Source organism: Engystomops pustulosus, chromosome 6, assembly GCF_040894005.1.
Source record: "Engystomops pustulosus chromosome 6, aEngPut4.maternal, whole genome shotgun sequence".
Taxonomy (NCBI): domain Eukaryota; kingdom Metazoa; phylum Chordata; class Amphibia; order Anura; family Leptodactylidae; genus Engystomops; species Engystomops pustulosus.
The window spans coordinates 6,277,339-6,349,427 of record NC_092416.1 but is presented as its reverse complement, the minus strand read 5'-3'; the positions used below and the strand labels follow the sequence as shown (position 1 = coordinate 6,349,427).

The 72,089-nt window shown below is 42.9% G+C and overlaps 4 protein-coding genes across 4 annotated transcripts in view; 3 read left to right on the top strand and 1 right to left on the bottom strand.

Annotated features, from left to right (window-relative positions):
• Positions 1-2,881, bottom strand: part of LOC140065308 (phospholipase A2 inhibitor 31 kDa subunit-like) — a 6,149-nt gene extending 3,268 nt beyond the window's left edge. Inside the window, exons 1-4 of the mRNA XM_072112903.1 lie at positions 2,800-2,881; positions 1,919-2,038; positions 1,606-1,752; positions 335-481 (exon numbers count right to left, since the gene is read on the bottom strand). Coding sequence (XP_071969004.1) covers positions 335-481; positions 1,606-1,752; positions 1,919-2,038; positions 2,800-2,848 — 463 coding nt within the window. The 5' untranslated portion in view covers positions 2,849-2,881. The remainder of the gene's footprint in view (positions 1-334; positions 482-1,605; positions 1,753-1,918; positions 2,039-2,799) is intronic.
• Positions 2,882-13,195: 10,314 nt separating this feature from the next.
• Positions 13,196-23,911, top strand: LOC140065307 (uncharacterized). Its single transcript, XM_072112902.1, has 5 exons — positions 13,196-13,333; positions 15,987-16,106; positions 18,492-18,638; positions 19,042-19,188; positions 22,274-23,911. The coding sequence occupies exons 1-5, from the start codon at positions 13,282-13,284 to the stop codon at positions 22,465-22,467; spliced, it is 660 nt and encodes a 219-aa protein (XP_071969003.1). The 5' UTR covers positions 13,196-13,281; the 3' UTR covers positions 22,468-23,911.
• A 25,943-nt stretch (positions 23,912-49,854) lies between these two features.
• Positions 49,855-57,566, top strand: LOC140065306 (urokinase plasminogen activator surface receptor-like). Its single transcript, XM_072112901.1, has 3 exons — positions 49,855-49,998; positions 55,335-55,481; positions 57,331-57,566. Exons 1-3 carry the CDS (start codon positions 49,869-49,871, stop codon positions 57,492-57,494), a joined length of 441 nt encoding a protein of 146 aa, XP_071969002.1. The 5' UTR covers positions 49,855-49,868; the 3' UTR covers positions 57,495-57,566.
• Positions 57,567-65,117: 7,551 nt separating this feature from the next.
• The window catches only part of LOC140065304 (phospholipase A2 inhibitor 1-like), an 8,340-nt gene continuing 1,368 nt past the window's right edge, over positions 65,118-72,089 (top strand). Inside the window, exons 1-4 of the mRNA XM_072112900.1 lie at positions 65,118-65,257; positions 66,713-66,829; positions 69,312-69,458; positions 71,391-71,537. Coding sequence (XP_071969001.1) covers positions 65,206-65,257; positions 66,713-66,829; positions 69,312-69,458; positions 71,391-71,537 — 463 coding nt within the window. The 5' untranslated portion in view covers positions 65,118-65,205. The remainder of the gene's footprint in view (positions 65,258-66,712; positions 66,830-69,311; positions 69,459-71,390; positions 71,538-72,089) is intronic.

Sequence of the window (72,089 nt, the reverse complement as noted above, 5' to 3'; positions counted from 1 at the left end):
ATCATTTTTGTGGCTCTTCGTTAAACCCTCTCCAGCTCCAAGACCTCCTTTTTATCGACCGGTGCCCAGGATTGGACGGCATATTCCAGGTGAGGTGGAACCAATGCCTTGTACAGTGTAATATTACATCCCTATCCCCAGGGTCCAGACCAGTTTTGAAACATAATGAAATACTGCTAGCTTTAGAGGCAGCTGACTGACATTGTGCTGTTATTTCATCTATGATCTCCTAGTCACCCCGGTCCTTCTCAACAAGGGACTTTCACAAATTTATTATCATATGGATTTCTATGCTTTTCGGCATAACCAATGTTTTTGGTTTCGAGCAAATTACCTGGATTCTTGACTGTTCCAGAATATTTAATACATTTGTCACTCTTATTTTGGCATCTAATCTTTACTTTGGCCTCACATCCATCTACAGTGTTTTCTTTATAGCAGCTTGGACAGAGCGGTCCTTGGGGCTTTCCAAGTTTTGGCACTAAAGAATGATGAAAAAACAAATTATACAGGATTTAATAGTCATTTCACTGACTTATACATTTCTATCACCACTGATGTAAGTCTAGTCCTAGCCCACGACTAGATCTGGTGCAAGAAGCTGAGGGCTTCCACTTAATGGCTGAGGGAGTCACTTGAAATTGAAAAGTGTTTTTTTTCAACTATTGAGGAACAAAGAGAATAACTGGACCAAACAGTGAAAGACTTAAAAACAATGGCTTTAACAAAAGGGTTCAACTTTACCCCAGCTTTTCAGTACATATCGAATGGTAGTAGAGGAGTGAAAAAATGGAAACACAAAAACATGGGAAAACCTGGTCCTGAAGATGTTGAGGAATGTTTTTTTTTTTAATAGGGGTTCTGGGCATTTAATTAATGGGGGCTCTGCTCTGGAGATTTTATTAATGGGGCCCTGCTATCAGCATTTTATTAATGGGGCACTCTGTTGGATATTTTATTAATGGGGGTGTCTGCTCCAGGCATTTTATTAATGAGGCTTCTGCTTTGGGCATTTTATTTATCTGCCAGGCATTTCATTAATGGGGCTCTGCTTCGGGCACTTTATTTATAAGGGCTCTGCTCTGGGCATATTTTATAGGGACTGTACTTTGGGAATTTTATTAATGGGGGCTTTGTTCTAGGCATTTTCTAAATGGGGATCCGCTCTGGGCATTTAATTAATGAGGGCTCTGCTCTGGGCAATTTTTATAGGGGCTCTGCTCTGGAGATTTTATTAATGGGGCCCTGCTATCAGAATTTTATTAATGGGGAACTCTGTTGGATATTTTATTAATGGGGGTCTCTGCTCCAGGCATTTTATTAATGAGGCTTCCTATTTGGACATTTTATTTATGGGGGCTCTGCTGTCCGCATTTTATTAATGGGGGATTCTGCTCTGGGCATTATAACATTGGGGGCTCGGCTCTGGATTTTTTATTAGACAAGGGGCTGCATCTCCCAACCTTGGTTTATACTCAAGTCAATACTCAAGGTTTGTTAATGTTATCTGGAAGCTTCTATTAATAGAATATTTTAGGATTTTAGTTTAAGGATTTCCATATAACACTGGATGTCGCATATCGTCTCCTAATTCTTTGTACTTACTCTCAAAGAATTGGGTGTTACAGAGGTTGGTATCACAGCAGCGGATGTTGTACATAAGATGGTGCTCACTGTTTATCCGTCCACAATGGCTGCTATTACAAGGCAAATTTCCCGCACAACCTTTGTATATCGATCGGAAGGTAACGTCTGCAAAACGAATGGTCAGAATTGCATATTGCACCGGGGCTGGAACCAATGGCACCTACAAAAGGTCCTGATAGACAGAACTAAGAGCCGAATTTATTGGCCATTTAGATTTCCACCCAAATTTTACAATAAGGTAAAAATTTGACAGAAGCTGCTGAATACTCACTGAAGTATAAATATTCCTCGGAGATTATCACACACTTGTCTCCCTTTGTACAGTTGACTATTTCATGCTCACAGGTGACATTGTTCTTCCTATGACAGGAGTAGCACTGGAAAACAGCGGCTGGAATCAAAGGAATCAACCGGAAACAGAGGAAATCGGAGAGAAGAATATGAAAGCAAATCAACTTGAAAATATTAGAATCTTGTATGACTCCTGATGGGTGATGAGGGGACCTGTTAAAATTGGGGTTCAACCAACTTTTGCTGAACCAGAATTTTAAAACCCTCTTTTAGACACCAAACATAGACCCAAGACAGTAACCAGGGGCGATCGGATCTGGTCCCGATCACTGGTGTTAACTGTTTGCATTAAAGTTTTAATAACTTGGAGATGCGTGGGCGCCAGCACTAACATACCGGCAGCGCAGCATGCTACTAGTTTTGGGAGGGTCATTATTCCTAATGATGTCATTGGGGAGCGATGATCCTCCCCAAAATGGGGACTTGTCACCGCAACTATTTAGATCAACATGGAGCCTTTGCCATATAAAGAGTTAGCGCCCGCGATGGGTGACAGTGCCGAATGCAGGCGTTAACCAAGTGCGGTGAAGCTGAGCTGGACCCGGTCCTGACCCAGAAGGTGTAAGGAAGGGTCCACTCAATGCTACCCCTGGTGAATGAACAACATTTTTAATATATAAAATGAGTTACAATTATGACATTTATGTATTTTTAACCAATTTATACAATGAATCTTATATAATTATAAATATAGTGTATAAAGAAACATATATAAGTCTCCATCCCAGTTGTATTCTACGATAGGTTACACGATCTTAGCGGCTGAGTGGAGCACAAGGAAGGTTCTCAGAAGATACTCACCAACGGAGCCTATGTAAAATATTAGAAAGACACAAATAACAAGTCTCATTTCTGCCGTGTCCGGGGATCTTGGATGATCTTGTTCTTCTTGTGTTGAGTAACCTCATGGTGGAGGATCGTCATATAAACAGTGTCTATGGCTGCGGGTGGTGGAGGAGATGAGGTCATGTAGAGTCTTATCATCGGATCTGTTGACCCAGCAGGTAATTTTCTTATATTTGCTATTAGTTTGTGCTAACAAGTGAACGGTCCAGAGTTTCTGTGCCAAATGGAAGCTACACTCAGGGTATCTGTTCAGCCTCGAAGCAGAATTCTTCTGAATTATATAGACATTACAGACTACTTGAGGAAAAGTGAACTACCAAAAATATTTTTGAAAAAAAAAGAGATTTCAAGCCTCCGATTGGCAAATTTTGTCCCCACAACCCATGAACATTTATTTCCGATCAGACACTACTAGACCCCATTGTTAACTAAATTAAACATAGGTTTGGACCATTGGCTGTAAAGAGAATGCTGCCTTCCAAGAAGTCTAGAGTTTTTAAAAACAGTAACATAACAAAACTTATTAAATAGGAATTATTAAATACCTAAATGAATTGGAAGGTGATAGCACCAAAACCAAGCTTATTATATAGACACAGGACTAGAATCAAAAATACAGACACATTTATAAAATATAAACACAAAACAAATATAAATACAATATAAAACATAGATACGTTTCAGAAAAAAGATTACTACACAGTAATGGTACCACACACAAGCTTACTAAATAGATAAGGTGCCAGAATGTGAAAACTATATAAAACATGAATAGAACCAAGTACCATAACAAAACCTACCACATAAAGATGTTACTGAAACCAAGAATATTACATCTATATGTTACCAGAACCATGTTTACTACAAAGAAACAGAACCAGAATCAAAATTTCTTTATAAAAACTGGAACATAGGCAAAATGCCTACATAGATAGAGGATCAGAACCAATATTACTACATAGATACAGGACCAGAACCAATATTACTACATAGATACAGGACCAGAACCAATATTACTACATAGATACAGGACCAGAACCAATTTTACGACATAGATACAAGATTAGAACCAATATTACTACATAGATACAGGACCAGAACCAATATTACTACATAGATACAGGACCAGAACCAATATTACTACATAGATACAGGACCAGAACCAATATTACAACATAGATACAGGACCAGAACCAATTTTACGACATAGATACAAGATTAGAACCAATATTACTACATAGATACAGGACCAGAACCAATATTACTATATAGATACAGGACCAGAACCAATATTAAGACATAGATACAGGACCAGAACCAATTTTACGACATAGATACAAGACTAGAACCAATATTACTACAGAGATACAGGACCAGAACCAATATTACTACATAGATACAGGACCAGAACCAATATTACTACATAGATACAGGACCAGAACCAATATTACTACATAGATATGTTACCAGAGCAAGGATTACTACATAGATACAGGACCAGAACCAAGATAACTGCATAGATGCAGGATCTAAACCAAGCTTACTACATAGATTTATAACCAGAACCAGGATTATGTTACCAAAAATGGTAACCAAAATCACTAAATAGATACAAGGCCAGAAGCAAGATCACTGCATAAATACAGGACCAGCATCAACCCTACATAGGTATTTTACCATAACAAGGCTACTATATACAGAAGATATGACACCAGAACTAGGATTATTACATAGATTCAGAACCAGAACCAAACCTGTTACCAGTGCTGGAAGTGCATCATATTTATAAAACCAGAACCAAGATCACTTCATAGATACAGAAACAGAACTAAGCTTACTATGTAGATACATTACCAGCGTCAGGATTGCTATGTAGATACAGAAATGGAAACCAAGATCCCTTCATAGATACAGAAACAGAACTAATCTTACTATATAGATACTTTACCAGCGTCAGGATTACTATGTAGATACAGAAATGGAAACCATTGATCACTTCATAGATTTAGGACCAGAACCAAGTAGTACTGCATAGATACATTACTGTAACCAAGACCTCCTCATAGATATGTTACAAGAGGAAGGATTATAACATTATTATAATATATATACATGGTTTATATAATCCATTCTGTAAATTAGTAGTTAATATCACCGGCCTCACGTGTCCGGGACATCCCAGGAGCCTCCGCCAATTGTTTTGTTGACTCGAAGAACAAATTGTACAAAATAATATTAGAATTACCGGGAGCAGATCTCCAGTACTTTGGCAGATATTGTCCTTATAGATCAATAGACAGTCACAAGATGGCGGCATCTACCTAATCAAACTGAATAGAGAGCTGTCGGGTTATACCATTGGCTTACACAAAGAGGGGGCAAAATAAGAGACACACCCATGGTGAATATCTCTGAGGTCATGCAGGACGAGCAACAACCCCACAGAGATATTTTACCATAACAAGGCTACTGTATACAGAAGATATGACACCAGAGCTAGGATCATTACATAGATACAGAACCTGAACCAAACCTTTAACATGGATATGTTACCAGTGCTGGAAGTAAATCACAGATATAGGACCCGAACCACGATCACTTCATAGATAAAGAACCAGAACTAAACTTATTATACAGATACTTTACCAGTGTCAGGATTACTATGTAGATACAGAGTGGGAACCAAGATCACTACATAGATAAAGAACTAGAACTAAACTTACTATACAGATACTTTACCAGTGTCAAGATTACTATGTAGATACAGAATGGGAACCAAGATCACTACATAGATTTAGGACGAGGGCCAAGTCTACTACATAGATACATTACTGTAACCAAGACCTTCGCATAGATATGTTACAAAAGCCAGGAATATTACATAGATAAAGGAATGGAACCAAGATCGCTACATACAGGACCATAACCAAAATACAGAAGTGACAGTGTAATATTTCACCAAATTATCACAAAGGGGCAGATTTACTTACCCGGTCCAGTCGCGATCCAGCGGCGTGTTCTCCGACGAGGATTGGGGTCTACCGGGCTTCACTAAGGTCCGTGCACCCGATATCCAGCAGGTGTCACTGCTGCGCCGAGGTCCGCCGAAGTTCACCTTCTTCGTCCCGGTGTATATGAATGCTGTTTTTTTAACATTTTTTGAAAATTACGCGGTTTTTCAGAATCCATCGGGTTTTCCGATCGTGTGCGCCAAAAACCCAGAGCAATTCAGCGCAAATCGGAAATATTTGGGAAACCTGACAAAAATGCGTGATTCGGACCCTTAGTAAATGAGCCCCATGGGGTCTAAAGTACCAGCATTGTCACTCTTTGTCATTGTATAACCCACGCCCCCACAAATTTTATTTTATACTGAATCCCCCGCAAACTATTAGAATGTAAAACACATCCCAGATTTAAACATAAAAAAAGGAAAATTAATTTGAAACAAATTTCAGGGGCGCTGTGTGGTCAGCTGTGAGGTGTATGCATTTTTTAAGGGCGCAGTGTGAGACATAATTCTCTCATTTAATAACACGGTTTCTAGAATTGATTCTGTAACTTGGCAGTTAAGATATCACCCGCCTCACGTGTCCGGGACATCGCCAGGAGCCTTCGCACCTCTAAGGCTGATCACAAAAGATAAATGAGGATAATTGGAAGAATAATTTGGCTTGGAAAGTTTGAGCGACGCCAATTGTTTTATTTACCCGAGGAACAAATTGTACAGAATAATATTAGAATTACCGGGAGCAGAACTCCAGTTTTTTGGCAGATATTGTCATTATATGTCAATAGACAGTCACAAGATGGCGGCACCTACCTAATCAAACTGAATAGAGAGCTGTCAGGTTATACCATTGGCTTACACAAAGAGGGGGCAAAAGAAGAGTCACCTAAGAGAGGCACCCCATTCTAGGGGAACAGGATATTAATATTCAGTGACTCTAAGGAGATAATAGTATCCAGTGAATGTCTGTAAGGAGATAGGATTATCCAGTGGCTGTCTGTAAGGAGATCAGTATATCCAGTGTATGGCTATAAGAATATAAGACTTCCCATTGACTGTAAGGACATGAGACTATTCACTGACAGTCTGTAAGGAGATAATTTTATCAAGTGGCTGTATAGAGATAAAACTATCCAATGTTTATAATGAGATCAGACTATCTAGTCACTAGCTATAAGGAGAGTAGAATATTAAGAATAGACTATAGACTGTCTATAAGAAGATAATATTACCAGGTGGCTGTCTGTAAGAAATCATTGTTTCCAGTGACTGTCTGTAAGGAGATCAGTCTATCCAGTGGCTGTCTGTAAGGAGATCAGTCTATCCAATGGCTGTCTGTAAGGTGATCTCTCTATCCAGTGACTGTCTGTAAGGAGATAAGCTTATCCAGTGACTTTCTGTAAGGAGATCAGTCTATCCAATGGCTGTCTGTAAGGAGATCTCTTTATCCAGTGACTGTCTGTAAGGAAATAAGCTTATCCAGTGACTTTTTGTAAGGAGATAATACTACACTATTCAGTAAGGATATAAGCTTATCGAATGACTGTCTGTAAGGAGATCAGTCTATCCAGTGGCTGTCTATAAGGAGATCAGTCTATCCAATGGCTGTCTGTAAGGAGATCTCTCTATCCAGTGACTGTCTGTAAGGAAATAAGCTTATCCAGTGACTTTCTGTAAGGAGATCAGTCTATCCAGTGGCTGTCTGTAAGGAGATAAGCTTATCCAGTGACTTTCTGTAAGGAGATCAGTCTATCCAGTGACTGTCTGTAAGGAGAGCTGTCTACCCAGTGGCTGTCTGTAAGGAGATAACACTATCCAATCACTAGCTGTAAAGAGATTAGACTATTAAGTGACTGTCTGTAAGGAGATAATATTATCAGGTGGCTCTCTGTAAAGAGATCAGTCTATCCAGTGGCTGTCTATAAGGAGATCAGTCTATGAGTGCCTGTCTGTAAGGAGACAAACTTATCCAGTGATACTCCTCATCTGCTACCAGTATGAGTACAAGAGGGAAAGCTAAAGCTACAAAATGCAGGAAATAATGGAACTTAAAAAACCTGAAAACAAAACATTTTTCTTAATTGAAGAATAATACAAAATGTACTATTATCATCTGCACTATTTATTAATGCAGTAAAATACTGATGTGGCTCTTACCGTCTTTATCCATGGATGTGTTTGCACCTTCCTGCAGCCTCAGAGATAATTCACAATTGCAGGCGCCGTATTTTTTGCATTTCTTGCATTTGTTATTTTCCATTTACAGAGCTGTATAAAAGTTTAATTATCTGCATGAAAATTTGGACATCACTTTGGCATCATTAACTGTTCTGTTCAATCTACTGGAAAGATGGAAAAAAAAAAACCTCCAATTTTGTTGTACCCTTTTCTTACTTGCTTTGTTTTAGCAATTTTTACTGTATTGTCAAATGACACGACCCCTTTTATTGTTTAGACTGTTACGATCAAGGAGATAACAGGGATAATGTAAAATTAGGCTGCTCCTTACATCAATTTTATGTCTTTGGGGCTCCACTGCAGTCAGATTTTTAATTGCGGCTTTTGTCCTTGATAGTTCTGCTGGCGGTGTCGCAAAAACATTGTAAAAAATCTTCAAAAATTGCAGCACATAGACCAGGGCAGGATTGGGGTCAATTTGCGTAAAAACTTGAGGGGAAACGGAAAGTTGCAATTTATGAATTCAGTCCAATTGTGAAAACTAGTGCAAAATCTATGCAAATAATGGATTTGGTGGAGCGGCGTTTATGTCACTGGGACTTTGCACTGTTCAATGTTGATTTGGGATGGAAAGTCGCAAAACAGCATTTGCACCAAACTGCGCCAAAACAATGCAAAATATAGACAAAATAAAAATTCTCAACTACCCCCGATGTCTTTGAAGGAGAATCCCAATCTTAAATTTAGGTGTAACCCCTTAGAAGGGGGAAAGCGAGGGCAAAGGGGATGAAGATAGGAGCACAAATACCCAACAGGGGAACTACGCCAATTTAAAAAGTAAATATTTGTGGATTAAAAATAACATTAAAAACATTAACACATTCATAACCGTGGCCTCTGGATACTTTGTACTTACCTGTGAATTGTGCTTGGTTGTTAACAAATGAGATGTCTCACCAGAGGCACAAGGACGTCCCGGCTTATGATTTATTTTCTGTGGGGTGTAAAGCATAACAAATATTTTATGACCAGTTGAGGTTGCACTTTGTAAGCCAGAAGGGGGAGTGAGGCCAAGTCTCCGGAGATCCTGGTACCAAATAACCACAATACCACTGCACGCCCCTGGACCTTCCTCTCCCATGCAGGAAGCCCCTTGTGTGACATCACTGAGGGAGGGGTGTGCATAATTAGCAGCCCGGAGTACCGGACATCTTTTCCCCGTGTTCCGGACTGCTATTTATACGTTTTCCAGGTGATCTTGGTGTGTCAGGACTAGCTACAGACAGCAGTGGGATGAAAATGAAGAGGAGCGTGGGGGAGGGGGAGTATATGTAGGTTTGTTTATGTTTTTGGCATGTTTTTTTTTCATTAATCCTTTCTGTGTTTATTGTCTCTATGGTAGATATTATTATACATATATTATATACACTGTGTGCAATAATTAATGTGTTTAATGCGGCTGCTTTACAATACAAATGTCATGCAAGTAACAATATTACCTGTGAGCAGGCGTGTAACTAGGACAGGAAGGGCTCAAGAGCAAACCTCTTCCTGGGGACCCCCTTCCCGCTTTAGATTATGCATATTACACTGACATATATACACATAGGTTGTTGTCCTATACATGTACCACCTATTCAGGTGCAATGAAAGAGTTACTACACCATTTATGATACCAGAAAATTCTAGGCACACAACAAATAAGATTCCCCTACGGGAAAATATTTTCTACCTAGTGTCCCAGCGATTGATACAAACAATTAGAGGTAAACTTCAATGTTACAGTTACATACAAAATGACACAATATATGTAGAAAAGTGGAAGTCAGCTCACCTGGAGGCACAGCAGTATATGACCATGAGTCCAAGCACGGATTCTCTTTGTTCCAAGTCCAAGAAATATATAAAATCCAAATAATCCATCTCCACGGACACTCCGGTTGCAGATAAAAACGTGATATTTTCTTTATTGAAGTACAAAAAGGAGGCATGCAGCCAAGCAGAGGGAAACACACACAGAGCCACGGCTATGGAGCTGGATTATTTGCATTTATATAGTTACATACAAACACTACAAGAGGCGCGTATTGATTTTTCTCATTGTTTCTCATTAAGTGTAATTTTTCGGCAAACACTGCCATTTTTGGGTGTCGAAATTCTGGTCACCATTAAAAACATGTTAAAGGGGTTTTCATACGACAGAATATTCTCACATCTCAATCCCCTAGTGATGTTAACACAATAAAGATCATTTTAACCCCTTATTTTACAATTTACTCATTTTTATTGCTGTTTTAGCTCCTATCACTCCCTATGCTGCTCAGTGTAACATCCCAGGGTGTGGGCGGGGCCTCTCTAATCAGACACATTATAACCCATCTAGTTCTGTGGGTTGACAATGTGGTTACATTATCAGGGTACAGGTGTATATGCACTTTCATCTGGCTTCTGACATTGTACTAACACACTGACACATAGAAAGAAAGATGAGACAGATCAGAGATGCATGAGTTGCCTATTGCACACACAGCCCTAATACATCTCACAGATCATGAGATCTATTAGATGCCTATTACACATACAGCTCTTCTACATCTCACAGACATGTGCCTGCCACCCCTTCCCCCGGATTTGTAGTTTGCACCCTCTCTCTCTGCTCAGCATGTGCTGTCAGGAAGTAATCAGTGATTGTCTCTGAGCTCCATGCAGGGGGCGGGGCTACAGCCACACAGCAGAGACAGACAGAAACTCAGCTCCACAATCTCACACAAAAATACAAGGTGGCCACCACCCGACCCGAGTCAGAAGTTACTGGGTCATGTCTAGGGGAAACTGAAATTGTGTACAGCAGGACTGATAGAGACAGGTTGGACTTATATCTGTGAAATGCTGAATTTTTGTTAATATCAGTGAATTAGAGAATGTGATAATTTCTTATGCTGAGTACATATAAGAGACTTGTCTTTGTGGGGGGATTACCACTTTAAACCCAAATTTCGACCAACTGCCTCATCTGTATTTAATACATCCGCCACTTTACAGTAAGCGAGACGTCATCTCTACACAATACTAAGAACATCTCTGCCTCGGGGGCTGCGCAAATACTGGACTCTCCTAGGAAAAATAATTTAATACTGGACGAGTTTATTGGTTCAATAACCCAAGGGACAAATATCTAAAAAATTGCCAGGGGAAGAAATTTATTTGGTCAACAAATACCAGAAATTTCATATTTCAATATTTTCATGTTACATCATCTTGTGCTGCCTGTGGCAAAAATTGATCTGCCCTTCCCCAGCCGCCCACCCCTGATCCCCTGCTATACTTGACTCACAAAAGTTGCAGACAAATATATAAATGCATCTTCACCAAATTATCAGATTCCCCATCAAATTTAGTAATGATTTTAAAGGAATTCTTCCTAAAATGTGCAAGTTGAATGGGAAGAGCCCATAACAAATAAGGCAGAAGGTCACCATTAGCCGATAGACTGTGGACTGCCAGGAGCTTAAAGTCCTGGGCTCCCATGGTAGCATAAAGTATGGGGGTCCACATTAATCAATGGTTTAAAGAGCCCTCAATACTTAATAGTACAGACCCCCCATAGCCAATGATAGCTGATGGTCTATGATTAGGGATGATTCATGTTTCAACCCCCTAGAAATTTATGGAGGAGTTGCAGGGTGCTCCTCCTTTTAAAAGAGATAAGCTGAAGAAGAAGAACCCCCCCAAAAAAAATGAGGGAGAGGTTCCCCATTAGACAATATGCTGGTGACCTCCTGAATGAGAAGGTCCAGGGGTTAGGAGCCCCTAGTAGCAATTGCCTGTGGGCCCCTGTATCTGAAAGTCTTAGGGCCCACACATTGTCATATAAAAATTGAACAAAAATTAACTCTTTGAAAAAAAATCTGCATCAACAAATTGTCTAAATTGAATTTTTAAAAAGTTTACTCATTAGTCCCCATTATAATTAAGAACTTTTCATATTATAGATGTATTATTAAACATTTGAAACATCAATATCTGATCAATTATGGTCCAAAACAAGACCCCCACATTGGCCAGATATATATGTATATTTATCTCCATGGTTCAGGCTGGGAGTGGTCAGCACCGCTGGTAGGGTTGGCAGCGCCTGTGGATGGGGGATGAATGTTAATGAAGACCAAATCCTTCAACCTATTATTACTTTTTGAGTTATAGTTTGTTTTTATATGATAGCTTTCTTTCCTCTTAGAAAATCACTACCTTGGAATGTAGGTTGGCACTAGAACAAATATTTGGTGTCAAGATAACTGAAGATGGAGTTACCTCGTGTGTGTCCCCTGCTACTCATAGATTGTAAGCTCTTGGGAGCATTGCCGTTATTCCTATTGTATTATCTGCAGTTACTTATTTTGTCTGCATACGTCCCCCATGATCTGTAGAGCCCTGCACAATACGCTGACGCTATACAAATATAGATTTATTATTATTAGGAGTGGCGAGATCCGACATAATTCCATGTGATGGAGAGAAGGAGAAACTAACAAATTATGTATCTTGTACATTTAACCTAAATTTACAAATCAAACCCTTTACACTTCCATAGCTCATGGTAGAGCACAGCTGCATTGTGGGTAGAATGGCCAACCATGCCCACAAGCCACCCATCCGCATGCCCACAAGCCACCCATCCGCATGCCCACAAGCCACCCATCCGCATGCCCACAAGCCACCCATCCGCATGCCCACAAGCCACCCATCCGCATGCCCACAAGCCACCTATCCGCAGTGACCTATCCGCAGGTGGCACTTTAGGGAGCCGTTGGACCTCAATACTTGTGATAATCAATGGTTGCAGCAGTGGGACACCCTCCTCCTAGATACTTATCCCAGTTACAGTGGAAAATGAAATAGTAATCAATGGAGCTTAGTTGTTAGACAACAGTCAGTAAATGAAACCATTGTCTCTGCACATTGGTAAGAGTAACTCTGCCCCGAGACGGCACAAATAGGCTCATGGGAATAATTATTTATTATTGTCAGTCTGGAAAAGTCAACTGTTTAATGACTCAAAGCACAAGAAGAAGGCAAATATCTGAAAATTGCCGGGAGCTCCAGTCCTTTTGGTGAACAATTACTGTACTGACTCCCAACATGACATCAGCTCCTTCCCTGATGCTGTATAAGTACCAAGGCTGCAGTATAAGTTTCCTCCAGAAGTCTCAGGAGAACAAGATCATCCAGAACATCCGGCCGTAGCAGAGATGAAACCTGTTATAATAAGCGTCTTCCTTCTCTCCTTCTTCCTTTCCATAGGTGAGTATCTTCTAAGAGTTTCATCTATGACCCATGTTTTATAAACAGAAGGAACTGACCTTTGAGGGGCTTCAAATTTGAGTATTTAAATATCCTTAAACATGTCTTAAACTTACCCAGCAGTCCCCAAAGATATTTTGGAAAAATGGAACAGGAGGAATACGGCGCTTTCCCTGTGTAGTAGGTGAACCAGGTCACTTCTTCCAAGCTGCCACACGTTTATAGACACCTTCGACTAGAGCCCAAACATGTAGGGTAACCGAATGTAGAGCCGTATCTACATGTAAACTGCTTTTCTGCCTTACATAGTATTTAGCAGTTCTGTAGAGATTCCTTTGCAGTGTGTGCAGGACTTTTACAGGCAGGCTCAGCAGATGTGCCAAGGGTTGCAGAATAGAGGTTTCCCAAAACCCATCATCAGGCAGTTCCGTACCCGGGGAGACAGAAAGGAGACCACAGAAATAATCATCCTGATAGAGATATTTAATGGCAAATCCCCTAAGATGATGGGGATTCTAGAAAAAATATTTTGCCATTTCGAAGGATCTGGATATTTCGAGCTGTGGGTAAACCTCTCAGTTACTTTGCATCAGGGAAAGAACAGTTAGGGCCCTTTCACATGAACAAATGACAGCTAGCATATGGCCGCCATAGGAGTGCATTGTGCATGGGGACCGTGAGGTCAACACATTGGGGAGAGATTTACTTATCCGGTCCATTCGCGATCCAGCGTCGCGATCTCTGCGCTGGATTCGGGTCCGGCCGGAATTTATTAAGGTAGTTCCTCCGCCGTCCACCAGGTGGTGCTGCTGCGCTGAAAAGCATCAGAACGCGCTGGAGTTCACCGGTTCGGGCTGAGTGAAGGTAAGTGCAAGCTCCGCAACAGATTTTTTTGTTTTAAATGCGGCGGTTTTTCCGAATCCGTCGGGTTTTCGTTTGGCCACGCCCCCGATTTCCGTCGCGTGCATGCCAGCGCCGATGCGCCACAATCCGATCCCATGTGCCAAAATCCCGGGGCAATTCAGGGAGAATCGGCGCAAAACGGAAATATTCGGGTAACACGTCGGGAAAACGCGAATCGGCCCCTTAGTAAATGACCCCCATTGTGTGTCACCATCCTGCGACGCAGCTGCTTATGGAGACAGGAGCGATGTATGCTGCACCCGGGTCTTGGTTTGGGTGTACCATACCAGTCTGTGAAATGGTTCTGGAGACCATCTCGTTCATAGTCGGCTCACCAATATCCCTGTCAAGGGCATCTGTCTGAAAAAATAAAACATTTTAGGAACATATAAATTTTGGGAAGTGTTCAGCTAGAATGGGTAAGATGTTCACCGATGTATGTACAGTGTGATCATACAAAACAAGAGAATTGCTGGGGGTGGTCTATCTGATCAAGGGTTAATGCCCCTTAAGCTATGTAGAGATAGTTTGCTTCCTCTAAGGCAGTGATGGCAAACCTTTTAGACACCGAGTGTCCAAACCCACATATTTTTTGGAACGTGACAATGCGACTCCCTTCTCTTTTACAGGTTTAAATTGTATAGGCACCTGAGGACACCAATATAGTAGAAAGAAGGAGAGGAATTTTGGATTATCATTGTAGCTTCCTTCTAGGGTCCTGGGCTGCCTGGGACTGCAAGAGGCCTTGAGTCCTGTCTGCCAATTTCTGCACTGGGGCGATGGTGAGGGTGCCCATAGAGAGGGCTCTGAGTGCCACCTCTGGCACCCGTGCCATAGGTTTGCCACCACTGCTCTAAGGGCATCACTTCCTCAAACGGCACTAAGATAAGTCTTTGGCTACTCGCAACTTTGTCCCTTGCAACCAGAGTAATTCACCACTCATCAGACTCCAACTAGGGTCCGGTAGGCATGATTCATGTAAATGTGTTGACACTCCTCAAAACACCGGGCGTTTTCGTTCTGATTGGATGAGCCATAGGTAGTCCCAACGCTGTGGGTGGAGTTAAAGGCTCTGATTCACTTGGCCGAGCATATGAAGGGAACACAATACTGCTGTAACCTTGATGGTAAGTGTTAAATAGAATTTGTCCACTGATGAAGATTTGTTGGGTTGTCTTTAGGGAAACATAAGGATCTGCTGAATGGGGGAGGGTTACAACAGAAAATACTCAAAATCGCATAAAAGTGATTATAAGTGCTTGTTTGATTATAAAAAGCTTGTTTTGTTGGTGAGCTCTGTCAGACTTGCTTATAAAGAATTTCTTAAAAGATTCTCATCTCCGTGTGTTACTTATAGAACTATTTCATCTTACTCTCCTGCCCTGAAATAATAATAGCAAAAATACAGATACCAATTCCTTCTGTTGATATGAAAACTGTAAACTATTGGATTCGGCATAAACACTGGTGTAACCTTGTTTTATACATTTTTAGACTTCTCTTCTATATATATAAACATTTTAATAAACAGAGAAAAGATACTTTACTTACTAAACACTGATGACCCGCTTTATCTCTGAATCTTATGGTACCGCTATGGGGTCCAACACTACTCCAGAAAATTCTCTTCCTTAAAGTTTGTACCCAGCTTTATCTTCTTTTTTGTTTTTCCTCCTTTTTTAGATTTGATGTTCATGATTAATGTCTTTGTCATACTATATGTGTAATATTTTACGTGTTCCAATCCCAGATGCTTCTCCTATAAGATGCTACAAATGTCATGCAAAGAACAGTGAAACCTGTGCGCCAACTATACAACAATGTATGAAGGGAGAACGCTGCGGGATCATGTCTGAACAGTATATATATAGTGAGTATAGGTTTCTAGACTTTTTTGCACCTTTTCAAACTTTGATACACAACTACATAGACGGAACTTTGATGTTTCAGTTTTCAAAGATTTGCCTTTTCTGTCGCATCCTTACTATAAGTCACTTACTCCTCTCGCTTTGCTTAAAGGAAATACGCCATCAAAATCTGTCATCATGAACCAGGGGAACTTACTCATAGATCCAAGCACTGTGACTGTGGTGAAAATATGCAAATTAGCTTGAGGGGATACCCCAGCCCCTCTATAATCTGGCTTTACATGGTGTTACACTGCCTCAGCCTCTCCCTGCTCCCTCAGCACTTGTGAAGTAAACCACACCTGCTGCATTCTCAGTGGAGGGGGAGCAGGGGAGATGGTGAGACAGTGTAACAGCCTGTAAAGTCAGATCACACAGGGGACAGAGTAGCTCCTCAGGCTGATAAAAAATAATTTTAAAAGTTGATATTAGAAGGAAGGAGGCAAAAATAAAATATATGAAGACTACCACAGTCATGGTGTCTGGACCTAAGTGAGTAGGTGTCCCTGGTTTAACATGATGGATTCTGATTGTAGATGTCATTTAAATCTTTGCGGGATTCTATGGATTATTTTTATGAGATCATAGTAGATTCAGATGAATGCAGCACTTGTCCATCAGAGTTGATGTAGGGGAAGGAAGCAAAAATACCTTATAAAGTTCATGCTAATTGGCCCATAGTGGAACAAACCTTCCTGACTCCAGTATGGTTACCAGAAAATAGCAGAAATACCATTTTCCATTAAAAAATATTGTTTATGATGTTTCCTGTTTGTCTTTTAGGTGTAGTAGACACTTCCTTGTCTTAGCTACAGATCTTGGAAAAGTGCACAGTTAATTTTCATGTTTAGGTGTAGAGGACGCCCCCTTGTTATGATTAAAAGTCAAAGTGTGGAGGGTATCCTCTTGTCATGGTTACAGGTCTAGGTGTAGAGGACGCCCCCTTGTTATGATTAAAAGTCAAAGTGTGGAGGGTATCCTCTTGTCATGGTTACAGGTCTAGGTGTAGAGGACGCCCCCTTGTCATGATTAAAGGTCAAAGTGTGGAGGATGTCCTCTTGTCATGGTTACAAGTCTAGGTGTAGAGGAGGCCCCCTTGTCATGGTTACAGGTCTAGGTGTAGAGGACGCCCCCTTGTCATGGTTACAGGTCTAGGTGTAGAGGACACCCCCTTGTCATGGTTACAGGTCTAGGTGTAGAGGACACCCCATTGTCATGGTTACAAGTCTAGGTGTAGAGGACACCTCCATGTCATGGTTACAGGTCTGGATGGAGAGGATGGCCCCTTGTCATGGTTACAAATCTTGGTGTAGAGGACGCCCCCTTGTCATGGTTACAGGTCTTGGTGTAGAGGACACCCCCTTGTCATGGTTACAGGTCTAGGTGTAGAGGACGTCCCCGTGTCATGGTTACAGGTCTAGGTGTAGAGGATGCCCCCTTGTCATGGTTACAGTTCTAGGTGTAGAGGACACCCCCTTGTCATGGTTACAGGTCTGGATGGAGAGGATGGCCCCTTGTCATGGTTACAAATCTTGGTGTAGAGGACGCCCCCTTGTCATGGTTACAGGTCTTGGTGTAGAGGACACCCCCTTGTCATGGTTACAGGTCTAGGTGTAGAGGACGTCCCCGTGTCATGGTTACAGGTCTAGGTGTAGAGGATGCCCCCTTGTCATGGTTACAGTTCTAGGTGTAGAGGACACCCCCTTGTCATGGTTACAGGTCTAGGTGTAGAGGACGCCCCCTTGTCATGGTTACAGGTCTAGTTGTAGAGGACACCCACTTGTCATGGTTACAGGTCTAGGTGTAGAGGACCCCCCCTTGTCATGGTTACAGGTCTAGGTGTAGAGGACACCCCCTTGTCATGGTTACAGGTCTAGGTGTAGAGGACCCCCCTTGTCATGGTTACAGGTCTAGGTGTAGAGTACACCACCTTGTCATGGTTACAGGTCTAGGTGTAGAGGACGCACCCTTGTCATGGTTACAGGTCTAGTTGTAGAGGACCCCCCATTGTCATGGTTACAGGTCTTGGTGTAGAGGACACCCTTTTGTCATTATTACAGGTCTAGGCATAGAGGACACCCCCTCGTCATGGTTACAGGTCTAGGCATAGAGGATATCCCCTTGTCATGGTAACAGGTCTTTAAATATCGCAGGAATCATTCATACAAGAAGTAAAAAATCTATTGGATATTTTGATACACAATTTGATGGATTTTTCAGTACATAACAAGACTCATTATGCAGGGTGTGAACTCAAACTCAAAATGTATTTGTATTATATTTTAATATTCATAAATGATAAATAACAATTTAGTTATGACAATAAACCATTTTTTTTCTTTTCCAAGATAAGACCTTCTGCTCAGTATGGAAGGGTTGCGTTGCTAACGTGCCCTGTAACGAGACTCCTTATTCATTTGTTAACAAAGACGTCTCCACAAAGGTGAACATCCAGTGCTGTGATACAGATCTGTGTAACATCAAAATGTATGAAAGTAAGTGCAGAGGATGAGACGTGTAAAAATTTAATGTTATAGTCACTGGAGTGGTCAGAGCTGATCATTGCAGTTCGATTCCTATTAATTAGAATGGGAGGTAAGGTGCAGTGACCCAATTCGGCCACTACACCGAGAAGAGTGCTATCTGCTTCCTGTTCCATCCTCTATGCAGGAACTACTAAGAACAGCTGATCCGTGAGGATATTGATTCTGATCTGATATTAAATACCCGTCCTTAGGATGGGTCATCGATACTCTCAGCCCAGGAAGACCCCTTTAGCTTAGTAGCTGTCATCTGTATTACCAGACTTCATCAGCTCCGTTACATGAAATGGAAGTCATGTGCTAGATAAGTCATGTCATGTGCTAGATAATTTACACAAATATTTGTTTTATTTAGTGCCAAAAGAAGAGGAAATGCTAGGTCCCAAATGTCCGTCCTGCTTTAATCCTAACTCTACAGAGGAATGTGTTCCTGACGGAGAGACCACGTGCCGAGCCATCGATGACAAGTGCATGACATTTGCCGGGACAGTTGAGAAACCAGGTGATACTTCTTGCTCTTGTCGCTCTTCCTCCATCCTCTCTTTATAAAATAAAATTATAAGCCGACCGAGTATAAGCCGACCCATGTATAAGCCGAGGCCCCTAATTTTACCACAAAACCTGGGAAAACCTATTGACTCGGGTATAAGCCGAGGGTGGGAAATGCATTGGTCACAGCCTCCCCATTATATAGCCTGCGGGCACTGCCCCATAGTATATAGCCAGCACCTGCCCCCAGTATATAGCCTGCCAGCCCATATCCCCCAGTATATAGCCAGCCCCCTGCCCCAGTATATAACCAGCCCCCTCCACCAGTATATAGCCAGCAGTGGGGGAAGCCGGAAAGGTGAGTTTTGATATATTTTGTTTACTTGAGTTTAAGCCGAGTTTGGGTTTTCAGCACATTTTTTTGTGCTGAAAAACTAGGCTTATACTCGAGTATATATGGTATTTTCATTTATTTACTACGATCATAAAATTTCATAATTTGCACACACATCCATGGAGTCAATTCATAAACTATATCCTCTTATTTTTATCCCACATTTATAACACATCCCTGGTCTCTATATTCTTACATCCTACATTACTTAAAGGGAACCTGTCAGCAGAGGGCTATTTTTTATTAGGGGACAGGCTGCTAAAGACAAAGCACTATATATGACAAATATGCTTTTAAGACATGTCTGTGTTATATAGCGTTTCAAATAAAGTATGTGAAACATTACATGGCTCCCTGCCAGTGTGTCCCAGTGAGGTCCATTTCAAATGACAACTTCTGCTCTGTAATATATTTACTGCTCTGCCGACTCCATCTCAGCATTCCGGTTACCTGTCCGCTCTACCATCCAGAAGCTTCCAAAGTGAGTCTTCCCTGTCACCTTGCAGGGTCACTCAGGGACCGTTAGTCAGGTTCCTGATAGTGGGCTCTCCCTTGTCAGGGCGGCTTCTATACTGCATGATGGGCCGTAGCCCGCAGGGACTATCACTACCACCTCTTACCCGGTCTGACAGCTAGCACCAAGCCGGGCTGTGGTTGCCCTGTTACTGGACAGGTTTGTTACTGTAGTAAGTAAAACTTTTGTAAACTATTTTATAATTAGTGATTTTTCTTACCCATTCCATAAAATTTAATACATTTTAAAAAAAAAATATGAAGTGAGCTCTTAATGTTACAGCTCGCCACAAATTGTTTTGACAACAGAAAAAAAAGATTGTGTTTCCATTTTTAACTCCCCACCTACAAAAATCCATAACTTTTCCATTTTTCCTTGTACAGAGCTGTGTTCAGGCTTGTTTTCTGTATTATAAAATTGTACTTCCTGCAGACAGTGTGTAATATTCCATGCCGGGTGCGTGGAAGCAGGAAAAAAAATCCAAAAAATGACATTTCAAAAGTGATATAGACAAAAAAAACACATTTTTTTGTAGGTCCTGTTTTTACAACTTTCCTGATGCACTGAAAATGATGCTTCCCCTTTACTCCTTGCGTCTGTGCCAACACATATAAAATGTATACGTCTTCTATGAGATCTTAGAACATTTAGCCAATTAAAATGTTTTGTATAAATTAATTATTCATTTTGCCGTAATCTGATGCCAATGCCTTTTCATACCTTAGAATATAGATCTGTATGAGGTGTCATTTTCTCAGAACTATGTGCAGGGTGTACTATGTGTAGTGTGTACTATGTGCAGTGTGTACTATGTGTAGTGGGTACTATGTGCAGTGTGTACTATGTGCAGTGTGTACTATGTGCAGTGTGTACTATGTGTAGTGGGTACTATGTGCAGTGTGTACTATGTGCAGTGTGGACTATGTGTAGTGTGTACTATGTGCAGTGTGTACTATGTGCAGTGTGTACTATGTGTAGTGTGTACTATGTGCAGGGTGTACTATGTGCAGTGTGTACTATGTGCAGTGTGTACTATGTGCAGCGTGTACTATGTGCAGTGGTGTGTACTATGTGTAGTGTGTACTATGTGCAGTGTGTACTATGTGCAGTGTGTACTATGTGTAGTGTGTACTATGTGCAGTGTGTACTATGTGTAGTGTGTACTATGTGCAGTGTGGACTATGTGTAGTGTGTACTATGTGCAGTGTGGACTATGTGTACTATGTGCAGTGTGGACTATGTGCAGTGTGTACTATGTGCAGCGTGTACTATGTGCAGTGGTGTGTACTATGTGTAGTGTGTACTATGTGTAGTGTGTACTATGTGCAGTGTGTACTATGTGTAGTGTATACTATGTGCAGTGTGTACTATGTGTAGTGTGTACTATGTGCAGTGTGGACTATGTGTACTATGTGCAGTGTGGACTATGTGTAGTGTGTACTATGTGCAGTGTGGACTATGTGTAGTGTGTACTATGTGCAGTGTGGACTATGTGTACTATGTGCAGTGTGGACTATGTGTAGTGTGTACTATGTGCAGTGTGGACTATGTGTACTATGTGCAGTGTGGACTATGTGTAGTGTGTACTATGTGCAGTGTGGACTATGTGTAGTGTGTACTATGTGTATTGTGTACTATGTGTCCTGTGGACTATGTGTCCTGTGGACTATGTGTAGTGTATACTATGTGCAGTGTGGACTATGTGTACTATGTGCAGGGTGTACTATGTGTAGTGTGTACTATGTGCAGTGTGTACTATGTGTAGTGTGTACTATGTGCAGGGTGTACTATGTGTAGTGTGTACTATGTGTAGTGTGTACTATGTGCAGTGTGTACTATGTGTAGTGTGTACTATGTGTAGTGTGTACTATGTGCAGGGTGTACTATGTGTAGTGTGTACTATGTGTAGTGTGTACTATGTGCAGTGTGTACTATGTGCAGTGTGGACTATGTGTACTATGTGCAGGGTGTTTTTAAACTTCTAAACTCTAAACATTGGAGGAATCTCCAAGCATGAACATAAAGCTTACCTTGTAGTATGTGAGAAGTTTTCAATCCCGGGAGTCAGAGATCCTCCCTTACACTACAGTATCTTATGTAACAACAAATTGCTGTGAGACCCAAATTATCCCAGAACCTGATTATAAATGTATCATATGTAATGAATGATCATTGTCTTTTTGATTGCAGATGGAAACATAGAAACGTACTCCGCTAAAGGCTGCATGTCTTCCATTGGGTGCAGTTTGATACTAGACCAGATTGTTGGATGCCATATAATGGAGGAGAAGATCTTCCGGTGTGATGATATCTCACCGAAACCTTCCAACCGCAAAGAAGAGGAGAAAAATACTATTTCACTTGTGCCGGGATCCTACGTCTAATTCTGTCGCCATCGGATGATGAAGCTTCACCAACGCAATCACTAAAAATGTTCACTTCACGGCTAATATGTTATAAAGATAATTCTTTACAACGATTGCAGATATCCAGCGAAGGTTTCAACGTTTTATTTCCTTTTCTCTTTTGATTTATTTTGTATTGTTCTTAGTTGAATAGTTTTTAGTATTTTTGTAGCAACTTCTGTTTAGAAGACACTTTAGACGCTCAGCTCCATGTCCCCTCCCCAGCCCTAGAGATAAATGATCTTATTGGAATGATCATTGTCGCTGCAGTTTATGAATTGTCGTCCTGTTTTCAAAATGTTGCAGATCCAAAACGGGAGGGGATGTGATGAGCGGACCTGCTCAAGCTTGTTTTCTGATAATGTAATAAATAAAGCTGAGTGTATATGTGTGTGTACGTATGTATGTGTATGTATGTATGTTTGTGTGTGTGTGTATTTGTGTGTATGTGTGTTTTTATATATGTATTTGTATGTGTATGTATGTATGTATGTGTGTATGTATGTATGTGTGTGTATGTGTGTGTTTTTGTATGTATGTGTGTGTGTTTGTATGTATGTGTGTATGTGTGTGAATGTATGTGTGTGTGTATATATATATATATATATATATATGTGTGTGTGTGTGTATGTATGTGTGTGTATGTATGTGTGTATGTTTGTATGTATGTGTGTGTACATGTGTGTGTGTGTGTATGTATGTGTGTGTATATATGTGTTTGTATGTATGTATGTGTGTGTGAGTGTGTATGTATGTCTGCTAAAAGAATCTGCACCGTCTTGTTTCTATTCACCACATTTTGCACAGCCGCTTTCTGTGACTCATGGAATGTCATAGATTTGGTTTTGAGCCAAAAATTTCACCCTGCACTTTCCAAAATTTACATATTACTCACCACATGCAGGAGCCATTGTCTGCTGCTGTGGCAGACAAGTTATGTGTGAGGTAAGATGAATAGGGATATAGAGGTAGGGGGAGATTTATCAGAAATGTCTGCGGTAAAACTGTTAAAGTTGGCCATGGAAACCAATTACAGATCAGCTGTAATTTTATAAGCAACCGTGCATAAATGAAACTTGAGCTCTGATTGGTTTCCAAGGGCAACTAGAGCAGTTCTAATTTCAGACATTTCTGATAAATCTCCCCATAGACAAAGTGACAGTCAGAGACAGTCACTGAAAGAGACAGCCAGAGACAGTCACTAAAAGAGACGCCAAAGGTAGGCACTGAAAGAGATGGGCAGAAACAGTCACTGAAAGAGACAGTCAGAGACAGTCACTGAAAGAGATGGCAAAAACAGTCACTGAAAGAAACAGAGTGAGAGATGCATATAAAAAATTTTTTGTTAACCCATTCTATTTTGTTATAGTGAAGAACAGTTATTTCCTATCCCAGGCAACGCTGAGATCTGCAGCTAGTTAATAATAAATCCTGTTATTTGAATTAAAAAAAATAAGATTTTAGTACATTGAAAAATTTATGTTATTGCATCAATTTCCAACAAATGCTAAAGAACAAGAGTTCTTAAAATGCACCTATAGTAAGCTAAAAACTTAGGGTGTTGCTATCTCTATGTCATAGGTAATAAATTTGTGCCATCTTTTGCCCACTCTTCACCTCTACTCTTTAAGAATAAACGTACAATTTGACCTGAGCTTCTAGAGCTCCGGTGAATATTGGTGTCTTTGTCTAGCCAGGTCTTCATCAGGCCTGGAATTTATCTTTATGGTAAAACTACTAATTTGGTTTGGCCTAATGTGAACAAGAACATATTTATACCGTAATATGAGCCTATCATTGGCAGTGAGATGACTCAGAGAACGTGTTGCAAACAGGTTTTTTTTTTTAGATTTTTTCACATTCGGAACTTTTTTCCAGCTTTCCAGTATATGGCATGGAATAATAAATAACGCCTCAGAGAAGTAAAATACATTACGCACAAAATAAGCGAAATGAGCGAAAAAACCTGTGTCTTTAAGGGGTTAAAGAAAAATTAGCTTTCCAGGAGAGGGAGTCCCGGCTTCTCCCTCTGGCCATGGTGTGGATTTGAAGTCTCCCCCCAGCATGTGCAGTAATGAGGGATAAGCTGAACCTTGACTCTCTCTGTGTGTGGTCATAAATCTCCGCAGGGAACGGCTGAGGCTTCGCTGTCCATTCGGGAGGTGCTGAACCTGGGAAAGGGAATATTAAATCTTCTCATATTCGAATGATGTTGGGTACTGTAAGGGATTCATTTTCTAAGCTGGTGGGTTTTTAGCTGATGATTTGGATATGTTAGGGAAGGGGGGTATTTGGTGGGGTTAGTAGAGAGGAGAATGAAGTGTGTATAGGCTGGTAGAAGGGCGGAGATGGGATGGGTCGTAGAGCTGATGTTGGGTTGGTGGACAACTATAGGATATTTCAATTAGGATAATAGTAATATAAATTTCTTGGATGGAGTTTGCAGGTTATTGTGATTCTGAATCCACTGAGCTTGTCTGCTTTTCAGTTTTTCCAAATACATTTGCATATGTTCTGGTATGTTCTTCCATTAGGGTGATCTTGACACTGAACATGTTTTCTTGTTGGAGGGTGAGGTTACTCGACACACTATGATATATTTCCCGTTGTGTGGCTTTAGACCAGTGTACGTCTTTTATAACTCTCCTGCAGGGTCTCTAACCCAAAGCTCCTGTATTGCTTGTACTTAAAGGAATCCTACCATCTCGGATCTTACTATTAAGGTAGATCCGGTGGCAGGGTCAACTAATGAATGACATGGGAGCCCTTACTAGGGCTAATCCTTGAGTGGCCTGTAACTTTATAAATCTTTTTTTGCCCTTATATTCAAATATCTGAAAGAGGCCCCAGTATCTCTGCAGAGCTGTATGTACTTGGCTGCGAAGCTGAAGCTACAGCGCATGCTTAATAGCTCCAGCTTCGCAGTTGGGTGCGCGCAGCCGCCGGCTCTGCGCGTACCCAACTCTGAGAGCTCTTCAGGTCACACCCCTTTCCCTTTCACTTGTACAAGATTGTGATCAGTCCTTGCCTCAAGGATGATGGCAGAGGATATGATACTATAGAGTACCATCAGGTACAGGCCGGTCCAGATCCTGCGCTAGCTAGAGCTTGGCCGGTAGACCATCAATGCCCACAGTCCTGCCGGGGCCAAAGGATTAGCAGCAGAGAACAGCAGGTCCCCTATGAGAGGCACGTCCATAACCTCCGCTCCTGCAGGTGTTAGTGATATGTGACAGGAGCCTCTCTTTATCACCTGTGGGCTTCAGGGAGTAGAGAGCGCTGTAGAAATCACAGTTAGTTCCTGGGTGTGTGGTCGGCGTGGACATTCCTGAAAAAGTTGCCGGCTGAGCTGCCTGAAGGTTAGGAAAAAGCTGGGACCTTGAGTTAGCCTCACAATCTGTATAGGGGTAGCTGGAGGGGGAAACCGGGTGCCTGAATCCCGAAATACCTAATCTTTCATCTCACCACTGGGCCTGAGAACTGCCTGAATCAACAGGGGCTTTTCACCTGGTGCCCCCCTCACATCAGCTGTGAAGGACATGGGAAAACACCAGACGGAAACATCCACCACCATTAACCTCTGTACCGGAGTATCCTTGAGGTGGGTGATCCCTGCTCTTATCTCTGGTGACCACCCACCCGCATAAAGAGATTATTGCAGTTATTACCCTGCTGTGTAACATCACAGGGATAGAGCTACCGTACAGAAAAAGCACAGACCTGGGAGGTAATGCACGGTCCTGCGGTGCCACCTAGTGTAGGTAGTGCCCCAACACATCTATCAGCAGCTTAAGGTTCTCCTTCTCAGGTCACTTTTGCTTCATTGGAGTGAACCTATTTCTATTGCAACCTGCAACTGCATCCATTGATTATGGGTGACCCCGAGAGAAGTGCAAGACACGGTCCAGTTTAAACGTGATGATCACGCAGTAAACATGTATGATTAATGAACCAAACATACCTGAATGCTGTAGCTACGCTGATGCAGAAACACATCTTGTGTAATCCCTGATCTCAGTGGTTTTGCTGAAAATACAATTATAACATTCAGGACCTTGGTAAAGCAGGATTGCATTCTGTCTGCCACATTACACGGAGCTTCCTGAACTGTCTAGACAGGACTAATCAACCTGAGCTGGATGACTCATACACAGCAGCCGGGGGGGAAGGGTGCAGCTATTGATTACTTCTGCCTGTCAGACACAACACAGAAATTACATCATCCTCTGGAGCAGTGCATAACTAATGTGCTAGGAGAAGCTCTGAGCCCCAGCACAGAAGCGACAAAGCCTCATCATCATAATTTTATAATTGTTTTTCAGCAAAACCACTCGGATTAGGGATTAAGATGTGTTTCTGCATCAGTGTAGCTACAGCGTTCTCAAGGTATGTTTGCTTCATAATGCATAAAAACAAATGGTAGATTTCCTTTAAACATCTGTAAAAAGGCGGAGTCCAAAGCCTGAAGGACTAGCATCAGATCGCCGTACTAAAAGCCTGACATCCATTAGATACTTGTAGCACTCTTATACCCATGGTCCCGGTGATCCCTCATATCCTTTTGTTGGGACTGGTTTCACACTACGGTGAAAAGCAAAAATAGAAAGAGGCTTCTTAAACTCCAAATTCTTTCCAGCAACTGAGATGCTCCAAGAAAGTACTAATGTAAGACCTTCTTGTGGGGCAGACCGTCTATGCCTGGCATAGAAATGAACGTCTGCGCCCTCCCCCTTCCCACCCCTTTACACGCCCTGGCGTGGCGGGAGGGCAGAATAATCCCAAGTGCTAGCAATAAGCTAACACTTGCGATTATTGCAGGGGCTCTACGCCACTGACGTGGCACAGAGGCCATGATAAATGAGCCCCAATGTGTATTTGTATGTATGTGTGTGTGTGTGTGTATGTATGTGTGTGTGTGTGTGTATGTATGTATATATATGTGTACATGTTTATGTATATATGTGTGTGTATATGTGTGTATATGTGTGTGTATGTCTGCTAAAGGAATCTGCACCGTCATGTTTACGATCACCAAATTCTGCACAGCCGCTCTCTGTGACTCAGGGAACGCCATAGACTCAGTTTTAAGCCCTAATTTTAACCCCTCGCTTTCCAAAATCCACTTATTACCCCCCATATGCAGGAGCCATTGTCTGCTGATGTTGCTGTGGCCAGAGGGGCGTAAAGGAAGGGTGCGGGCGGTCGGCAGTGGGCTGAAGTGGGGCGCAAACAGAGAAATGAGCTGTAATTTTTTAAACAGCTGTGGGTAAATGAAAGCTGAGCTCTAATTGGTTGCCAATGGCAACTAGAGATGTTCTGCTCTCAGACACTTCTGGTAAATCTTCCCATAGACAAAGTGACAGTCTGTGACAGAGACATCCACTGCACGATAATTTTATAAACGGCGCCAAACTCCAGCTCAAGAGCGTACAAAGAATAGATCAGCTGCCAATATCTCTGAACCCACCAGAGCTAACTGTAGGCTCCGCTCCTATTCACTACAACGGGAACTGAGGAAGGGAATATATTATAGCAATGTGGATGATTACAGTGTGATTACAGGTACCTGATCCCTAACCAGTTACACCTGCATTTAGTGCTGGCACCGATCGTGGGTGTTAACTGTGTAAATGCTACTGGTAAAGTCACCTGCTGCATTTACATTATCATGGCGCGTGCACTGGCACTCACGTGACCTCATCGGGGAGTGACATCTCCTTCCCAAAAGGATGTGTTAGTGCTGGCTGCATGCGGCCATTTTGATTTAAACAATGCTGGTGGCATTTAACCCCTTCCCGCTCTGCGTCCGATATATCGGACGCCGAGTGCAGTGACTTAGCGCTCAGTGTCCAGTATATCGGATGCAGAGCCGATGCCGGTTCAGCTCAAGATCTGAGCCGAAACCGGCATCAGAAAACACGGGGTGCTGGCTGTAACTGATAGCCGGTACCCCAGTGTAACACCCGCGCTTAGAGTGGGCTCTGATCATGGGTGTTTAGCCCGTTTAATGCCGCAGTCAGCACGACCACGGCATTTAACATGGCTTTGGGGGGTCTTTTTCCCACGATTTTCACCCCCTAGCCTTTTTCGGTGTGTGGGGGGGGGGGGTTGCCGATTGTTGCTGTGGCATCAGTGGGGTCGGATCTGGACCCCAGAGCTGCCTGTAAGAACTGACTGTAACATGGCATCTATGACAGGCACGGTGTTAGCCTATGCCTGTGCACAGGCTGACACTGCTAATACCCTGCAATACATGAGTATTGCAGATTATTATCATGAACAAGCAATCAGATGATTGCTTGTTCATGTCCCATGGTGGAAAAAGTGAAAAAGTAAAAAAAAAAAAAAAAAAGTTATTCAATAAAAAATAAAGGAAGAAATTAATAAAAATGCCCCAAAGCCCCATAACATAAGAAGAGACATATAAACCAAAAAAAGTCTAAATCATAACAAAACCCCCACATATATAGTTTCACTGCGTCCATAACACCCCGTAGAATAACAATAAATAATTATTGAACCCACACGATGAACGCCGTTATAAACCCTCCAAAAATTAGGATTTTTAACTATTCAATCCCACAAAAAATGCTATAAAAAGTAAAAAAAAAATATATGTACTCCAGAATTATACTGGTGCAAAGTACAACAGTGCAAAGTACAAGCCATCATACAGCTCCATAGCCACAAAATTAACAATGTTATGTCACTTGGAATACGGCAATGCAAAAATGATAGATTTTATTTGACAAATTTAGTAAAACGTAAGAAAAAATATTTATGTCCCCGTAATCGTACTGACCGATAGAATAAAGATAACAGGATTATTAGGCTAAACGGTAAACACACACAAAAAAAAAAAAAAAGTAAAAATTCCAGTACAGAATTAGTGCTTTTCTAAAAAAATGTTCCTAAATTTTGAACAATAGGTGATACCAACCCCAAAATGGTAACACTGGAAAAAGCATCTCATCCCGCAAAAAAAAATGCCGTCACATGGCCCAAATAACGGAAAAGCGAAAATTTTATAGCCTAAAAAAGGGGCCAATGAGGAAACTAAAATCCTGGCAGCTGCAGGGTGCTCCTTCCCTTCTGCGCCCATAAAATAAGTATCGGCCACATGTGGGGGGTCTCTGCACTCGGGAGAAATTGTAGAATTGTATGGTGGGTTTTCTCTTTTTATATTTTGGAAACGTGTAAATCTTAGGGCTAAATGAACGTATAACCGGCACAATTTGACCTAAATTTCACCTCCATTTTTATTCAATTACTATGAAGATCTCAAGGGGTTAACAATCTTCCTAAAAGCTGTTTCTGATAGTTTGAGGGGTGCAGATTTGAAAATGGGTTGGTGATATAGGGGGTTTTTAATGCTAAATATGTAAAATGTCATTCAAAACAGTATTTACACCCAAAATAGTCAATTCTGAAAACCGGGAAAAGTTTGTAAGCCGCGTGACGCCAAAAATTATTATCCAGACATTTCAAAAAAAGTAGACATATGGGAAATGTTATTCAGCAACTTATTTAGGTGGTAAATCTATCTGCCTGAAAACGCAATGATTTCGAATTTCGAAAATGGCAAATTTTTCCAAAAATTCAGATTTTTTTTTTTTTTTTGTAAATAAATGCAAAACTTATCAGCCAAAATTTTCCACTAAAATGAAGCACAACATGTGGGGAAAAAACAATCTCAGAATCTCTTTGATAAGTAACAGTGTTCAAAAGTTATAACCATATAAAGAGACGCAGGTCAGAATCCAAAAAATGGGGCTGAGCCTTAAGCTACAAAATGGCTGCGTCCTTAAGGGGTTAAATAGTTTACACTCTCGTAAACTTGGGGGCAGGAGGGAAGGGTAGAGCCAAGCACGCATCCGTAAGGTTCAGCAACAAACCAAAACTTCAAGGCCACATTAAGGTCCACTCCACTACTATACTGTAGATGCCTATTGTGCTGGAAGTCATGTTCAGTGGAGATGCCACCCAGGCTGGAGAAGGCTTGTGAAACTGGCTAAGACATTCTATCACTTCTTCTATGTATTGCTTAGCCTATGGTCTACCAGAAAGGGATTAGATCAGTACATTCCTTACAGAGAGGAGTAACTAAATTTAAAGATTCATTTCTAAAATTCTATGCAGCGAAGTAAGAATAACACTGGCACCACCTTACATAGTGCAGCCATCTTGTAGGGGGATCGGAGGCATTGAAGGCAAAGTCCGGAGGTGCTCAGCACAAGCAAACAGCAGTATATGGTGACAGAGATGAAGCTCATCGAGTCCTAGAATTCTATTTTACATATGTTTCATCAGGTATATAGAAAAAAAGAGGTCCTGCAAATGAAAAAATCTAATATAAAATGATAAAGTGTGTAACTTCATAACAATGAACATTGTAACATTGTAGCCTGAACAAATATCCTGCACATTACGGAGAACTATGGAGGCTCTGAGGCTGATCAGATAAGGTCATTGGAAGATGGATTTGCCATGGAAAGTCTGAACGACTCCATTGTCTGCTTGATGCAACCAGTTATTTAGAAAACCTACTAAGATATTGCACCATCCCCTCCGCAGATATCGACATTATATAACAATTATTCAGTATAAGATTCTTCCATAGAGAAGTCTCAGAAGTATCAAATCCTTTTGTTTCATTTCTGTCCAAAACAGAAATAAATCCTTTACTAACCAGCGTCTTCCTTCTTTTCCACTTACCTTCCTGTATCATAAAAGAGAATTTATTTAAACTATTTTATGTTCTAATTATTTTAAAATGATGCCTGTTAGTATCCTTAAACGATATCTACCATTAACCAAGAGTAAACAAAACACTACGCTTACTCACCTACTTCCTCTTCAGCCTGATCCCAGCGCTTGTCTTCTTTAATGTTGACACTTGGATCACCTGGAAAAAAAGACTTATAATTAGCAGGCCAGAGATAAGGGGGCACAGTTACTTACCTGTGTCCGGAGGAGTTCCCGAAAGTGCATTGTCCGTGTATAATGCGCTGCGCCGTGATTCACTAAGATAGTGCGCTGGATATCCTGCATGTGTCGCTTCCCCGCTCAGGTCCCCGGGGTTCACCTTCTTCTTCCTGGTGCATGTAAGTGCATTGTCCGTGTATAATGCGCTGTGCGGGGAGTCACTAAGATCCTGCGCCCGATATCCTGCATGTGTCGCTTCCCCACTCAGGCCCTTGGAGTTCACCTTCTTCTTCCTGGTGCATGTAAGTGCATTGTCCGTGTATAATGCGCTGTGCGGGGAGTCACTAAGATCCTGCGCCCGATATCCTGCATGTGTCACTTCCCCGCTCAGGTCCCCGGAGTTCACATTCTTCTTCCTGGTGCATGTAAGTGCATTGTCCGTGTATAATGCACTGTGCGGGGAGTCACTAAGATCCTGCGCCCGATATCCTGCATGTGTCACTTCCCCGCTCAGGTCCCAGGAGTTCACCTTCTTCTTCCTGGTGCATGTAAGTGCATTGTCCGTGTATAATGCGCTGTGCGGGGAGTCACTAAGATCCTGCACCCGATATCCTGCATGTGTCGCTTCCCCGCTCAGGTCCCTGGAGTTCACCTTCTTCTTCCTGGTGCATGTAAGTGCATTGTCCGTGTATAATGCGCTGTGCGGGGAGTCACTAAGATCCTGCGCCCGATATCCTGCATGTGTTGCTTCCCCGGTCAGTTCCACCTTCTTCTTCCTGTTGCATGTAAGTGCATTGTCCATGTATAATGCGCTGTGCGGGGAGTCACTAAGATCATTCTCCCAATATCCTGCATGTGTCGCTTCCCCGCTCAGGTCCCCGGAGTTCACCTTCTTCTTCCTGGTGCATGTAAGTGCATTGTCCGTGTATAATGCGCTGTGCGGGGAGTCACTAAGATCATTCTCCCAATATCCTGCATGTGTCGCTTCCCCGCTCAGGTCCCCGGAGTTCACCTTCTTCTTCCTGGTGCATGTAAGTGCATTGTCCGTGTATAATGCGCTGTGCGGGGAGTCACTAAGATCCTGCGTCCGATATCCTGCATGTGTCGCTTCCCCGCTCAGGTCCCAGGAGTTCACCTTCTTCTTCCTGGTGCATGTAAGTGCAGTGTCCGTGTATAATGCGCTGTGCGGGGAGTCACTAAGATCCTGCGCCCGATATCCTGCATGTGTCACTTCCCCGCTCAGGTCCCCGGAGTTCACCTTCTTCTTCCTGGTGCAAGTAAGTGCATTGTGCGTGTATAATGCGCTGTGCGGGGAGTCACTAAGATCATTCTCCCGATATCCTGCATGTGTCACTTCCCCACTCAGGTCCCTGGAGTTCACCTTCTTCTTCCTGGTGCATGTAAGTGCATTGTCCGTGTATAATGCGCTGTGCGGGGAGTCACTAAGATCCTGCGCCCGATATCCTGCATGTGTCGCTTCCCTGCTCAGGTCCCTGGAGTTCACCTTCTTCTTCCTGGTGCAAGTAAGTGCCTTGTGCGTGTATAATGTGCTGTGCGAGGAGTCACTAAGATCCTGCGTCCGATACCCTGCATGTGTCACTTCCCCACTCAGGTCCCTGGAGTTCACCTTCTTCTTCCTGGTGCAAGTAAGTGCCTTGTGCGTGTATAATGTGCTGTGCGAGGAGTCACTAAGATCCTGCGTCCGATACCCTGCATGTGTCACTTCCCCACTCAGGTCCCTGGAGTTCACCTTCTTCTTCCTGGTGCAAGTAAGTGCCTTGTGCGTGTATAATGCGCTGTGCGGGGAGTCACTAAGATCGTGCGCCTGATATCCTGCATGTGTCGCTTCCCCGCTCAGGTCCCTGGAGTTCACCTTCTTCTTCCTGGTGCATGTAAGTGCATTGTCCGTGTATAATGCGCTGTGCGGGGAGTCACTAAGATCCTGCGCCCGATATCCTGCATGTGTCGCTTCCCTGCTCAGGTCCCTGGAGTTCACCTTCTTCTTCCTGGTGCAAGTAAGTGCCTTGTGCGTGTATAATGCGCTGTGCGGGGAGTCACTAAGATCGTGCGCCCGATATCCTGCATGTGTTGCTTCCCCGGTCAGTTCCACCTTCTTCTTCCTGGTGTATGTAAGTGCTTGATCTCTTGACACAATTCTAATCTGAAATCCTGCGCTCAGTCTGAATCAGTTAAATTGTCCAGTGGTCACCCCCCGATCTCAGTCGTACAAAAGCAGCGTAGCTGCGCCAAAATCCGGTCGCGTGCAACACAATCCCCTTCTAAATACCTGTCACAGCGACGCAAATCCCGAAAACGTCAGGAAGTCCGACAGAAATGCGATCCGCGGACCCTTAGTAAATAAGCCTCATTATATCCGGTGTTCTGGGCTGCTAATTATGCACGCCTCCACACCTCCCTATCCCATGAGGTGTGACATCACCTTCCTCTCCTAGCATGGGAGAGGAAGGTGGGGAGGGTGTGGATAATTAGCTCTGGCCGGCTAATTATAAGTCTTTTTTCTAGGTGATCCCTTGGTGTAAACATGAAAGAAGTTAAGCGCTGGGATCGTGCTGAAGTGGAGAGTAGGTGAGTATGTGTAATGTTTTTTTACTTTTAGGTAATGGTAGATTTCTTTTAAATCTGATCTCTCGTACAGTCTTCTGCAACACAATCATAAATATACTGTTCATATATCACAGCCTGGCATCCCAGAAGACATCACAGGGGAAAGGGACAGGGGGCAAATCATCAGCAACAGTGTAGCACCCTATATGAGCCGTCTCCCTACATCCTTAACCTCACAATGACTTACAGTATAAAGGCATATGGCAGTTAGGAAGTTGATAAAGACATTTGGTGCCCCCTAACCCTAACATTTCCTCGGAATCCAGAGCTGAGGTTCAAATGATATCAAGACTATTGTCCATTTTCCTAAATATCCCTTTATGTGTCCTCCTCTTGTCTGTGTTCTGTTAGATATGTACTTGGGGTCCCCCCTAAACTGTCAGGACCATGGTTTTTCGATAATTTTTCGGTACTTTTTGTACCTTAATAGCCATTTAATATTACTATGTGAATATGACTACTTACATTTACTTTAGAAAAATGTAAAAAAAAATGTTCTAAAAATAAAGTTATACAAAACAAAATACACAAAGCTGTATAGACTGCAAATGTCCTCAAAACAAAGCACCAGGATAAAAAAATGTATAAGAAATACAGATACTTTTTTTGTTTTATTCCACTCGATACACCATTGTGGTGGATGGGTGCTGTGTGCTCCTCCGGCACGTTGCTGAGAACCATTGCGCCCCCGGGGCTGATCAGATGAGATAAAGGATTAATAATATTTGGCAGGTGAAGTGTAAATGTCTCTATTGTCTCATGCACCCAAAGCACAAACTGTGCAGAAATGTATTAAAGCAGATAAAATCACTGGAACTCACTTTCCCCAAAACATTGACACTATATATAGGACAATTCCCCGGTGTGAGGAGCCTCAGAAGTACAAGGTCCTTCCCGATATCCGTCACCTCAGAAATGTATCCAGTTCTTATAAGGATCTTCCTCCTTTTCTTCTTACTTTCTATGGGTGAGTATCTTCTTACTTTCCATGGGTGAGTGTCTTCTTACTTTCCATGGGTGAGTATCTTCTTACTTTCCATGGGTGAGTATCTTCTTACTTTCCATGGGTGAGTATCTTCTTACTTTCCATGGGTGAGTATCTTCTTACTTTCCATGGGTGAGTATCTTCTTACTTTCCATGGGTGAGTATCTTCTTACTTTCCATGGGTGAGTATCTTCTTACTTTCCATGGGTGAGGATTTTCTTACTTTCCATGGGTGAGTATCTTCTTACTTTCCATGGGTGAGTATCTTCTTACTTTCCATGGGTGAGTATCTTCTTACTTTCCATGGGTGAGTATCTTCTTACTTTCCATGGGTGAGTATCTTCTTACTTTCCATGGGTGAGTATCTTCTTACTTTCCATGGGTGAGTATCTTCTTACTTTCTTTGGGTGAGTGTCTTCTTACTTTCCATGGGTGAGTATCTTCTTACTTTCCATGGGTGAGTATCTTCTTACTTTCCATGGGTGAGTATCTTCTTACTTTCCATGGGTGAGTATCTTCTTACTTTCCATGGGTGAGTATCTTCTTACTTTCTATGGGTGAGTATCTTCTTACTTTCCATGGGTGAGTATCTTCTTACTTTCCATGGGTGAGTATCTTCTTACTTTCCATGGGTGAGTATATTCTTACTTTCCATGGGTGAGTATCTTCTTACTTTCCATGGGTGAGTGTCTTCTTACTTTCCATGGGTGAGTATTTTCTTACTTTCCATGGGTGAGTATCTTCTTACTTTCCATGGGTGAGTATCTTCTTACTTTCCATGGGTGAGTATCTTCTTACTTTCCATGGGTGAGTATCTTCTTACTTTCCATGGGTGAGTATCTTCTTACTTTCCATGGGTGAGTATCTTCTTACTTTCCATGGGTGAGTGTCTTCTTACTTTCCATGGTTGAGTATCTTCTTACTTTCCATGGGTGAGTATCTTCTTACTTTCTTTGGGTGAGTGTCTTCTTACTTTCCATGGGTGAGTATCTTCTTACTTTCCATGGGTGAGTATCTTCTTACATTCCATGGGTGAGTATCTTCTTACTTTCCATGGGTGAGTATCTTCTTACTTTCCATGGGTGAGTGTCTTCTTACTTTCCATGGGTGAGTATCTTCTTACTTTCCATGGGTGAGTGTCTTCTTACTTTCCATGGGTGAGTATCTTCTTACTTTCCATGGGTGAGTGTCTTCTTACTTTCCATGGGTGAGTATCTTCTTACTTTCCATGGGTGAGTATCTTCTTACTTTCCATGGGTGAGTATCTTCTTACTTTCCATGGGTGAGTATCTTCTTACTTTCCATGGGTGAGTGTCTTCTTACTTTCCATGGGTGAGTGTCTTCTTACTTTCCATGGGTGAGTGTCTTCTTACTTTCCATGGGTGAGTATCTTCTTACTTTCCATGGGTGAGTATCTTCTTACTTTCCATGGGTAAGTGTCTTCTTACTTTCCATGGTTGAGTATCTTCTTACTTTCCATGGGTGAGTATCTTCTTACTTTCTTTGGGTGAGTGTCTTCTTACTTTCCATGGGGGAGTATCTTCTTACTTTCCATGGGTGAGTATCTTCTTACATTCCATGGGTGAGAATCTTCTTACTTTCCATGGGTGAGTATCTTCTTACTTTCCATGGGTGAGTGTCTTCTTACTTTCCATTGGTGAGTATCTTCTTACTTTCCATGGGTGAGTGTCTTCTTACTTTCCATGGGTGAGTATCTTCTTACTTTCTATGGGTGAGTATCTTCTTACTTTCCATGGGTGAGTATCTTCTTACTTTCCATGGGTGAGTATCTTCTTACTTTCCATGGGTGAGTATCTTCTTACTTTCCATGGGTGAGTATCTTCTTACTTTCCATGGGTGAGTATCTTCTTACTTTCCATGGGTGAGTATCTTCTTACTTTCCATGGGTGAGTATCTTCTTACTTTCCATGGGTGAGTGTCTTCTTACTTTCCATGGGTGAGTATCTTCTTACTTTCCATGGGTGAGTGTCTTCTTACTTTCCATGGGTGAGTGTCTTCTTACTTTCCATGGGTGAGTATCTTCTTACTTTCCATGGGTGAGTATCTTCTTACTTTCCATGGGTGAGTGTCTTCTTACTTTCCATGGTTGAGTATCTTCTTACTTTCCATGGGTGAGTATCTTCTTACTTTCTTTGGGTGAGTGTCTTCTTACTTTCCATGGGTGAGTATCTTCTTACTTTCCATGGGTGAGTATCTTCTTACATTCCATGGGTGAGAATATTCTTACTTTCCATGGGTGAGTATCTTCTTACTTTCCATGGGTGAGTGTATTCTTACTTTCCATGGGTGAGTATCTTCTTACTTTCTATGGGTGAGTATCTTCTTACTTTCCATGGGTGAGTATCTTCTTACTTTCCATGGGTGAGTATCTTCTTACTTTCCATGGGTGAGTGTCTTCTTACTTTCCATGGGTGAGTATCTTCTTACTTTCCATGGGTGAGTGTCTTCTTACTTTCCATGGGTGAGTATCTTCTTACTTTCTATGGGTGAGTATCTTCTTACTTTCCATGGGTGAGTATCTTCTTACTTTCCATGGGTGAGTATCTTCTTACTTTCCATGGGTGAGTATCTTCTTACTTTCCATGGGTGAGTATCTTCTTACTTTCCATGGGTGAGTATCTTCTTACTTTCCATGGGTGAGTGTCTTCTTACTTTCCATGGGTGAGTGTCTTCTTACTTTCCATGGGTGAGTGTCTTCTTACTTTCCATGGGTGAGTATCTTCTTACTTTCCATGAGTGAGTATCTTCTTACATTCCATGGGTGAGTATCTTCTTACTTTCCATGGGTGAGTGTCTTCTTACTTTCCATGGGTGAGTGTCTTCTTACTTTCCATGGGTGAGTGTCTTCTTACTTTCCATGGGTGAGTATCTTCTTACTTTCCATGGGTGAGTGTCTTCTTACTTTCCATGGGTGAGTGTCTTCTTACTTTCCATGGTTGAGTATCTTCTTACTTTCCATGGGTGAGTATCTTCTTACTTTCTTTGGGTGAGTGTCTTCTTACTTTCCATGGGTGAGTAACTTCTTACATTCCATGGGTGAGAATCTTCTTACTTTCCATGGGTGAGTATCTTCTTACTTTCCATGGGTGAGTGTCTTCTTACTTTCCATGGGTGAGTATCTTCTTACTCTCCATGGGTGAGTATCTTCTTACTTTCCATGGGTGAGTATCTTCTTACTTTCTATGGGTGAGTATCTTCTTACTTTCCATGGGTGAGTATCTTCTTACTTTCCATGGGTGAGTATCTTCTTACTTTCCATGGGTGAGTGTCTTCTTACTTTCCATGGGTGAGTGTCTTCTTACTTTCCATGGGTGAGTGTCTTCTTACTTTCCATGGGTGAGTATCTTCTTACTTTCCATGGGTGAGTGTCTTCTTACTTTCCATGGGTGAGTGTCTTCTTACTTTCCATGGTTGAGTATCTTCTTACTTTCCATGGGTGAGTATCTTCTTACTTTCTTTGGGTGAGTGTCTTCTTACTTTCCATGGGTGAGTATCTTCTTACATTCCATGGGTGAGTATCTTCTTACTTTCCATGGGTGAGTATCTTCTTACTTTCCATGGGTGAGTGTCTTCTTACTTTCCATGGGTGAGTATCTTCTTACTTTCCATGGGTGAGTGTCTTCTTACTTTCCATGGGTGAGTATCTTCTTACTTTCCATGGGTGAGTATCTTCTTACTTTCCATGGGTGAGTATCTTCTTACTTTCCATGGGTGAGTATCTTCTTACTTTCCATGGGTGAGTGTCTTCTTACTTTCCATGGGTGAGTGTCTTCTTACTTTCCATGGGTGAGTGTCTTCTTACTTTCCATGGGTGAGTATCTTCTTACTTTCCATGGGTGAGTGTCTTCTTACTTTCCATGGGTGAGTGTCTTCTTACTTTCCATGGTTGAGTATCTTCTTACTTTCCATGGGTGAGTATCTTCTTACTTTCTTTGGGTGAGTGTCTTCTTACTTTCCATGGGTGAGTATCTTCTTACATTCCATGGGTGAGAATCTTCTTACTTTCCATGGGTGAGTATCTTCTTACTTTCCATGGGTGAGTGTCTTCTTACTTTCCATGGGTGAGTATCTTCTTACTCTCCATGGGTGAGTGTCTTCTTACTTTCCATGGGTGAGTATCTTCTTACTCTCCATGGGTGAGTGTCTTCTTACTTTCCATGGGTGAGTATCTTCTTACTTTCTATGGGTGAGTATCTTCTTACTTTCCATGGGTGAGTATCTTCTTACTTTCCATGGGTGAGTATCTTCTTACTTTCCATGGGTGAGTATCTTTTTACTTTCCATGGGTGAGTATCTTCTTACTTTCCATGGGTGAGTATCTTCTTACTTTCCATGGGTGAGTATCTTCTTACTTTCCATGGGTGAGTGTCTTCTTACTTTCCATGGGTGAGTATCTTCTTACTTTCCATGGGTGAGTGTCTTCTTACTTTCCATGGGTGAGTATCTTCTTACTTTCTATGGGTGAGTATCTTCTTACTTTCCATGGGTGAGTATCTTCTTACTTTCCATGGGTGAGTATCTTCTTACTTTCCATGGGTGAGTATCTTCTTACTTTCCATGGGTGAGTATCTTCTTACTTTCCATGGGTGAGTATCTTCTTACTTTCCATGGGTGAGTATCTTCTTACTTTCCATGGGTGAGTATCTTCTTACTTTCCATGGGTGAGTGTCTTCTTACTTTCCATGGGTGAGTATCTTCTTACTTTCCATGGGTGAGTGTCTTCTTACTTTCCATGGGTGAGTGTCTTTTTACTTTCCATGGGTGAGTGTCTTCTTACTTTCCATGGGTGAGTATCTTCTTACTTTCCATGGGTGAGTATCTTCTTACTTTCCATGGGTGAGTGTCTTCTTACTTTCCATGGTTGAGTATCTTCTTACTTTCCATGGGTGAGTATCTTCTTACTTTCTTTGGGTGAGTGTCTTCTTACTTTCCATGGGTGAGTATCTTCTTACTTTCCATGGTTGAGTATCTTCTTACATTCCATGGGTGAGAATCTTCTTACTTTCCATGGGTGAGTATCTTCTTACTTTCCATGGGTGAGTATCTTCTTACTTTCCATGGGTGAGTGTCTTCTTACTTTCCATGGGTGAGTATCTTCTTACTTTCTATGGGTGGGTATCTTCTTACTTTCCATGGGTGAGTATCTTCTTACTTTCCATGGGTGAGTATCTTCTTACTTTCCATGGGTGAGTGTCTTCTTACTTTCCATGGGTGAGTATCTTCTTACTTTCTATGGGTGAGTGTCTTCTTACTTTCCATGGGTGAGTATCTTCTTACTTTCTATGGGTGAGTATCTTCTTACTTTCCATGGGTGAGTATCTTCTTACTTTCCATGGGTGAGTATCTTCTTACTTTCCATGGGTGAGTATCTTCTTACTTTCCATGGGTGAGTATCTTCTTACTTTCCATGGGTGAGTATCTTCTTACTTTCCATGGGTGAGTATCTTCTTACTTTCCATGGGTGAGTGTCTTCTTACTTTCCATGGGTGAGTATCTTCTTACTTTCCATGGGTGAGTATCTTCTTACATTCCATGGGTGAGTATCTTCTTACTTTCCATGGGTGAGTATCTTCTTACTTTCCATGGGTGAGTGTCTTCTTACTTTCCATGGGTGAGTATCTTCTTACTTTCCATGGGTGAGTATCTTCTTACATTCCATGGGTGAGTATCTTCTTACTTTCCATGGGTGAGTATCTTCTTACTTTCCATGGGTGAGTGTCTTCTTACTTTCCATGGGTGAGTATCTTCTTACTTTCCATGGGTGAGTGTCTTCTTACTTTCTATGGGTGAGTATCTTCTTACTTTCCATGGGTGAGTATCTTCTTACTTTCCATGGGTGAGTATCTTTTTACTTTCCATGGGTGAGTATCTTCTTACTTTCCATGGGTGAGTATCTTCTTACTTTCCATGGGTGAGTATCTTCTTACTTTCCATGGGTGAGTGTCTTCTTACTTTCCATGGGTGAGTGTCTTCTTACTTTCCATGGGTGAGTGTCTTCTTACTTTCCATGGGTGAGTATCTTCTTACTTTTCATGGGTGAGTATCTTCTTACTTTCCATGGGTGAGTATCTTCTTACTTTCCATGGGTGAGTATCTTCTTACTTTCCATGGGTGAGTGTCTTCTTACTTTCCATGGGTGAGTATCTTCTTACTTTCCATGGGTGAGTATCTTCTTACTTTCCATGGGTGAGTATCTTCTTACTTTCCATGGGTGAGTGTCTTCTTACTTTCCATGGGTGAGTGTCTTCTTACTTTCCATGGGTGAGTATCTTCTTACTTACTATTGGTGAGTATCTTCTTACTTTTCATTGGTGAGTATCTTCTTACAGTCTCATTGGGGACCATGTATTATTGTTCAGTCATTGAGATTATGGCAACTCTACTGAGTGCGGGGCTTGTGTGTGTGTGTAATCTTATTCCAGTCCTTCGGTTTCCACATGTAATCTCCAACAGACTGGATAATGATGAGACCGGTGATCTGCAGGGGTCTCAACAGACTGGATAATGATGAGACCGGTGATCTGCAGGGGCCTCAACAGACTGGATAATGATGAGACCAGTGATCTGGGGGGGCCTCAACCGACTGGATAATGATGAGACCGGTGATCTGGGGGGGCCTCAACAGACTGGATAATGATGAGACCGGTGATCTGGGGGGGCCTCAACAGACTGGATAATGATGAGACCGGTGATCTGGGGGGGCCTCAACAGACTGGATAATGATGAGACCGGTGATCTGGGGGGGCCTCAACAGACTGGATAATGATGAGACCGGTGATCTGGGGGGGCCTCAACAGACTGGATAATGATGAGACCGGTTATCTGCAGGGGCCTCAACAGACTGGATAATGATGAGACCGGTGATCTGCGGGGACCGGATCGTCACTTCCAGGTCTCCTGGGGAATCTTTAGTCTCTTATCACTTCTAGGAACATTTCTCTTTCATTAAACATTAGCAAAGTTCTAAATATATTGTAGATTTATCTATTTTTATACATTGTTACATTGTATTTTTAATAGAATATTCCTTTGGTAATATGTTACATACAATCACTATAATATAGAGCAGGACTGTTACAAATGTTACAAAAATATATTTATAAGCAAATTACAGAACCAAGTATAAATGCACAAGGTCAGTTTCCCCTTTTCCCATTTCCTCTTGCACTGGGAAAAATATATATTAAAAATTCCTAACCCTAAGTCTTAGTGTAACTAGACTATTGGCTTTTGAAAAATAAAAAGAAATGAATAATGCAAATGAAATTAATACATTTTATAATTGTTAAAGGGAACCCGTCATCAGGAAGGTCATTTTAATTTGATGACAGGATCCGATGGTGTCTCTCCATGTTGATTTAAAAAATTCCATTGTTGTGCATGTGAATAATATTAATGATTTTTATATGTTTCTTTAACATTCCCTTCTCCCTGCCATGAGGGGCGAGTGAGGGAAAGGGGTGGGGGGCAATTCAAATCACACAAGTCATTTTGCCTACATTTTCCCCTCCCTTATCGCCCTCCTCTTTCCTGATTAGAGCCCTTATTAAAAAATTATATTACACAATGGGGGACATGTGTTATCGTATCTGTGCCCAAAAAATGCTGGGATTTTAATGGGTTTTTTTGGGCGCAGAATTGTGGGGGATCATTTACAGGCAGTCCCCGGGTTACATACAAGATAGGTTCTGTTGGTTTGTTCTTAAGTTGAGTTTGTATGTAAGTCGGAACCGTATACTTTATTATTGTAATCCCAGTCAAAATTTTTTTGGTCTCTGTGACAACTGGATTTTAAAAATGTTGGGTTATCATAAAAACTAGGATAAGTCTTAATTACAGGCACCATTGATAACTGTTAAAGCTGATTATTGCAGCCTGGGACTAAAGTACAGCAAATTACCAACATCCAGAGGTCCGTTTGTAACTAGGGGTTGTATGTAAGTCAGGTGTTCTTAAGTAGGGGACTGCCTGTATAATGAGTTTGCACCAGAAAGAACTGATGCTTCCGACTATCCGTGTTTTTTTGGCGTGGCCTAACTTTTCCACATCATCCGTCACATTTATGTGCGTTTTGTCGGCATTTTTAGGCACAAATTTGGGCGCACGATAGACCAGGAAAAAAAATATTCAGAGAGCAAAATGAAGGCGCAGTCCATGTAACATTTGGGCGCACAGTTCATAACTGTCAGAATTTTTCTGGCGCCCGACTGATTAGTTCCACTTAAATACATTGGTCTGATCTCCAATGCCGACAGAGGTGCTTGCGTTAGAATTAGTAAATCCCCCCCAATGTATTATTATCATTTGTATTATTCATTTGATTTTATTTTTTTAAAAGCTTAAGCGTAAGGCCCCTTCGCATCACACTCGCAACGCAAGCTGCCGGGAACGCACGGCCCGAACGCTGCACCGCGGGAGTTCATCGCATCACACTCGCTAGTGTGGAAGGGGCCTTACACTTTCAGCCGCCAAAGTTGAGAAATAGGATCTTAGTTAGAGTTAGGATCTTCAATGGTTATTACTGAGGTGCACGTGGCCCAGACGACTTCACTTTGGTAATTTTGTTTATTAAATCTCCTACACAATGGGGCAGATTTATCAAGTGTCTGAAAGTCAGAATATTTCCAGTTGCCCATGGCAACCAATCACAGCTCGGCTTTCATTTTACCAGTGCTCATGAATATTTTAAAGGGCAGCTGTGATTGGTTGCCATGGGCAACTGAAAATATTCTGACTTTCAGACACTTGATAAATCTGCCCCAATGTTCATTATTCAAATATTTTCCCATTGTTTTCTCTATTGTGATATTTGGAAAATTTGAAATCCAATCAGTGCTTGTGTGAACCCAAGGCAGTTCCATGTGTAAAAATACACTGAATGGGGGATATTTATCATACGCTGGCGCTCGATCGCCCCGCCGCTGCAAATTCGCAGCCCGATACATGAAGAGGCTTCTGCCTGGCGTAGAAAAAAAACGCAGCTGGCGACTTTTCACGTATGAAAAGTCGCCGGCAGCAGCGAGTGCGCAGGCGCGGGGACAGTAACGCCCCGCGCCGGCCCACTCCCGTCCGGCCGCGCCCCCCCCCCTTCACGCCCCTTCACGCCCCACTGGCGTGAAGGTGGCGGATCGGGGAAAATAATCGCAAAAGCTAGCAATAAGCCTGCATTTGCGATTATTTCAGTGCCTCTGCGCCACTGGCGGTGCGCAGAGGTCCTGATAAATATCCCCCAATATCATTAATAAGGATGACACTGCCGATTCTTTCATGAATTTGAAGTATTTTATGTTCTTAACCCCAAGTGACCAAACTCATTCGTGCCCTAATTTTCAAAACTGCCACATGTCACTTTATCCGGTAATATAGTTAGAACACTTTAACTTAAACAATAGGTTGTTTGTTCGAGACATGTTGTACTTCGAGATAATAAGAAATTTGGCTTATATATTTCACATTTGTTTATGAAAAAGGGTGAATTTGGCCAATTTTTTGTTGGTCTTATTAACCAAATGAGTTACTAATTTACATTTACCATATCTCTTTGCTGGAGTCATTGTTACCAGTTTCCTTTTGTTTTATTACAATGCTGTAAAGATCACAAATCAAACAGAATTTTTTGAAAAAATTTCAAGAAATTTTAAAATTAAAGGGGTGTTCCCGTCTGGGCACTCACATTCAGTTTCATTAATCTGCCATATGTAAACATTTCTTCAATTGGATGTTATTAAAAAAAATGTTCCTGTGTGAAGATAATTTCTCATAAATGTAGCCATTTTGTCCCTTAGAAACGAGATGGCTTCCTCGGATACGACCACCTCTGCTGGAGGGATTGCACAAAGAAACAAAAGGTTTCTGTATATAAAATGTCCGGGAGTTACTGCAGGTCCTACAGCCGTCCTGTGGTAATGATTGCTGAATCCTAATGGTCCGGCAGGACTCCATAGCACATGTCTGGCCCCTGCTGTTAGAGTGTGACGTGGTCGTATCCGAGGAAGCTATCTGGTTTCTAAGGGACAACATGGCTACATTTATGAGAAATTACCTTCACACAGGAACATTTTTTTTATTAACATCCAATTGAAGAAATGTTTACATAAGGCAAATGAATTTAATTAAATGTAAATGCCCAGGATGGGAAAACCCCTTTAATTACTTTGGGGACCATTTTCATTATATTGGGGTTTTTGAAGTTGTATTAATACCTTATCTCCCCTTTCTAATGACGTTACCCCTCAAACTATCCAAAAAATATAGCAAACTTGTTAACCCTTACAGAAATTAAAGGTTTTATTTGGAATTTTTTCACATTTTCTAAAATTTACCCACTTGAGCTGAATAAAAAGAGAAAATGCATCTACAAATATATTGGGGGTCATTTACTAAGGGCTCGATTCGGGTTTTCCGACGTTTTACCCGAATATTTCCGATTTGCGCCGATTTTCCCTGTATTGCCCCGGGATTTTGGCGCACGCGATCGGATTGTGGCGCATCGGCGCCGGCATGCACGCAACGGAAATCGGGGGGCATGGCCGAACGAAAACCTGACGGATTCGGAAAAACCGCCGCATTTAAAACAATAAAAGTGTCGCTTAGGACGCGCTTACCTTCACTTGGTCCGGCTCGGTGCGTTCAGATGCTCTTCAGCGCAGCAGCGCCACCTGGTGGGCGGCGGAGGAACTACCTTGATGAATACCGGCCGGACCCGAATCCACCGCAGAGAACGCGTTGCTGGATCGCGAACGGACCGGGTAAGTAAATCTGCCCCATTGTTTCTTCGAACTACGATGACCCCCCATATGTGGATGTAACCTGCTGGCTGGGCACATGGCGGCGCGGAAGGGAAGAAGCCATTGAGCTTTTGTAGGCCAGAATTTGACTCTAACCGTTTGTCGAGCCTCTGAGGCACCCAGAACCCATTGCCCCTTAGAGAATGACTCAATTTTGAAAACTTTTATCATGGGGTATAGGGGGCATTTTAACCCAATGTTACCAATGGATTTTTTACATTTCACATTTCAATTTTACTGTCTCCGCCTTTAGAAATGAATTTTTTATTTTTCTGTATACAGAGCTGTGTGAGGCTTGTTTTCTGCACTTGTACTTCCTAGTGACAGTATTTTAGATTCCACGCCGTGTACTGGATAGTGGGAGAAAATTCTAAATGCTGTGAAATTGACAAGAAAAAGCATTTTTCGTCATATGGACCCAATTTATAAAGGTTTTATTATATATTTTGATATATTAAAAAAAAATTAAAACCTTTTGAACAAATTAAAAAAAATCTTCATTTCACCGTATTCTGAGGCTAATAACCTTATAATACTTCGGAGAATGGAGCTGAGTTAGTTTTCATTTTCTGTGGGACGTGATGATGTTTTAAGTGTTACTATTTTGGGGACTGTGCAAACTTTTGATAATTCTAATAATTCAACAATTGTATATAGTTTTATAATAACTAAAAAGTACATGAAATATTACATTACATACATTAACTATTTAAACGGCAAATGCAATTTTTGTGCCTTTTTGGGGACATTTTGAAATGTTTTTCTTCAGTAAAACCCATTGGGGCATATTTATCATATGCTGGCGCTCGTACGCCAGCGTATGATATCCCCGCTGCTGCATATTCTCAGCCGGATATATCAAGAGGCTTCTGCCAGGGCCTGGCGTAGAAAAAAAACGCAGCCGGCACATATGAAAAGTCACTGGCAGCACCGAGTGTTCAGCCGCGGGGATAGTAACGCCCCACGCCGGCCCACCTCCTAGCCGGCCGCACCCTCTGCTCGGCCGGCCGGGTCCCCCTTTACGCCTCTTCAAAATAATAGCAAGTGCTAGTGATGCAGAGGTCCTGATAAATATGCCCCATTATCTTCTTTTCCAGATGTGCTAAATGTCTCAAATGACATTTATCATTTCTAAATGTCTCAAATTTGCGTCATTTTTTGGCGCAAAAATTTCCAGACTTAAGGAAAACTTAGAAAATGCAATGGAGTGACTTGAGACATTTGTGCAAGACTTTTGAGACATTTGTAACAAAAGAGATCTGGAAAAAAAAAAAACAATTTAAAACAAAGAAAAAAGGAAAATGATAAATTACCAAGGAAGCAGACAGAAACGGAAAGCACTCAGGCAGACAGGAAAAAAAACAGCCCAAATAAACAGACATAAGATAAATAACCCCCAATGTAATGCCATTTTCTAAAACTTTTTTCCACTTTTTTTAAAATACTGTTTTATATGTATTTGGGGTTTTTGAGGATGTTTTAATTCCATATATACTCGAGTATAAGCCTAGTTTATAACCCTAACTCGGCTTATACTCGAGTCAAGGTAAAAAATCAAAAAGTGAACTCACCTTCTGACGCTGCCGCGGCTCCGACATCAGGTTCTGGTCTGTCACAGTTTTCGTGACGTCAGACGCATCGGCACACACTATGATGTCAGCTTGAGGCTGACGTCATGGAGCCTAAGACGCACCGGGAGGGGCTGGCAGGCTATATACTTGAGGGGGCAGGCAGGCAGCCTATATTCTCCAGGGGGCTGGCTGGTTATATACTCCAGGGGGTTGGCTGGCTATATACTCAAGGGGGTTGGCTGGCTATATACTGGGGGGCTGTGACCAATGCATTTCCCACCCTCGGCTTATACTCAAGTTAATAGGTTTCTCCAGTTTTTTCTGTCAAAATAAGGGGTATTGGCTTATACTCGGGTCAGCTTATACTCGAGTATATACGGTAATTTGCTTATTTTATTTTGTGTTTTTTTCACTCTTTTAGTTATACATTACTCTTGAGCATGTGATTACTATTTCATAATAATACACTGCAATAACAATGTGTTGCACAATACAAATCCCACCCGGTCCTGACGATCCACACTGCATAGACCAGTTGATAAGCGGGATCAGGTGGGACTTGTATCGGAATAGGGAATGTGAATAAAATAAAAGAGCAGGTTCTCTGTGGTTCTCCGGTGAATTAGTCGAAGTGCCCAAGGCTAATTAGCATAACTTTATAATTCTATATTTCTGCATGTGGCGTTATAATAAAAGAAGTCCGGAGGAACCTTCTTAGTAGGACACATCTACCATCAGTGAACTGATGTCCCTCACGCGTATTTGTATTCATGTAGGGTAGATATTGTTATACATGTGTCAGTGTATACAGTATGTGTAATATTTCATGTGATCTAATCCCAGATGCTGCTCTAGATTGCTACGAGTGTCACGCAGTGAATAATACCACCTGTCAGCCAATCGTAACGCAATGTTCACCGGGAGAGCAATGTATCAGCATAAATGAGAACTATTCATATAGTAAGTTTCCATTTTCATGTATTGTTCCTTTCTACACCAATTGTTTGCACATCTATCCATTTATACAATGTTTATATCTATTATGATTTCCCCACCACCAGAATGTCAGGCTTAGTGGATCCTCTACCACCGAGGAAGGTGGTACTAGCTGACAACTGGGACCGGAATCTAAGTGGCGCCTGGTCTTCAACAGAGCCCGGCGCAAAGCGGGATGGTCTTGCTGTGGCAGGGTACCACCAGGTCGTTTCACAGGTGTGACTAGCCCGCGGTGGCAGGTCGAGGTACCTTGGCAGGAGACAGTCTCAAGGTCAGGTTCAGGCACAGGGTCAGGGAAGGTGGCAAAGTTCAATCCGGGGTCAGCAACGGGAGATCCAAGCAGATGGGAACGGGAACACAGGCCCAAGGGACACAGGACTCAGGAGCAGGAAAACACAAGAACGCAGGGAAGCTTCCTCACTGGTGTAGGCATACAAATATCCGGCAAGGCAGGAAGGGTTTGCCGGAATATAAGGAGAAGGAGTTCAGCCAGCCCACCAAGCAGCAGGGCGCTGTCCCTTTAAATCTCCGACAGCCGGCAGGCACGTGCCCTAGAAGGCAGGGAAGTGCGCACGGCAATCCGCTGGGGAACAGGAGCCAGGACAGGTGAGTCCAGAGCAGTGGCCAGAATGGGGGCACTCAGAGGAACATGGGTGTGCCAGAAATCCAAGACAGGGATCACGAGAGCACCTGTAACCGTATCTACTCCCCCCGCCTTCGGCCTCCCCCCTCTTCTTGGGCCTGAGAAATTGCTGGAGCTGGCTCTTGTCCAGTACACTATTCTTTGGCTCACACAATCTCTTCTCAGGACCAAATCCCTTCCAGACAACAAGAAAGAACTGCCTTCCTCTCAATGTCTTCATGTCGAGAATCTCCTTCACCTCAAAGACATCGGGGGAATCAGCCTGAGGTGCCGGAAGAGGAGGAACTTGCCAGGCAAAGTGGTTCAAGATGACTAGTTTGGAAAGAGAAACATGGAAGGAGTTGGGTATGCGCATGGTAGGAGGCAGTCGCAATTTGTAGGCCACCGGATTGATGCAACTGAGGACTTCAAATGGACCCAAGAACTGGGGTCCAAATTTGTAGCCCGGAATTTTCAGCCAGGCACACAAAGATCCGGCGAGGCAGGAAGGTAGGTGTCTGATTATAAGGAGTAGGAGTTCAGCCAGTGCACCAATCAGCAGTCCACTGGGGAGCAGGAGCCAGCACAGGTGAGTCAGGAGCAGCGGCTGGAGCGGTGGCACACAGAGAAACACGGGTGCGCCCGTCATCCGAGACAGGGAACTCGGGAGCACCCGTGACACAGAACAATAACATTTGTCAAATTTTTAAATCTTTTGTGATTTTCATTATTTTTTTTCCTTTTAAGTAATTCTAATAATTCAACAATTGTATATAGTTTTATAATGACTAAATAGTACATGAAATATTTACACGACAAATCTTTTAGGAAATGAGTCCTTCCCCTCGATGCTGAAGGGCTGCTCTCGTGGACTACCGTGTGGTACGATGCCTTATGGAAAGACCAACTATGGAATCTCTTTTTTAATGAGCTTGAAGTGCTGTAATGAAGATCTCTGTAACAATCAAACGTATGAAAGTAAGTTTAGAGAATATTTGAGATATGGATGTGACAGGTAATGTATAGAATGCAGACATTATAAGTCTTACCTTTTCTAAGGAACTAAATCTTAATTTACCATATTAACCTGTTAAGGGGTTGTTAAGATTTAAGGAAATGTTACATATGGATGGAAGGCTTATGGGGCTACTGCAGGGTCTATGCTTGTATACAGAGGCTTATGGTGCCACTGCAGGGTCTATGCTTGTATACAGAGGCTTATGGTGCCACTGCAGGGTCTATGCTTGTATACAGAGGCTTATGGTGCCACTGCAGGGTCTATGCTTGTATACAGAGGCTTATGGTGTCACTGCAGGGTCTATGCTTGTATACAGAGGCTTATGGTGTCACTGCAGGGTCTATGCTTGTATACATAGGCTTATGGTGCCACTGCCGGCGCTGTGTTTGAATAAAGGGGCTTAAGGTGCCACTGCCGGGGCTATGTTTGTATACAGAGGCTTATGGTGCCGCTGCCGGGCTATGTTTGTATACAGAGGCTTATGGTGCCACTGCCGGATCTATGTTTGTATAAAGGGGCTTATAGTGCTGTCCCAACCACATTCCCATGCCTACTATAGTGAATAAAAACACCAGCTCACCCTTTCTCTTCTCGGCTTTAACTGTCCTGCGGACAGTCCACCCCGCACAAGGATTAGCATAGAATAATAGAGGAAATCTAGATCCTGTCCAATAACAATGCAAAAAAAAAGCCTCTAAAATGGTTTTGTGTAACCCCTTATAAAGAATAACTGGACCATTATAAAAGCTCTTATACTTCTTGAGTCATCCATCATCCTCATAGCCTGTAAGCTCTTGTGTCACCCCCTTATTCTCGTAGACTGTAAGCTCTCGTATCACCCCCTCATCCTCATAGACTGTAAGCTCTTGTGTCACCCCCTCATCCTCATAGACTGTAAACCCTTGTGTCACCCCCTCATCCTCGTAGACTGTAAGCTCTTGTGTCACCCCGTCATCCTCATAGACTGTAAGCTCTTGTGTCACACCCTCATCCTCATAGACTGTAAGCTCTTGTGTCCCCCCTCATCCTCATAGACTGTAAACCCTTGTGTCACCCCCTCATCCTCATAGACTGTAAACCTTTGTGTCACCCCTTAATCCTCATAGACTGTAAGCTCTTGTGTCAACCCCTCACCCTCATAGACTGTAAGCTCTTGTGTCCCCCCTCATCCTCATAGACTGTAAGCTCTTGTGTCCCCCCTTATCCTCATAGACTGTAAGATCTTGTATCAACCCCTCATCCTCATAGACTGTAAGCTTTTGTGTCAGCCGCCTCATTTTCATAGACTGTAATCACTTGTGTCACCCCCTCATCCTCATAGACTGTAAGCTCTTGTGTCACCCCCTCATCCTCATAGACTGTACGCTCTTGTGTCACCCCCTCATCCTCATAAATCGTAAGCTCTCGTATCACTCCCTCACTCTCATAGACTGTAAGCTCTTGTGTCACCCCTCATCCTCATAGACTGTAAGCTCTTGTGCCCCCCCTCATCCTCATAGACTGTAAGATCTTGTGTCACCCCCTCATCCTCATAGACTGTAAGATTTTGTGTCCCTCTTCATCCTCATTGACTGTAAGCTCTCGTATCACCGCCTCATCCTCATAGACTGTAAGCTCTTTTGTCACTCCCTCATCCTCATAGTCTGTAAGCTCTTGTGTCACCTCCTCATCCCCATAGACTGTAAGCTCTTGTGTCACCCCCTCATCCTCATAGACTGTAAGCTCCTGTGTCACCCCCTCATCCTCATAGACTGTAAGCTCTTGTGTCCCCCCTCATCCTCATAGACTTTAAACTCTTGTGTCCCCCCTCATCCTCATAGACTGTAAGCTCTTGTGTCCCCCTCATAGATTGTAAGCTCTTATGTCACCCCCTCATCCTCATAGACTGTAAGCTCTTGTGTCACCCCTCATCCTCATAGACTGTAAGCTCTTGTGTCACCCCCTCATCCTCATAGACTGTAAGCTCTTGTGTCACCCCTCATCCTCATAGACTGTAATCTCTTGTGTCACCCCCTCATCCTCATAGACTGTAAGCTCTTGTGTCACCCTCCTCATCCTCATAGACTGTAAGCTCTTGTGTCACCCCCTCATCCTCATAGACTATAACTTCTTGCAAATAGGCCCATTGTTCCTATTGTTCCATATGACTCTGTGTTGATTGTTTCCTCTGGTTACCTGCAAATTGCTCTGAATCTTACAAGTAATAATATTTAGGGGCTTTCTGCGATGTCATTGAGCCGGACCTGGATTTCCTCCATGGGTGTTCCTAGGGTCACAGAAGATCCGGGACACGGGCCTCAATGCATATGTACCAAATTTTCTGTAGTAGTCACTCCTGTACATAACCCCCTTCACATGTTTCTGTGCCAATAACAACTGTACCTACATATACAGCCTACCTACATATACAGCTACAGAAAACACAGGAGAATTCCCGACCTATTCATCCACCACAAGGTGCCGTGTCCTGGGACATGAAGTTGCTCTCTATCTTCTCCATTGGGTTCGGCATCACCACGTCTCCTCCTCAGCCACGTGTCCTCCCCGAGTTGTTCATCACACAGACATCTTATTTTTCTTATTGTCCCTACATCTTGGTCCTCCAACAGTTTTATCCTGCTGCTCCCTTTACGATAAGGCCCCTACACACACATGGATGCTTTGCCTGGGCCATATGGCCATATGCGACCAGTAATGTTTCCCACAGCCACCTTTAATGTCTCCCACAGCCCCCCCCCAATGTTCTCATAATCCCCTGTAATGACCCTCGCAGCCTCCTGTAATGTCCTCCATAGCCCCAACTGAAAAGTTCCCTCCAGCCACAAGTGAGGTCCCCACAGCCTCCTTGTCCTAAAAGACCCTGCAATGTCCTCTTCAGCACCCTTAAATGTCCTCATTACCCCCTGTAATGTCCACCGCAGCCTCTTGTAATGTCTCCCCCAGCCCCCTGTAATGTCCACTGCAGCCTCTTGTAATGTCTCCCCCAGCCCCCTGTAATGTCCACTGCAGCCTCTTGTAATGTCTCCCCCAGCCCCCTGTAATGTCCACCGCAGCCTCTTGTAATGTCCCCCAGCCCCTTGTAATGTCCACCGCAGCCCCTTGTAATGTCCCCCAGCCCCCTGTAATGTCCACCCCAGCCCCGTGTATTGTCCATCGCAGCCTCTTGTAATGTCTCCCCCAGCCCCCTGTAATGTCCATCGCAGCCTCTTGTAATGTCTCCCCCAGCCCCCTGTATTGTCCATCGCAGCCTCTTGTAATGTCTCCCCCAGCCCCCTGTAATGTCCAGCGCAGCCTCTTAAAATCTCCCCCCCAGCCCCGTGTATTGTCCATCGCAGCCTCTTGTAATGTCTCCCCCAGCCCCCTGTAATGTCCATCGCAGCCTCTTGTAATGTTTCCCCCAGCCCCCTGTAATGTCCACTACAGCCTCTTGTAATGTCTCCCCCAGCTCCCTGTAGTGTCCACCGCAGCCTCTTGTAATCTCCCCCCCAGCCCCGTGTATTGTCCATCGCAGCCTCTTGTAATGTCTCCCCCAGCCCCCTGTAATGTCCATCGCAGCCTCTTGTAATGTCTCCCCCAGCCCCCTGTAATGTCCATCGCAGCCTCTTGTAATGTCTCCCCCAGCCCTGTGTATTGTCCATCGCAGCCTCTTGTAATGTCTCCCCCAGCCCCCTGTAATGTCCACTACAGCCTCTTGTAATGTCTCCCCCAGCCCCCTGTAGTGTCCACCGCAGCCTCTTGTAATCTCCCCCCCAGCCCCGTGTATTGTCCATCGCAGCCTCTTGTAATGTCTCCCCCAGCCCCCTGTAATGTCCATCGCAGCCTCTTGTAATGTCTCCCCCAGCCCCCTGTATTGTCCATCGCAGCCTCTTGTAATGTCTCCCCCAGCCCCCTGTAATGTCCAGCGCAGCCTCTTATAATCTCCCCCCCAGCCCCGTGTATTGTCCATCGCAGCCTCTTGTAATGTCTCCCCCAGCCCCCTGTAATGTCCATCGCAGCCTCTTGTAATGTCTCCCCCAGCCCCCTGTAATGTCCACTACAGCCTCTTGTAATGTCTCCCCCAGCTCCCTGTAGTGTCCACCGCAGCCTCTTGTAATCTCCCCCCCAGCCCCGTGTATTGTCCATCGCAGCCTCTTGTAATGTCTCCCCCAGCCCCCTGTAATGTCCATCGCAGCCTCTTGTAATGTCTCCCCCAGCCCTGTGTATTGTCCATCGCAGCCTCTTGTAATGTCTCCTCCAGCCCCCTGTAATGTCCATCGCAGCCTCTTGTAATGTCTCCCCCAGCCCCCTGTAATGTCCACCGCAGCCTCTTGTAATGTCTCCCCCAGCCCCCTGTAATGTCCACCGCAGCCTCTTGTAATGTCTCCCCCAGCCCCCTGTAATGTCCACCGCAGCCTCTTGTAATGTCTCCCCCAGCCCCCTGTAATGTCCATCGCAGCCTCTTGTAATGTCCCCCCAGCCCCCTGTAATGTCCCCCTAGCCCCCTGTAATGTCCACCCCAGTACCCTGTAATGTCCCCTCAGCCCCCTGTAATGTCCACCGCAGCCTCTTGTAATGTCTCCCCCAGCCCCCTGTAATGTCCACCGCAGCCTCTTGTAATGTCCCCCCAGCCCCTTGTAATGTCCACCGCAGCCCCTTGTAATGTCCCCCCAGCCCCCTGTAATGTCCACCGCAGCCCCTTGTAATATCCACCCCAGCCCCTTGTAATGTCCACCCCAGTACCCTGTAAGGTCCTGCACAGCCCACAGTAATGTCCTGCAGAGCCCCCTCTAGAAAGTTCCCCCTAGCCCCCTGTAGTGTCCCCACAGCTTCCCCCTATGTCCTCATAGCTCCTAGTAATGCCCCCAGCACAAGTAATGTACCCCACAGCCCCCCGTTCACCACTGCTCCATTCACCACTGCAGTGCTCATCACTATCTACGTCCTTATGGCGTAGATAGCGATGAGCGTGAGGAAATTTGCCTGGACACAGGTCCAAAGATCTGGTGCACGGGCTCCGATTCTTTTGACTTAGCGACACCCCTGATTTCCTCTATGGTTCTATTGGAGCTACAGTCGGAGTTTCTCTGTACAGTGGTCAGACCAGGTTACTACAGATCAGTTACTATCCATGAATATATAAGGTAAGCTGCAGTGACCGTGATAACCATTACAGAGAGACGGGCGCTGTCTGCTTCCTCCTCTTTTTTTAATGTTTTTGAGGACCTATTGTATGTTATTATATGTAATTATTGCCACATTTTGTACTTAGTTTGTGTTTCAACTTTTTTTCCCCCAAAATAATTAAGTTATTTTTTAGAGCCAGAACCTAAGGAGCCCAGTGGATTTTTCTGCACGAGCTGCTTTAAACCGGACGCCGTAGAAGGATGTGATAGTGATGAGAAGATACAATGCTACGATATAAAGGACAAATGCTTCCAGTTCTCTGGGATAGTCATGAGACCAGGTAATTGTTGTAGAAACTGATCAAGTACATAGGTGGCGGCTGCCAGGGGGATCAGAGATCCATCCGGAAACCATCAAAAATATTCAGTGCTCTGGGAATACAATGCTCATTATTATGGAAAAAAAATACTACATAAAAGATCTATACAGGATGTAGCTGTGAGGGATATAGGACGGTTGTCACTACAGGGCTCTGAAGTCTAAGGGGGCCCAATCCTGCTCCACCACATGACAGGAGAGCAGGATTATACATGGACATGCACATCAGTACATAGTTACATAGATACATCATTTATATGGTTGAGAAAAGACACATGTCCAAGCAAGGAAGGGAAGGGAATGGATGAGGAAGGGATTTAGGGGAAACTAAATTCTATATAATATAACCGTTAATGTTATTTAGATGCAAAAAAGGCATCTAGACCCTTCTTGAAGCTCTCTGCTGTCCCTGCTGTGCTCTGCTTCTGAGCTCTCTGCTGTCCCTGTTGTACTCTGCTCCTGAGTTCTCTTCTGTCCTTGATGTGCTCTGCTCCTGATCTCTCTGCTGTCCCTGCTGTGCTCTGTTCCTGAGCTCTCTCCTGTTCCTGTCGTGCTCGTCTCCTGAGCTCTATCCTGTCCCTGCTGTGTTCTCTACTGTGTTCTCTGCTGTCCCTGCTGTGCTCTGCTCCTGAGCTCTCTCATGTCCCTGTCGTCCTCAGCTCCTGAGCTCACTCCAGTCCCTGCTGTGCTCTGCTCCTAAGCTCTCTCCTGTCCCTGCTGTGTTCTCTGCTGTCTCTGCTGCACTCTGCTCTGGAGCTCTTTTCTGTCCCTGCTGTGCTCTGCTCCTGAACTCTCTCCTGTCCCTGCTGTGCTCTGCTCCTGAGCTCTCTCCTGTCCCTGATGTGTTCTCTGCTGTCCCTGCTGTGCTCTGCTCCTGTGCTCTCTGCTGTCTCTGCTGAACTCTGCTCTGGAGCTCTCTCTGTCCCTGCTGTGCTCTGCTCCTGAACTCTCTCCTGTCCCTGTTGTCCTCTGCTCCTGAGCTCACTGCAGTCCCTGCTGTGCTCTGCTCCTGAGCTCTCTCCTGTCCCTGCTGTGTTCTCTGCTGTGTTCTCTGCTGTCCCTGCTGTGCTCTGCTCCTGAGATCTTTTCTGTCCCTGCTGTGCTCTGCTCCTGAGCTCTTGTTTGTCTCTGCTGTGTTCTGCTCCTGAGCTCTCTCCTGTTCTTGCTGTGCTCTGCTCCTGAGCTCTTGTCTGTCTCTGTTGTGTTCTGCTCCTGAGCTCTCTCCTGTTCCTGCTGTGCTCTGCTCATGAGCTCAGATATTCCTCAGATTGGCAGTTCTCATAGTAAAAAAGTCCTGTCGCCTCTGGTGATTAAACCTTTTTTTCTCCAGACAGAGACTCTGCCCCCTTATCTTTTCAGATTATTTGACCTGGAACAACTTTCCACCATATTTTTTGTATAGAGCATTCATATATTTATATAAATTAATCATGTCCCCTTGTAGTCGTCTCTTTTCCAGACTAAATAAATCTAGTTGTTGTCTTTCCTCATAACTTAGAGCCTCCATTGTGCCTCCTTTTGGAGTTTGCTTTGGGGTCTTTGGATCTACAGTTTTATTAATTTCATCGTCATGGATTTTCTACAATGAAACAAATTTTGCAGTGTAGTATAGGGTGGCTCTATTATTCTTGGGATCTATGGGCCCCTGATCATAGACTTTCCCTCATCACTGTTATCTTTGGTGAGGTCTTTACTATGAGAAAATGGACAAAAATGGTGAAGTTCTCCATTAGACTCAGAATTCATAGAAAACTCATGATGTCATCATTCTGATTCTCAAACATAATTAAGGACACATTCATTTTCGACAGATCAAAAAGTAGTAAACTACTCAATCAGAGGATGTGCATCCGGCTCGTTATGTAGGTCAGACCTGGGTCAGCTGATCGGGGCCAAAGTTCTCAACACAACAACATTTAACTGCACCGATCCAACCCAACCTCCGAGCGAGACGGACAAGGAGGGAACCAACTAACCTGACCTGGAAGAGAAGCTCCATTAATGCATTTCTACACCTAATGATTTCTGTGGATGATGTAAAAAATTATTTTATGACATAATTACAAAATTTTCAATTGAAATAACAAAATAAATGAAATATTCCAGTCTCGTTTATTTCATCGTATGTCATCTAATGCTTCCAGTTCTACATCCTCCTCATAGTCATAACGATAAACCAGCCCAGACTGGCCCACATGTGAACAGGTAAATCTCCAAATGGAATTTTGAGCTTTGTGGGCCCCCAGCCCCTACGTGAGTGGTGAAAGGGTAGAATAGACTCACCATATATCATAATGATATTCACCATAGAATGCAAAGATTTAAGAAACTCTACATAACACCCTTAATATTTTTATGGAAATCCCATAGGTTTCAAGAGTAAAAAAAAAGCAGGACAGGCATTGGAGGCCGAATGTGGTGACTTTCAGAACTGCAGAGGCTCTGACGTGGAAAAAAACCGAACCCCCATATAATTTAATTTAGAAAGAATATAAGGCTGACTCCATAAGGGGTTTCAGTCAGGAAATTGTGGTGCAAAGTGAAGATTACTTCAGCGCCCTACAGGTTGTGCCGAAGTTATGCCACTGGGAAAAAGCACTGTATATACACGAGTATCTGCCAAGTTTTTCAGCACAAAAAATGTGCTGAAAAACCTCACCTTAGCTTATACTCGAATCAAGGAAAAAAACCAAACAGTGTACTCACCCTCCGACGCCTTTCCAGCAGGTCCTCTTCTATACAGTGAGGCTCCGGCATCGGCTCCGTGTCCCCACACGGTCCGTCACAGGAATCGTGATGCCAGCCGCTCGCTGACTTTCTAATGTGTGCACCGGCATCGGCACACACTATGATGAGTGGCTGACGTCACAATCCTTGCAGGCTATATACTAGGGGGCTGGCAGGCTGTATACTACAGGGGAGTGGCAGTCTATATACTACAGGGGATGGCATGCTATATATTGCAGGGGCTAGCAGGCTATACACTACAGGGGGCTGGCAGGCTGTACAATACAGGGGGCTGGCTGGTTGTATACTACAGTAGGTTGGCAATATACTACAGGGGGCTGGCTATATACTACAGGGGCTGCCAGGCTATATACTACAGGGGATGGCAGGCTATATATTGCAGGGGTTGGCAGGCTATACACTAGAGGGGGCTGGCAGGCTGTACACTACAGGAGGCTGGCAGGCTGCCTGTATACTACAGGAGGTTGTCAATATACTACAGGGGCTGCCAGGCTATATACTACAGGGGGCTGACTATATACTGGGGAGGCTGTGACCAATGCATTTACCACCCTCAGCTTATACACAAGTCAATAGGTTTTTCCATTTTTTTGTGTTAAAAATTAGAGGCCTCGGCTTACACTTGGGTTGGCTTATACTCGAGTATATATGGTATGTTTATTTATATATTTATATTTTTAGGAGAATCTTACATGTGCCCATTATCTTTTCATTGTTTAGCTGTGGATTTATTTCTGGACAATACATTAATACAATACGAAACTTTAGGAGTTGCGTTACCCATGTCTTGTCTCCTGAAACGGGGCAGTTTCAAAAATGCAGGCACTTGCAGGGATTCTACTAAACCAGCACCTTGTAGGGTTTTTTCAAGTCTCATCAGGCGCATGTATCAAACTTTTTGCTTACCTTTTTCTTTCATTTTTGAGACTTTACATGATGCTTGGGCTTAGTTGCGACTTTTTTGTGCCTAAAACCATCTCCCTCCAGGGTTTGCTATTGTCTAGTTTTCTGCAGTTTTTTCGGAGTGAATCCAGATGTGAACGTTGCAACCTGACCAGGCATAGAAAGGAGCTTAAAGCTGATTGTGCCTTTTGGAGATATTTTGTGAATTTTATTTATAAGAGTCCCAAATTTGTTGAAAACCAAATGCCACATGTATGAATATGGAAAGACTGGATTTGCAAGACAGATCTTGCCATGACAGCCAAAGAACCCCCTTCCAGTTCCCTTCTGTCATTACAACCAGACAACACTCATCAATGATGTCTTTGCATCACTTAAGTGCTGCTATTGCATTTTATTACATTATTTATGGGGTTAACACATAATGTACTATATAATGCACATAGAGTAGCATGGGGAATGTAATAAGTTGTAGAAACCAGCAGTGAAACAGATATATGAACTGTCTTGTTTTTCTTTGTGAGCACTAAAGGTTAATAGCTTCTCTGATGTGCAGAAAGTTCTGGTGGGGGGCAGAAGGTGGAGGAGTTGGCTGCAGAGGAGTTTGTGAGGTTAAGAGAGAGATGGAAAATTATTCTGAAGAATCACTGACTGAGATGGAAGGATAGACTTTGAGTTGGAGAGATCTTGTACCTCACTGATATACGTAGGAGACTTCTGCATCCTCAGAGAGCACTGTGACATGATCTCCCTCTCCTCCCTCCAAAGTGAGCAGGGAGCAGGAGCCCCTTTCAACTGTGAAACTGTATCTCTAAACAACTCTATGGAATCCCCGGAGAAATCAGCATAGCCATTGGGACTTTTCTACACTTTGCTCCTCAGGATGTGACCCCAGTTACCGTAATCTCCAGGTATATAGATAAGTTGCAGCGATTCTTACACTTACAGCTGGTGTCTGAATGTCTGGAAGGAAACATGTCTATAAAGGCAGACCACATGGTAGGGGGCTGTTATACATTGGTGACAAGAGGGGCTCAAGGAAACAAGTAGATTTTTTGAGCTTGGAACAATATGTCCATCCAAATAGTTATGTACAATTTAAGAGGTGCCAGGATTTATAACAATAAAATACCTAGAACTGCCTGGAGGAATCTTCTGGAACTAACAATCTCCTAGAAATGCGTCACCTGCGATGTGTTTGTGTACTGTCTGGCGTACACCATGGGGAACATGCTCAAGGGTAGGAAAGGCTCTGCCAGAAGTGCAGAAAGTAGGGAGGAAAATATTTGTTATAAGTCAATAGCTGAGAGGCTCCGGAGCTGCACAATGAAGGGTGTTCTGTATTAATATAATAAGTAGCAGTAACACATCATCATTAGAAACCAAAATTAATATAACTTTATTTTATGTATATAACAAAATTATGTCTACATTTATAAATATAAAGCAAAATAACATATAAACTGCTCAAAAAATAAAGTGAACACCAGATAGCAACAATGTAATGCCTAGTTGTAGTCCTAGACTTCGGAACTCGTCAGCACTTGATTGTATCCAGTTCTTCTGCTATTGTGCATAGGGAACAGACAACAGGTAATAATGAGAGGTAATTATTAGGACAATAAAAAGGAGAAGTTCTGTAGTTTGGTTACTTTTGCATTTTGTCATTCCTCTCTCCCCTCAAGGTAGCATGACACATGACAACATGTCTAGCAGATGACCCACAGAAGATGCTCAGGTAGTGCGGCTCATCCAGGATGGTAGGTCAATGTGAGCTGTGGTAAGAAGGTTATCTATATCATTCTAGATAGCGTCCAGAGCAGGGGGCAGATACCACCAAAAAGGCCAATACACCAGGAGGAGTAGGAAAGCAACCATCCATCAGCGGGACCACTGCCACCACCTTTGTGCAAGGAGGAACAGACGGGGCAGTACCAGAACCCCGCTAAATGACTGCTAAAGGAGTTGTAGGGAGGTCATACAGGCACGTGGAGGCCACACACAATACTGAGCCTTATGAGGAGCATGCCGAGGAGTTGTATGGAGGTCATACAGGCACGTGGAGGGCACACACAATACTGAGCCTCATGAGGAGCATGCCGAGGAGTTGTATGGAGGTCATACCGGCATGTGGAGGCCACGCACAATACTGAGCCTCATCAGGAGCATGGCAAGGATTTGTCGGGAGGTCATACAGGCACATGAAGGCTACACACAATACTGAGCCTCATGAGGAGCATGACCCGGTGTTGTAGGGAGGTCATACAGGCACGTGGAGGCCACACACACTACTGTGCCTCATGAGGAGCATGCCGAGGTGTTGTAGGGAGGTCATACAGGCACGTGGAGGCCACACACACTACTGAGCCTCATGAGGAGCATGCCGAGGCGTTGTAGGGATGTCATAGAGGGAAGTAGAGGCCACACACACTACTGAGCCTCATTCCTTTTCTTGAATCATTTCCACTGAAGTTGAATCAGCCTAAAGTTTGATTTTCCATTTTGTTGTTGAGGATCATTCCAAATCCAGATCTCCATTGGATTATTTATTATTATTTTTATTGATCTCATTTATTCATTTAAATTTCACAATGCGATGAATAAAGAATTGCATCTGAAGTATTTCATTAATTGGGATCTAAGATGTGGAATTTTAATGTTCCCTATTTTTTGAGCAGTTTATATGAAAATATTATTTTTTAGACCATATTTACTCTAGAAATTTGCAAAGTCTTCATTAGTTAAAATTTATCCTGCATTCTGTTTTAGGCCAATTTTTGCGTTATGCGCCTAGTTTAGATTGTTCAATACTTTTTAGTGGTGGAGGGTAGAGAGCCAAAAGTTAGCCAATCTGATGATGAATAGAGGACAAATCTGATTGGTCAGTATGGCTCAATTCATTTCTATGGGGCTGTGGAACACAACAATTTAAGAATTTCCAAAGAAAAGTGACCCGTTTAGTGATCAGTTGATAAGAGATCACTTAATCCATAATCCTCTCGCAGCCCCATTCTAGCAATGACATTTTTATTTTAATTGAGGTTGGCAAGTTAGTTTTAATCGATCCGACCTCTTACCAAATAAGAGGTCGGATCTTCGTATCCTGTCCCCTGGCAGTGGGCTAAATTCATGAGGGGCCGGCCAACACATCCCCTCCGCGCCCCTGTCAGCAGGGACCTGTAAGAATAGCCGGCAGCGACACATATATTGCGCAATCGTTGCCAACTCTCTGCGATACGGCCGCACAGGGGCTTATTCACAGCGCCGGGCATCTTCATTGGGGAACGTTATTCTGTGGGCACTGCCTACCATATAGATACATTTCTTTATAAATATGTTATTAAAATGTCACTGTATGAAGATAATTTTCTATAAATCAAGTTATTTTCTCCCTTTAAAACAAGATAGTTGTCCTTTGATACGACCACCCCCACAATCTGACAGCGGTGGCCACACATGTGTTATTGAGCCTTACTGACCGCCTGGATTCAGAAATCATTATCACTTCCGGGATATTACATATGCAAAAACAAATAGTTTCCTTGCGCAATCACTTCAGCAGCAGTGGTCGTATCCAAGGACAACAATCTTTTATCCAGGTAACAACATGACTACATTTATGAGAAATCATCTTTAGGCAGGTACATTTATTTTAACAACATTCAATTAATGAAATGTAAATATATGGGAAATGGACTAAATTAAATGTGAATGCCTAGATGAGATTATCCCTTTAACAAAAAGGGATATGCAGCTGATGGCCAAGGATGCAACAATTAATAATGGGGTTTAACAAATCTCCTGATGTGCCTTATGGATATGAGCAAGTAGTGTGCATTCCTAACCAGCACTAGATAGTAACACTGTAGCCGGAAAGGCCGATCCCTCCAGTGAATCAGCTAAGTAGAAGAAGCAGCAGGGCTCCAAGTAAAGTGATGGAAATCAAATCTTTGTATTCCCACAGTAGTATAGTGATGTTTCAAGCATTGCTATAAGAAATGCCGCTTTGCTACTGGATGGATAAAAGGATTTGATCTTATCACTTTGCTTGGAGTCCTGCTGTTTCTGCTTTGCTGATTGAGTGTAGAGAGTGTAGACCATCCTTCTGTATGGCAGCGAGGTCTGGGGCCCAAACACATACCCATACTGGTCAAGGCGGGACTTTAGTCCAAACAAAATATTTCATCTGGATTTCTGCAAATACCTTCTCCAAGTCCATCGGACCACCTCAAACGGTGGCTGTAGAGGAGAACTGGGCAGATTCCCTCTACATACTCCAGTCTAGAAGAGGGCGCTATCATTCCTGGCACCTACAGAACAGCAGTCCAGATTCCTTCCACCATAAAGCCTGGCAGCAGCAGGGGGTCCCTGCCAACTTGGGAACCCAAACCCAGGTAGACATAAATATGGACCAACCACAGCTGGCCAAAGCCAAAATCATGGAGCTGATAAACAAAGCCCAGGAGGAACATGTCAGTGACTGGAGGACGACCATAGGGTCAACCACAGAAGCTAACTGTCTATTAGAGTCTATAGAGACTACAGACTGGCCTGTACCTGGAGAAGCTACCGGACCCCCAGATACCGTCAGATCCTGAGCAGTTTCATGCTGAAACCCCACAACCTGATCATGGAGTCGGGTGGCACAAACAGACATATATGCCGAGGGAGAGAAGACTGTGCCAATAGTGCCAGGACCAGGAGGCCACTGAGGATGAGGTCCACTTCCTTCTTCAACTGCTCCTGATACTCAGCAGGGAGGGACACTCATTTCAGGAGCCTCTCAGATCTCCTCTCAGGCTTCAGCTCCATGGGGGAAGGGAGAGAGAGAAGATCCATCCTGCTTGGTGAAGAGGAGACCACAATGGCCGCACAATATGTCACTGTCTACCAAAGACTGAGAGATGTGATATACCACGGACTGAGACATATGTGATACAATGGACTATTAGAACCACCCAAACCTCATTTTCCCTCTCATCCTGTCCCCGTCACCTGTAACCCTACCTTATTCCCCACAATCCCATATTTAGTAAATGCTTTGGCAATGCTAACTTGTATTTGATCCTTCCAATAAAGCTTCTTTGAATTGAATTTTTTATTGATTCCAGAACAGGGATTCCCAGCACTATTGGACTGGAGTCCTGGTCACTCACCAGAGAGGTTTGGACTATTGGACTGGAGTCTTGGTCACTCACCAGAGAGGTTTGGACTATTGGACTGGAGTCCTGGTCACTCACCAGAGAGGTTTGGACTATTGGGCTGGAGTCCTGGTCACTGACCAGAGAGGTTTGGACTATTGGGCTGGAGTCCTGGTCACTGACCAGAGAGGTTTGGACCATTGGACTGGAGTCCTGGTCACTGACCAGAGAGGTTTGGACCATTGGACTGGAGTCCTGGTCACTCACCAGAGAGGATTGGACCATTGGACTGGAGTCCTGGTCACTCACCAGAGAGGATTGGACCATTGGACTGGAGTCGTGGTCACTCACCGGAGAGGTGTGGACTATTGGACTGGAGTCCTGGGATTGCTGTCTACCTCCTTCATCTACACACACTCAAGTGACCTCTTCACATGTATAATCATTAGGACCCCTGTATGTTTGAGAGGACCCCATATACTCATCTACTCTCTTGTGGGATATGAGAAAGGTATAAGAAATCTGTGAGGCTAAGCCGTCCGCCAAGTAACGAGCCACCATAACAGAATTTATAATTTTAAGGTAAGCAACTACTCCCTCTATGCAACATGGTAAGAACGACTTTACCCCAGAGGCTACACAAATACGCTCAGGGGAAAAATCATTTATTTTTGGAAGTCTGGAAAAGTCTATTGTTTGATTGACCCAAAGCAGAAGAAGAAGAAGGTAAATATCTGAAAATTGCCAGGAGCTCCAGTCCCTTGGGTGAACAATTACTGTACTGACTCCCAACATTACATCAGCCCCTTCCCTGACGCTGTATAAGTACCAAGGCTGCAGTATAAGTTTCCTCCAGAAGAAGAAGATCATCCTGGACATCCGGCCATAGCAGAGATGAAGCCTGTTATCATAAGCGTCTTCCTTCTCTCCTTCTTCCATTCTATCGGTGAGTATCTTCTAAGAGTTTTATCTACGACTTGTGTTTTATAAGCAAATGGAAATAATCTTCAAGGGGCTTCATAGGTGAAAAGTATTGATAAAATATACAAAGAAGTTACTCAATAACAGAATTGTAGTCAAATACCCAGCAACCCCCACAAATACTCTCATAAATGGAACAGCCGAGATTCCAATGTAGTAGATGAACCGGGTCACTGCTTCTAAGCTTTGTTCCAATTAATAGGAGCTCATCTGCAGTAACCTGGTCTGACCACTACACAGAGAACAGCACGGTCTGCTTCTTGTTTCATTCTCTCTCTAGTTTACCATTTAGATGGTTAATAGATATAGTCACAACTTCTTGGGTTTGCGAAGTCCAATTCTTCTTCGGAGGGGCAGTGGTAAACACCCTGGGTGTGTGGGTGGCTGTCAGGGGGGTGGGGGGTTACTGTGAGCCAGTAAGTGTTTGATAATAAAAAGCTTCTTCTGTTTGTGAGTTTTAGGCTTAGAAGAATTGTTTATAGAATCATAGGGAAAATATCAACCTTTGAGTAGTATAAAAACTGTCAGATTTTCGGATTCTCCATAATACACCAGGGTATCCGTGCTTTTTTATATATTTTGTACCTATTTACAGCAGAGAAGTATATTTTAATTAAAAAAGATCATGTATTTAGAAATGTTACACAACCAACTAAATCTCTGAAGCTTCAGGTCCCGCAATGGGCACCAACAATACTCCTGGCTTAGACCTTTATCTACTTTAAAGTTTTTTCCCAGCCATCAGTTTTAACTTTCTTTTTGTTTTTAAGATTTACTTGTATTTAATTTTTTCTATATATTTCTATAGTTTTTTCCGAATCTCCATAATGCAGCAGAGTATCAGTGTTTTATATATTTTTTTACCTATTTACAGCAGAGAAGTATATTTTAATTAAAAAAGATCATGTATTTAGAACTGTTACACAACCAACTAAATCTCTGAAGCTTCAGGTCCCGTAATGGGCACCAACAATACTCCTGGCTTAGACCTTTATTTACTTAAAAGTTTTTTTCCCAGCCATCAGTTTTAACTTTCTTTTTGTTTTTAAGTTTTACTTGAATTTAATTTTTTCTATATATTTCTATAGTTTTTCCGAATCTCCATAATACAGCAGAATATCAGTGTTTTATATATTTTTTTTACCTATTTACAGCAGAGATGTATATTTTACTTAAAAAAAGATCATGTATTTAGAAATGTTACACGACCAACCAAATCTCTGAAGCTTCAGGTCCCGCTATGGGCACCAACAATACTCCTGGCTTAGACCTTTATCTACTTTAAAGTTTTTTCCAAACCATCAGTTTTATATTTTTTTTTGTTTTGTTTTTAAGTTTTACTTGTATTTAAATTTTTCTATATTGATGTACATGAATAATGTGATGTAATCGGTATGTGTAATACTATTTGTGTTCTCAGAATGTGATCTCGATTGCTACAAATGTAAAGGGAGGAACCATGAAACATGTCAGCAAACCGTAGTAAAATGTGCAAAGGGACAAAGCTGTATGACCATTTCTGAGGAGTGTATAGTAAGTGAGTATCAGACTCTGTACAGATGGGGATTTACATGTTTTGCTTTTTAAAGTTCTGCCTTTTCCTAAACATATTGTATATTTCCACAAATGTTGCACTGATCAATGTTACAAGTTAAAGCAAGTTAAGCCTGATATATTGTAATGATATATTTTGGTGGAGATCAGACAACTGTTGGGTATTTAAGGAGATCTGAAGAAATCGGTTCTCCGGTATTGGGGGTGGGTGGCTGCTGTTGCCCCCTGACTAATACTTACATCGTATCTAATGGACAACTGTACCCCTCAAAGATGCTTCATCCTTTAAACCTTCTGAATCTTTCAGTAGCTACGGGGGGGGGGGGGGGGGCATTTCTTTGGTGAATTTTTGACACATTTGGCGGCTCTTTTTTGCGTCTTACGTATGATCCTGTCTTTTTACATGTTGATACATGTTCAGTTCAGTGGACACAAGCCACGTGAGGGGGTTATATGCAGGAGTGGACACTACTGTTAATTTAGGATTTGAGGCGGTGTCCTGCATTTTTAAGATGACGACATATGAGGCTACAGTCACACGTTGTGTCTTGATTGCGTTTTGAAACCTATTACAACAGCTGACGAGGTGATTTGCCTAACTACATTACTGTTAACATTTGCATTTACAAAACGCCTATTAAACACAATGTAAACACATAAGTTAACATCACGTTTATATTGCGTTTTGTAAATGCAAATGTTCACAGTAATGTAATTAGGCAAATCACCTCGTCAGCCGTTGTAGTGTTTCAATACGCTATTAAAATGCAATTGAAACATAACGTGTGACCGTCCCTTAGAAGTAACCAAGAAAATTAAAATATTTCTGAATTTTCAAAAATTACAAAAATGTTAAACATTTAAGGTATGTGAAATTATTCCAATTTACATGTTAAAATAGGATCCATGAAAAAAATTCCTTCCTTTGCACCTGCCCTGGATCAGGTGCAGATTTGCGCCTAAAAAGTCACAAAAATAAGCAAAAAAAGTGATACATAAGTGAAAAGTTGCACAGAACATCTGGAAAACAAAGATACATGAGGCACAAGGTGCAGACCAAGGTGCACTAGAAAAAACGACAGGCGAAAAGTCGCAAAAAGTAGACAAAAACGACAAAGAATGAGACAATTTGACTAGAAGAAATAATGATACCTGTCCCCCTATAGATACTATACTAAGCAGGTAGATTTTTACTGTTTCAAAAGGGTCGACACGGAAGAAGGACCAAGATTAGTTTTACTTCTGGTCAGATTTATCTTCCGCCTCTTCATGTATCGGGCTGCCAGCAGCGCAGCGTTTATCCTACGTAAGGCGCAGCCGGCGGCTTTTCACGTATGAAAAGTCGCCGGCAGCAGCGAGTGCGCAGACGCGGGGACAGTAACGCCCCGCGCCACCCCACTCCCGTCCGGCCGCAACCCCCCCCCCCTTCACGCCCCTTCGCACCCCACTGGCGTGAAGGTGGCGGATTGGGGAAAATAATCGCAAAAGCTAGCAATAAGCAAGCATTTGCGATTATTTCAGGGCCTCTGCGCCACTGGCGGTGCGCAGACGTCCTGATAAATGTCCCCCATAGTCTCCAATAACCAGTTCTGAGCTAATTTCTACACCTGGTTGGGGGCAGCCCTAGATTTGCAGCCCTGCAATGAGCCCCGATACATCAAGAGTCAGAAGCCTCTTGATGTATCGGGCTGCGAATGTGCAGCGGCGGGGCACGAGCGCCAGCGTATGATAAATATCCCCCAGTATGTGCAACTTTTTGTGCGACTTCTTAAAAAATTCACAATTTTCACATCTGGATTCAGGTAATAACTCAAGAAACGCTGTAGGAATCTAGACAATGGAGAACTTTGAAAGGAGACAGTTTTAGGCGCAAAAAAAAAGTCGCAAATGAGCAAAAGATCCATGAAAAGTCTCAAAAATGAAAGAAAAAGGCAAACCAGCAGTCTGATCCATGCGCCCAATATCTACCGTAGCTCTTGTTGATTTGAAAGAAAATGGTTCATCGTTTCGTGAGTTTAACTTTCCCCCTTTTTCTATTTTTTTTTTTTAAGTCCTCAAAAGAGCTTTATGGACACATGAGACGCAGCACATAGAGGGAGGGAATAGCAGAGACGTGTGTAAAAACAGAATAACATGATTCAGAATATGATAATAGAGGGTTGGAAAAAATTGAAGGGAAGAGAGTTGGGGTCTCTGCTTAAGATAAGTGTCGCTGTATACAGTATGGGTGGGTGGGAGGACTTTTCCCAATTTTTAATACAGATTCTGCTAAAAAATACAGAGTCAACCTCCATCACAAACCTGACATCCAGATTTTGATTTAGAATTTGATTCCGATTTCCCAGCAAATAAAATAAATTACAATTTCCTCTATATGAACGTAAATTAAGGGTTCATATATTTTTATTGCTATAAACAAAACATATCAATAATAATAATAATAATAATAATATATTTTTTTGCAGATGGGACCCATCACTCAGTATGGAAGGGTTGCTCCGGTAACATGCCATGTAATGAGATGGCATATTCCAGAGTTAACAAGGACGTCTCTATAAGGAGTAACATCCAGTGCTGTGACAAGAATCAGTGTAACGACCAATTCTATCAAAGTAAGTGCAGAGAAACGTCAGAAGCGTCATGTTACAGTCAATGGGCCCCATCTATGATTGTGGCTGCGCCAGTTTTCAGGTGACTCTGCATCGGATAGAACGTCTTTGGATCCTGTACATGTGTTTATAAAGTGTCTGCGCCAGTTTTGTGTCGCGGCTGATCTGTACCCAACAAGAGAGAAAGAATGTCCCCCAAAGGGGCTGTTACTGCTTCGTCCGAGTTTGCGACACAATTTCACCCTTGGTTGAACTTGATGGACATATGTCTTTTTTCAACCGTATTAACTATGATACTATTATACTATGATTATTACTGAGACTCGACAGAATTGTGTTCCACGCTCTAAGTTAAAGGTTTACCTAAAACAAGATGGTGACCCTTCCCGAGCAGTGCAGGGGGCGCCAGATAATGGACAACCATCTGCCACACCCTGCACATCGGTGAGGCAAGCTGCTCTTAGAGCCTCACTGCTTCACGTTTGATAGATTTGTCCCAATATCTCTATTCTTATCTTTCTACCGTCTACTGATCGACCAAACCCTGACATCTCCATTTCCATCAGATAAATCACCAGACCTCCGAGGCCGATGTCTTGGGTTTGTATTGGATTCCTACATCTCATTTGCACCTTACAATCCAGAAACCCTTCCCTGACCATGGAGACCACGAAAACCCTAATCGTTGTGCTGATTCACTCTCATCTTGACTAATGTAATTTCCTACCAAACAGTCCTCCACTTACTAAAGTATCCCGACTACAATCTAAACTCAGGAAGAAGACTCCTTTATCAATCAACCTCTTGTTTTTTCCTTACATACAATCACTCGGAAGCTCCTGCCACCAGCGCCCCAAAAATGTCTCCAGAATCCACTATCACTAGACGATGGAAACATCTTAAACCCTGATTGTCCCTCCGATTCTTTCTCATCTAATGTAACTTCCTACTAGTTGTTCTTCCATCACACAGGAGGCCGACTTGTCTACCAGTCCCAACACTACTCAGATGCTCCCACTCTGTGTCAGTCGCCTCGCTGGTTGTCCATCTCCTTCCATATGCAATTCAAGCTGAACCCCTCAAGCACAACGTTTCGCACAGTGCTGCACCTCCCTCCCCTCTCATCTCAGGGATCGCCCAACCGGTGATATTTTAAGAAATCTAAGATTATTTTATCATTAATTTGAACCTCTCACTCACTTCTGCAGAATTTCTCTTGAGCTGCACCAATTCTCTGGAATAAACTACCCCGAATGATCAGACTAAAAACCATCTGCCAAGGTTTCAAACATGACCCAAAAATCCACCTCTTCAGATTGATCTACCGCATTCCCTAACTACATGTAACTTTCGCTTTCTTTTCTCCGCCCTCCACTGATATATCTTCATATCTAAGTAATTCCTCCCCTCTGTTGCCATTGAGCAGGATTCTCTGCAGTCTGATTCACCCTGGGTTTTACAAATATCGATAGCACCTGGTGACCTTGATGGTCATATTTTACTCATCATGCTTTATTTATACTGTATTTTAGTTAGACCATTCTACAAGCATTGCCACCTCTTTTCACTCCTTCATAGACTGTTAGCTCTTGTGGCAAGGGCCCTCATTCAATAACAATGTTATTGTTCTCTTATGTCTTATATTATTGGTTTCTTCCCCCATGATCTGTAAATTGCTGCAGAATCCTGGAGGTTGGATTCCCAATGTTGGACATTGAAGACCTGTCCTAAGGATGGGTCATCAATACCTGTGTCCGAGAATTACCAGACTTAATCAACTCTGTTACACAATCATAGAAGAAGCCAGAAGGGGCAATATACATGCGCCAGATAATGAAGCAAATGGGGTGGACATTTATTTATTTCAACATCCTTTTCCACATGATGATGATGATGATTATTATTATTATTATTATTATTTCTACTATTCTTTAGTGCCAAAAGAGGGGCTCCCCCAAGGTCCCAAATGTCCGTCCTGCTTCAAATTTGACTCTACAGAGGAATGTGTGCCGGACAATATAACTGCATGCCAAGGCATAGATGACAAGTGTGTAACATTTGTGGGGACTATTGAGAAACCAGGTAAATCTTTCAATGTCCTGTAATTGTTTTTACAATTTTTGCCTAAATAATTGTCCAAGCGAATACACGAATCTGTGCAGTAGATCTCGAGTTATTTAGATCATTGGGGCAGATTTACTTATCCAGCGGCGCGTTCTCCGGGTTCTGATTCGGGTTCTGCCGGGTTTCACTAAGGTCGTGCGCCCGATGTCTACTAGGTGTCGCTGCTGCGCTGAAGTCCGCCGGAGTTCGCTGGAATTCACCTACTTCGTTCCGGTGTATGTGAGTGCTATTTTTGTGACATAATTTTTTTTTTTTAAAATTCCGTGTTTTTTCCGAATCCGTTGGGTTTTCCGACAGCCACGCCTCCTGATTTCTGTCACATGAAAGCCGGCACCGATGCGCCACTATCCGGTCACCTGTGCAAAAATCCCGGGGGAATTCAGGGAAAAATGGCGCAAATCAGAAAAATATGGGAAACCCTACGAAAATGTGCGAATCGGACCCTTAGTAAATGACCCCTATTGTGTTAGATTGTCCATGCAACTCTCTTCTCCCACTCCTGACACAATG

Bases quoted from the DNA above. Each gene is read 5' to 3' on its own strand.
- LOC140065307 (XM_072112902.1), top strand. From the start codon at position 13,282: ATGAAACCTGTTATAATAAGCGTCTTCCTTCTCTCCTTCTTCCTTTCC. The intron at 13,334-15,986 runs GTGAGTATCTTC...TTCCAATCCCAG, and splicing joins CTCCTTCTTCCTTTCCATAG to ATGCTTCTCCTATAAGATGC. The intron at 16,107-18,491 runs GTGAGTATAGGT...TTCTTTTCCAAG, and splicing joins GTCTGAACAGTATATATATA to ATAAGACCTTCTGCTCAGTA.
- LOC140065306 (XM_072112901.1), top strand. From the start codon at position 49,869: ATGCTGAAGGGCTGCTCTCGTGGACTACCGTGTGGTACGATGCCTTAT. The intron at 49,999-55,334 runs GTAAGTTTAGAG...GTTATTTTTTAG, and splicing joins TAACAATCAAACGTATGAAA to AGCCAGAACCTAAGGAGCCC. The intron at 55,482-57,330 runs GTAATTGTTGTA...CATTTTCGACAG, and splicing joins TGGGATAGTCATGAGACCAG to ATCAAAAAGTAGTAAACTAC.